Source organism: Arvicola amphibius, chromosome 15 (genome assembly GCF_903992535.2).
Source record: "Arvicola amphibius chromosome 15, mArvAmp1.2, whole genome shotgun sequence".
In the NCBI taxonomy this organism is placed as follows: domain Eukaryota; kingdom Metazoa; phylum Chordata; class Mammalia; order Rodentia; family Cricetidae; genus Arvicola; species Arvicola amphibius.
The window spans coordinates 54815669-54887757 of record NC_052061.1 but is presented as its reverse complement, the minus strand read 5'-3'; the positions used below and the strand labels follow the sequence as shown (position 1 = coordinate 54887757).

The 72089-nt window shown below is 42.8% G+C and overlaps 1 pseudogene; it reads left to right on the top strand.

The window, feature by feature from the left end:
* The first annotated feature begins 46689 nt into the window (after positions 1 to 46689).
* Positions 46690 to 47180, top strand: LOC119801619 (annotated as a pseudogene).
* The last annotated feature ends 24909 nt before the right edge of the window (positions 47181 to 72089 follow it).

Genomic DNA, 72089 nt, shown 5'->3' with positions numbered 1-72089 from the left:
GTGGGCCAAACAGTATAGTTTCAGGTTTGCCAAGTAAGAAAACCAGTTCGTCACCAAGGGCCAATGAGAGGTCATGGCTGGTTGGCAACAAATCAGTGAAAGCTAAGACTCTGGGTGGGCTCTTGGGAGAGCTGCCTTGACTAAGTCGGGCAACACTTCTGTTGTAAGAAGGCCACTTGTTTGTCCCAGCTGCTCAGCCCCAAAATAATCATGCAGAAACTGTATTAATTAAATCACTGCTTGGCCCATTAGCTCTAGCTTCTTACTGGCTAACTGTTACATCTTAATTTAACCTGTTTCTAGTAATCTGTGTATCGTCATGAGGCTGCTGCTTACTGGGTAAAGTTCTCGGCATTTGTTTCCAGCAGGGCTCCATGGCTTCTCCCTAACTCCTCCTTCTTTCTCCCAGCATTCGGTTTAGTTTTCCCTGCCTACCTCTATTCCGTGCACAGGCCCAAGACAGTTTCTTTATTAACCAATGGTATTCACAGCATACAGAGGAGAATCCCACATTACGCTTCAGAAAAAAAGAATGGTGCTATTCCTTAAACTAAATGGAGTCAGTTGTTCAACTAGTCAGCCGGCTGGAGTGCTCAGAGCAAGCCCTTTCAAGAACATCTCTTCTTCCCATGCCCTTGCTTTCTGTCTGAGTTGTTTTGTTTTCAGTGATGAAATTCAAACCCAGGGCCTGTCAATGTGTGAGCTTTAAAGGACATTTTATGATCACAGAGAGGGGAGGACTAGCTGTGTAATAAACATGGTGGCTCAAGAATGACCTTAATTAAGAGTTTTGGGACTCGGTGAGTCTCACACAGAGAGCGGGCAATCCCACTCACTTGGAGTCACTTGGGTTGAGGAAGCTCTTGGCACAGCAGGCCTAGCTACCAACCTCCCACCCTCTCAGCCAAACCCCTGGGACCTCCCCTTTCGGGAGCATCCTGAAAGCATTTCCAGACAGTATCAGTCCAGTTCTTCACTGCACAGGGCCCTGGGACAGGAGATCTTCCACGCTGCGGGAGTGCTCATAATTATGTAACTAGCAAATCAAAGTGTGGAGAAAAATTACCAGGAAAGCTTTCATTCCAAGGCATCTCTAATTTGTGCAATTATGCAAATGTACTGTGCAGCTCTCTGCAGATTTATTACTGTACTGGGACCACAGATACTAAAACTGCCCATCACAATGCACTTGGAATATTTATACATGTGTATGGAGAGTGGAGGAGTAGGGGAGTGGCCTCATTTAAATATGTCAGAATTGGAACCGCTTGCTCTTGCCCCATGTTTTGAACCTTACTCTGAAATGGGACAGGACTTCTGGACTAACTGACCAGTTTCAAAATAAATGTGATGACTAGCAAGCTCTAAAGAGAATGCAGTAGTTATTTGTCCTATCACCATGACAAACTACTAGACATAAGCAATTTAAGAAACCATGGTTAATTTTGGCCTGTGGTTCCAGGTCATTCCATCATGGTAGGGAACACACAGTGGCAGGAGCATAAAGCAGCTGGCCCATTCTGTCCACAGCTCAGTTCTCTTTCCCTTTTTTATTTAGTTTAGCACTGCAGCCCATGGGATGATGCTGTCAACCATCAGGATGGATCTGCCCACCTCAATAAACCCATTCTAGAAACTCCTCCATAAATGTGCTCAGAGGTTTGTTTCCATGGTGATTATAAATCACATCAAGTTATCAATCAAGATTAATCCTCAGAGAACTGTCTCCATGCATAAAGCAAGAACAAAGATTGGCACATGAGTAATTTGTGTAGGGAAACGAGACCATATAACCACTGTGGGAAAGATAGCAGACAGGAAGGCTTGTGAAGCCAGTCACACAGAAGCCTGGTTTGCTCCTCTTAGCCACTGTGAATGTCAGAACTGACTCGGTCTTTGCTGTGCTTTGACTAACTGACCTTCAGGGTCTCAGGCAGTGTTGGAAACCAGAACAACACCTAGGGAGTAGAGACTAGTAGTCCACTGGGGTGTGGCCCAGGAGGGGGTGATGGGACCCAAGAACCTTTGTCTTTCTCTGCTTCCCCACCAACCAGGAGATAAACAGTTCCTCTCCAATGTGTTCCTTATGGAGCCAACCGACCACAGATTGAAGCTGAACTATAAAACAGGCCTCTCCTTTTTTATACAATATTTGTGTCAAGTGTTTTGCCGAAGTGAAAGTGGCCGACTCTCCTTTCACTTTTGGGTTGGTGGGGAGGAGAGTAACAAGGTATCAAGTTGAAGTTAGTACCAATGATAACAGCCATCTTTGTGACCACATTGTAACAGCACTGTCTGATACCTTGACTTGCACCTTATTTTTTTTTTGTTATTCAAAAATATCATGATTAGACTCTGAAAGTAAAATTACATTTCACCTTTTGTTTTACATACTTCTGCTCAACACTCTTTTAGGATTTATTTCCCAGAAGTGTGAAGCTGCACTCAGTTCAGTACCACTGTTCCCAGCATGTTATAAGCCTCAGATTCTGGACTGGACAGCTTCCCACAGTGCTGGGAGGTAGCTTTACCTTTCACACACACACACACACACACACACACACACACACAAGGCTCTTTTAATTCTGCCTGTCCCACTGTCATGTATCTCTTTATCTAATGCATCTGGAACTGAGATGCCATCTGGTTTTTGTAGAAACTCTGTCCGGCCTCCTTCCAGTTCCAAAGGGCACTCCAGATTACCCCAAACCGATAAACATTCCTTTGACAAGGCCCTTCATTCTGGGGCTGATGAGCTTAATTTGAGCAATCAGCCTGAAATAAAGGATGAACATTGTGTGTTCTTTGTCCTCTCCTCTCTCTTCCTCCCTTTCTGGCCCTCACCCCCAGATGTAGCTCTGTGGTGCTGTGAGGAAGGCAGGTTTGAGCAGGAGGAAGGACTAGGTATGCCTGGGTTCTTCCCGCCATCCGTTAGCAACTCTGCTCCTTGCATGATTTCTACCACCAGACTCTCAGTTATTTGACATTATAAGCACTCAGTTCTTGATTCACAAATAGCAATGAAGCAATTTCTTTATCCTGATGTCTTCATATACATCATGTACTTGGTTCATATCCCCTCCATTACCACCACACACACACACACACACACACACACACACACACACACACTTAGAGCCTGTGTCTGAGAGAACAGAATTCCTGCTTGGTTATGGCCAGTGCAGCCAAACCACTACTGGTAGCTGCAGAGTTGCAATTGCTGATTACATATATGTATATATATATACATATATATACATATATATATAAATGTAATGTCTTTCTTTCTGAATATGACGTATTTTATTTACCATGATGCTCTCTAACCCATCCACTTTCTTGAAACTGACAATTTTTCTTTCTTCTTTACAGCTGAATAAAACTCCATTGTGTAAATGTACCACATTTTTTTCTATCCATTCATCTGTTGATGGACATCTGGGCTAGATCTGTATCTTAACTGTTGTAACTAGTGTTGTATTAAACACTGCTGAGCTAAGATCTCTGTTGTATGCCCACTCACACTTCTTTGGGTATGTAACAGGAATACTAAAGCTTGCTCATAGGGCAGTTCAGGTTTAGTTTTGTGAGAAACCTTGATTTTCATAGGGTTGCAACTAATTTATGTTTTCACCACAATTGTGCAAGTGTTTCTCTTCCCTATATCCTCACCAGCATTTGCTACTAGTTGCTTTTTGCTAATATTCATTCTAAGAACTCAAATAAATAACATAAATAATTACCCCTTCCCATCCATACAATTAAAAATACAGGGAATGAACCAAGTGTATGGCTTTCAGAAGAAGTACAAATAACCAACAAATCCATATAACAGGAAATACCCTATTCTTTTTTATTATACTCTTAAAAATTCTTTGAGAATACCAGACATGCCTATAATGTATTTTGCTTATATTCCCTTATATTTACTACCATTTATTTATATTCACTACCATCCCTCCCCCAGCCCATCCCAACTCTACCCCCACCCCAACACTCCCCACAAACTTGGCGTCCTCTCTTACTATGTTTTTATAACTCACCAAGTCCAATTTGTGCCACCCACATACTCATCATGGGTGTGCATGTGCAATCATGGGATGCAGTCATCCATTGGAACGTGGTCAACCTATAGGAAACCACACGCTTAGACAGAACTGACTGCCCCTCATTCAGAAGCCATGAGCTGTCAGCAGCCCCTTGCTGTTTTTCATTAAATTCAGTAGCTGCCCCTTACACAACTGTAGCCCTAATTGGCAATTGCAACTCTGCAGCTACCAGTAGTGGTTCGGCCGCACTGACCATAGCCAGGTGGGAATTCTGTTTCCTCAAAAACTGGCTCCATTATAGCCGCTAAAGACAATTTTTACCTAGATCTCTATCCCTCTATAGTACTTAGGATTCAAAGGTTGAAATTAAATTCTGCTCACTCAGAGAGGCTGACTAGCAATTATCTAACCTTCTCTTCTAGCTAGTGTCTCCCCCAAAACAGGGCATCCTTCTGGTCTGCCCCCACTTAAGAACCCTAACTACACATGGGTCCTCCCTACCACTTCCTGTCAGCTAGTTGCCGACTCAGCCTCCTAACCCCATATTAATTTTATTTAATCAAAAAAGTAACCTGTCTTTTTATCATTAAGCAAATATTCCACTGCATAAATGAATGTAAGACATCTTAAATTAATGTTCCACAACAATCCCTCAATGAGGGGTAGAGGCACATGAGGTTCTCTCCATTCTGTGTTAGAATGTTGGTTGGATTGTTCAAGTATAGGTCTCATGCAAACAACCAAAGCTGTTGTGAGTGCAGTCATGTCCTGCATGGACGACACTGTGTCCCTCTACTCCTTCGTAGTCATTGTCCTCTTCATTCCTCAATGATCCCTGAGCACAGGAGGGAGCGGTGCTAGAGATGACCCATTTATGACTTAGCATTCTACTGGCACTTACTCTCTGCACTTTGACTACCTGTGAGTTTCTGCTTAGTGGCTGTCTACTGAACAGAGAAGCCTCTCTTATAAGGTCCAAGAGCTTCACTAACTTGGGTATAGAGACACAGGTTTTTCAGGTCAGTTTGATAACTGTAGGCTCCTGGCCATATTAACATTATCGGGCATGTCTTTCCTTTTGCAGATTATAGCTAAAATCCAATGAGAAGCAGTTAGTCACCCCATAACATTCACGCCACCCTTAATCCACTACTGTCACATTGGTCACTCTTGTAGCTCACGGCATTTCCAGTTGGGTTAGACTGTTGGTGATGACCACCCCTCAGGAGCCTGCATAGCACCTTCTAGCAATTTGAAATTAGTTGCCGACTCAGCCTCCTAACCCCATATTAATTTTATTTAATCAAAAAAGTAACCTGTCTTTTTATCATTAAGCAAATATTCCACTGCATAAATGAATGTAAGACATCTTAAATTAATGTTCCACAACAATCCCTCAATGAGGGGTAGAGGCACATGAGGTTCTCTCCATTCTGTGTTAGAATGTTGGTTGGATTGTTCAAGTATAGGTCTCCTAGTCAATACCAACCTGATTTCTCCATTTTCTGTGACCAAAGTATGTGGTGTCTTCAGCACAGGATCATACTATTAAATTATGGTAAGCAAAGGCAATAGCCTGTATTGTTTGAGGGGATCTCTTGGACACTCCTTACCAACAACTCAAGCAACAGTATCCCTCACCCAACACTGGCCTTTTTATCTGGCAACCTATGGCTTCTGGGAGGAGCATTATGCTTGGGTAGGTTAACTTCAACTTAACTCTTTTTATAAAATAGGATCCCGTATGGTCTTTCCAAATGTCCTTGGCATTAGTTATCCCCCTCTACCCTAACCTCTCATCTGTCTCCCTACATTTCCCTCCCCATTGTTCTCCATTCTCCTTCATATAGCCTGTGCCCCTTTGGGGGAAAAATCTGCATGTGTAGTCAGAGACTGCTCCTTCATTTCCTGGCCACCTAGACCCAAATAATCACACAGAAACTATAATAATTACAACACTACTTGGCCAAAGGCTAAGTATATTTCTAGCTAGCTCTTATATCTTAAACTAACCCATTTCTATTCATCCATGTATCACCAAGAGACTGTGGCTCACCTGAAAGGTTCTAGCATCACCGATCCCTGCATTGTGTGAAGCAGCTGTGTCCAGTGCATGATGCTCTTGTTGTAAGTTCAGAATGGTAGCTGGAGTGATGTCACAAGGGGCAACATGGGTGGGCCCTGTCAGAAACACCTTGGATTCCTTACACATTTGATTCTGAGTTAATTTTTTGTCTTTCTGCTCTTCAAAAGCCCTTCACTGTTGACAAATTTTTACAGCTTCCATATTCAGCTACACTATTTTATATGAAGTCACACTTCAGAGGCAAGGAAGCTATGGACTAGACAACACTGTAGCCTGACTGCAAAGACCCAGAGGTGGTAGTGATTTGGCTCTTTGAACTTGAACATCCGATTTTTGCTAAATGGTTTGCTCAGATTTCATGTGAAGAAAAATTGGAACGGTTGTCACTCACAGAATACTTCCAGATGTAGCTTTTCTAAGCCCGTCTAAAATATGGGAACTATCAGAGAGACACTGGGGGGCAAAGGCTACACACACATACATATACACACTCTCACACACATTCACACATATACACATGAGCTCTGTGACTCTGAACCTCTCACTAAGCTATATAGTCTCATTTTTTTTGGAAATGAGATGTCAGCATGTGCCCTCAATTCCTTCTGCAATCACCAAGGCCCTCTGGTGATTGCAGACAATGGCACATAAGGGGGACTTTGTAAATGGATACTGCTGCTTGACTAAGTCTTTCCTAGCCCATTTAAATCTGGTAAAGGTTTGGGACATCATAAGTTAGACTATACACTATAATGCCAATTCTCTCCAAAACTTTTTTTCTTAAACTTGATTCACCCTCTCAGGACCTATGGATAGGTGAAAATAGTCTGGGTCCTGTGCTCTGGTTAATCCTACCCCAGTATACCTACTGCCTCATTGTCCTGCTCCCTAGATGAATCAGTTTCATTTGCTTTGAAGTCCTTGAGCTGAGATGGAGTTCTTATGCCATACATTCCCTGGGGGAATAACTGGACAGGAAATCATGTATTGGATTAAAAGAGGAAGATATTATCCATTACAGATATCCCCAAAGGGAGAGGCTTCATGACTCCAGGAAGCATAAGAATTTAAAAAGGAGACCCAGGAAGTTTCTGTTCACATTCTTTTAGTTACCCTAACTTCCCCAGCAGTCAAGAAGATCACTTGGCCTTAGATAGCAAAGGAAGTGTAGAGGAGGGTCTGGGAGAGAAGTCTTTCTAAGCCCCAATGTCATCAGAAAATCGAACCCAGCTGCTCCAGAGACCCTCCCATGAATGACCTTGTCTGGTATGATACTGTCCAGATGAGCTCCTAAACACATACCTAGCACTCCAATGACATCAGACAGCTAATGATAGGAGTATTAGCAAAGATGGATAATGTTGGAGGAATATTTAAAAATAATGAGTGAAGAGGTATGGCTAAGGTTCAGTCAGAGTGTTTGCCTAGTATGCATGAAGACCCAACTTTGATATCCAGCACACCATAAACGAAGCCATGGTATTGTACACCTGATATCTCAAAAATCAGGAAATGAAGTTGGTAGGATTGGAAGTTCGAGGTCATCTTCAGATACATAGTGATTCCAAGGCCAGCATGGACTACACAAGACCTTGTCTCCAATGAACAAAGGAGTGAATACTGCAAGAAACCAAGAAATATGAACACACGGAAAGTAGCACATCCGGGACAGTGGTGGTGTGGTGGGATGTGTCAAGCCAGTGTGTGGATGTCTAGAAGACACACCCCACCTCATCCTCATCTGACAGACCCCAACATTCCTAAAAATGGCATACAAGTTATGTCAGCAAGCTATGGTTTACACCAGCTTTAACTGTCAAAAATCACTGGCCTATGAGATAACTAATAACCTGCCCCCAAAGGAACACCTGGGTCAGACAAAGAAAAAGCATTTTACACATATACTCCTATTGCTATCCCTACCTGATGAAGATTAGCTAGTGATGGTCTTAGTTTTCTATTGCTGCAGTAAAACACCATGACCAAAGGCAACTTGGGGAAGAGAAAATGATTTTATCTTATACTACCAGGTCACAATCCACTATGAAAGAAGTCAAGACAAGAACTCAAGGCAGAAACCTAGAGAGAGGTAGGGATTAAAAAAGAGGCCATGGCATTTTGGGAGCAGTGAGACCCCAGATCCTGAATTTCTTGTAATCCCCTGTTCTGAGTGCCTACAGCTGCTCTGAGCACGAGACCTTCAGGAGTTCCTGATGGCAGGAGAGTGGTTTCTGGTGGGTTTGGCTGGGACGTGGCTATCTCTATATAATCTGCCCCTGAACACAATAAAGGGGGCATTCTTGGGGAATTCAAGGATGACCCATGTCACTGTCTCTCTGTCTGTGTCTGTGTATTTTAACCTCCAGCCCCTTGCCCGAAGCTTGGTAACTGGGTGCCAGCGCACCGAACGCAGACACGGGGGCGCAGTGCATGGCAATGGCAGAATGCTACTTGCTGGCTTATTCCCTAAGGCTTGCTCAGCTATCTTTCTTACATAACCCTGCCCAGGGGTGGCTACACCCACAGTGAGATGGGCCCTCCCACATCAATCATTATTTAATAAGAAATGACTCCACAGATTTGCTTACAGACAATCCGATGTTCTGAGGAGGCATTTCCTCCATTGAGGTTCTTCTTCCCAGATAACTAACTCTAGCTTGGTTAAGGGACAGAGAGTCTAATGGTAGATACACCATCTCCAGTCCAGATACAGATCAAAGATGAATAAAGTAGACAAACCACCAAAGGCATAATGAGGTTCAAATCCCTCCACAAAACAGAAGTGGAGTCTACACGGACTCCATGACTCTGTCATAGCTAGGCACATGCACCCACCAAATTCCTCTTATAATTGATGTCATCCACCCACACATGACCCAGAAGAGTAGAGAGCTGTGCAGAAGCTGGCTTGGTGGTCTGCCTTCCTTTATGTTACTTAGATTTTTGTTTTGAACCCAAGTTCAGTTCCAAGATACACACACACACACACACACACACACACACACTTCATTAAAACTAAATACTATAGGGTTTTTTGTTGTTAGTTTTGTTTTGTTTTAAAGAAAAAATGATCGGGAGAGCTGGTGAGATGGCTCAGTGGGTAAAGGTGTTTGCTGCACAAACTTGACAATTTGTGATCCATTCCTAGAATTTACATAAAGGTGGAAAGACAGAATCAGCTCCACAAAGTTGTCCTCTGTCCTCTGCAGAAATGTGCACATGCATTCTCATTCTCTCTCTCTCTCTCTCTCTCTCTCTCTCTCTCTCTCTCTCTCTCTCTCTCTCTCTCTCTCTCTCTGTCTCTCTTCCCCTCCCTCCCTCCCCCCCTCTCTCTCCATAAAGTAAAGTTTAAGACTAAGTGATGGGGTGAAATGGAAATACAATGTGAAGCTTCTGTGGCATGAATGAGAAAAGTTCCTCACAGACTCGTGTGTTTAAAGACTTGGCCTCCAGCTGGTGGCACTGTTTAGAAAGGCTGTGGACCCTTTAGTAAGTGGAACTTTGTTGGGGTAAATTAGACACTGAGGTGGACTTTGAGGTTTTATGCACAGGCCCCACTTCCTGTCTGCTCTCTGTTTCCTGACTAGAGGTTCGATGTGACCAACCAGTCTCCCACTACCATGCCTTCCCCACTAAGACAGACTGAGTCTCCTGGGGGTGTCTCCTTAAGTTGTTGCCTCTTGTCAAGTATTTGGTTACAATAGAAGAGTAACTAACACTACTTCTGAATCACTGACAATGAGAGACAATCTGCAAACTTGTTACAACTTCAACTAGTACTTCTAAATCACTGTCAATGAGAGACAATCTGCAAACTTGTTACAACTTCAACTAGTACTTCCGAATCACTGACAATCAGAGACAATCTGCAAACTTGTTACAACTTCAACTAGTACTTCCGAATCACTGACAATCAGAGACAATCTGCAAACTTGTTACAACTTCAACTAGTACTTCCGAATCACTGACAATCAGAGACAATCTGCAAACTTGTTACAACTTCAACTAGTACTTCTGAATCACTGACAATCAGAGACAATCTGCAAACTTGTTACAACTTCAACTAGAACAGAAGAAACTCGGTAAAGTGGGTAGTATACAGAAAATTCAAAGTATCAATAGGTAAGTATAAATGGATTCACCCTTTTCTTAAAATAAGTTATTTTGTAAGTAAAAATCACCCATTGGGGCTACAGAGGTGGCCATTAGTAAAGGACTTGCCTTGCCAACACAAGCTCTGTATTCAATCACGGGTACTGTGTAAGAAGCCAGTGAAATAAACTGCATTTGTAATTTCAACACTGAGAAGGAAGAGACAGGAATCCTTGAGGCTCAAAACCCAGTCAACTTGGTCTGATCAGATGAACCCAGGTCCTAGAGAGAGACCCTGTCTCAAAAATCAAAGTGGGTAGTTCTTCAGGACTAATACCCAAGGTTGTCCTCTGGTCTCCTCATGCACACTTGCATTTGTGTACACAGACAGACAGACAGACAGACACACACACACACACACACACACACACACATGCCCCAACATCTCTAAAATCACTCCTATATACTATTGTCATGAGAATAGAGTAATACAAGATTGGGAATTTTAATTGAAAGAAAAAACAGTATGTGATATATATATGATATTTCTAAAAATAAACGTACTACAGAAAGTTTAATATGAGGCAAAACAATATAACAAAATCAATATAAAAGAATGAAACTACATGCACAAAAATAAATCCTAGCTCAAAAACCCAAATAAGAAGTCAGACTTTTAAAATTTTAGGAATGAATATGGGAAAAATATTCTAAAGCTGTTTTTCATGGGTAATGAATATTTGTTTGATCTTAACTCAATTAATATTTAAAATTACTCTTGATCAAAAAATGAAAATAAGACAACCTAACATCATAAGCAAGTGTTAGCAGAGTGACCATCTCTGGCCTGGAGAAGTTACTGTTTCCACATGGACTTATGATAAAATAAGTACTATGGAAAACCATACCTTAGTGAGTGGACACAGGACAAAGGGAAGGAAAATCAAATCTTTGTCAAGACAAGCTTATAATTCCCATGGAAGACTACTTTAAAAAGGAAACCACAGAATTATTAAAAATGATCATTGTCATGGTGCTTGTTGTATATTAACGAGGTTAACAATGGGACAGTGGAAGACGATTTGCTAGAAATTGTGCACCAATTGTACCTAGCAATTTTCCTTCTGGGAATTTTTCTAGAATACTCCTGCTGATTAGCACTGAACAATTCCCGCAGGGCCAGGGTGTAGTGCCATGGTAGTGTGTGCTCATCATGTGGGCAGCCCTACATTTAACCCTTAGAACCAGAAAGTTTCAAAAAAGAATTTTCATAGGAGCATTGTCTAGATCAGAAAAGAAAATCTTTGTGTCTATTAGTGGAAAATGTCTAAATAACTTAATGTATTTGTGCTATATTCATACACATAAATATGAAAGTTTGGGCTAAAGATGTAGAGTATGAGTAGTTGTGTAGCATGCATGGAGTTTAGATTTAATTTCTAAGCACACTGCATAAATATATCTATATGTATGTATGTATGTATGTATATATGTATGTATGTATACAATTCAATGTACATCTCAAAAACAAATAGCCTGACCAAGATATGGTGGTCCACATAGCTATTTGAGAGGCTAAGGCAGGATGTCCAAGCCCAGCCTAGGCTACATAATGAAAGCATGTCTAAAAATATTATACGCACATTATCTATCTTTCTACCTACCTACCTAGTTATGTGTGTATACAAATAATCTGATATACCAAAATTTATAAAATCTCAAAAATTAAGTTTTCTGAGAAAAGCAAGTTGCAAAGTCACAGAATACATATCAATTGTATAAAACTTTAAACTTTGCAAAACAGTATTGTATGTGGCTTATGGTTTCATGAAGCTGGGTGGGATTTCAGACAGAGCCTAAATGTAGAGGTGCGTATAAGTCATTTGGATGGCTGTCTGGGATACAAGCTGTACTGTGGTATGACTTTAAGAAAGCAACCAATGCAGTGTCCAAATTCCATTAAACCATGTGTCTCTGAGAAAGAAAGAAGAAATACCTTTCTTGGTCATCATCAGCTCCTCTCCCGACACTTTCTGTTACCTGGTCCCTTTGTCTCCTCGGGGCTTTTCTGTAATCTATATTTTCTCTGATAATAAGGTCCCCCAACACCTAACTGCTTCCTCTTCTACTCCAAGCTCAGTCATCATGCTGAAAGTGCCATTTTTTCTTTCTAATCCACCAGAAAAAAAGTTAGATCTCTGATGCCAATTCTCATATCCCATAAACTTCTCCTTCATTGGATTTATAAATATTAAAATTAATGACCTGTGTAGTTTTAAAACATTTGCTAAGCAAATTTCATGAAACTAAAGAAGATATTCTATTCACAACTTAATCTAAAGCAAGACTAGACACATAACGTGTGCCCAATTGATGATGGACTAACAAAATAGGAAAGAAAAGGGAGAAGGGCGGGAGAAAGAGGAATAAACCTAGCAGTTAGGAATTGCTGGGCAGGGTTAATGACGTTGGAGCGCCAGACCTAGAGAAGAGAAGGGGAAAAAGCAAGGCAGGTTTTCACCTAAGATAGCATTGGTCCCTTAAAACCCAGACTGAAAGGACCTGGGCACTGGCTTCTGTCCCCCACCATCTCTCACTGGCTTCCACCACCACACACTCCATCTCCAGCGGTTTGTCATCTGCACCTACTAGTCTGTGGGATATGCTTCCAAGAGCCCAGTTTCAGGAAGTGATTGAGAGCTCCTGATAAATTGGCCTCTTGGGATATTCGTGATTCCCACGTTATTGTAACATCACATTGGACAGTGCATACGTAGAGCAGAAGAGGAGAAGGAGCTATGCAATGCTAGTTCTAGGCACTAGATACACAAAGTGAGTCAAGCAGCACTTTCGCAACTTGGATCAACAAAACACCCACAGTCCTATTCAACAATACACCTCCAGCCCTAACATCACGCCCTTTGTCTACAGGCACCATCAACTCATTAACTCTGTAAATACCAATCAGAAGGACTGGGGGTCTGTTGTAGAATCCTGTGTGGTGACTCACATCTATAATGCTGATACTCAGAAGATTGCAGAGAGTTCAAAGCCAGTCAGGGTTACATAGGAAGTTCCAGGCCAGTTTGAGCCACAGAGTGAGACCTCTGTTGCAAATCCAGAAGAAAGAAAGAAAGAAAGAAAGAAAGAAAGAAAGAAAGAAAGAAGGAAGGAAGGAAGGAAGGAAGGAAGGAAGGAAGGAAGGAAGGAAAAAGGAAAGGAAAGGAAAGGAAAGGAAAGGAAAGGAAAGGAAAGGAAAGGAAAGGAAAGGAAAGAAAAGAAACTATCTTGTCTTGTAGATTAAGCTGAGAAAGGTATCAGCGAATGTCAAGAGTAACATTTAGTACCATCAGCTACAAGTTAAGCATTATGCCAAATACTTCACATGCAGTAATTAACTCACTGAATCCTTGCAAGACCTGTGAGGTAGGAGAATATTATCACTCCATTTTACAGATTACAAAAGTGAGGCATTCCTCATAATAGTTACATAACCTAGAGTTATGTACCCAATCATTTCCCTGAAATGTCGTTCAGTTACCTGTTCCCTTACAAACTGTGTCACATGTGTGCCCTCTGCCACCCCACATATTCACTTTAAAATCTATTTTCAGCACTCTATTGTGGAAGCCAGGTATGGACTGAGGCCACCCGAAGAGAGCAGACCTGCCTGATGAGGCCTCAGAGGAGTTCTTAGACTGGAAGTTTCCTCGGGGTAGGTTTACTCTAATTTCTGCTCTGCAATTAATTTTAATTCTGAACAGATGACCATACAACATTTTAGCCATTTTGGTTAGTATCCACTACCCACAGGACTCAACTCAAACTGTAGTTTGAGTGTAAGCACTGCCAGTCCACAGCATAACACAGACAGAGCTGTATGAGGCCAGTAGCAAACACCATGCCCAATGCAATTAACTTGCTCATTTTAAAACACGTAGAGTCTAGTTTTCGTGGCAATAGCACACTAAATGACATCTTTTCAGTTACAGTACCCATGTGACCATTAAAAAATAAATTGAGGGTTTTGGGTGTTGCTTGGGTTGGCAGAGTGATTGCAGAGTATGCAAGAATTCCTGACTGCAAGGCCCAGCATTTAATAGAACAACTGTGGTAGCACATGACTGTACCCTCAGCACTTAGGAAGTGCATGCGGGATGTAAGTAGAGATAGATACTCCAGAAGGAAGACACATTTTATACATTTTTCTGAGCATGAGGTGTCATATAAAAAGAAGGAAACATCTCATTTTCTAGCACTGGAAAAGAGTTCAGTGACCCCCCACAGAGTGTTTCATCTTCTTGTCCAAGCTTTTTATTTTTCATAGCTAAAAGCAAAAAAAAAAAAAAATAAAAATAAAAAAATAAATGAAAGAGAGAGATGGGAGAAAGAATAATCCAATAATGAAAGTCATCATCTGCTTGGATTTTCAAAACAAGGCAGGTGTCTATGCTTGCATACCAAAACAGAATTTTGTGAGTGAAAGTAAATCCTCTTTTCTTCTTAAGTAGAATTATAGCCACCACCCCACAATGGTACTGAACTTGAAGGGAAAAAAAATACCTCAATTAGATGAAAATAAAATGAGAATATCCCGTGATTTTTCAAGCACTGCTTTCATCCCATTAGCAGAAAAAGTAAGCTCTTACTACAAAAGGATGCCAAGGAACCACAGTCTTCATTGTAAGATCTCAAATACAGATAAGACTTCTAGGCCAGAGTGCAATGAGTTCACTGGGTTCTCATACCTTCTGAAAGCTCTTATGCCTCAGTCCATGCTATAACAGAAACCTCTGCAATAAGGCATGAAAAATTATGGGCAGACTGAGCCTTGTCTAATTTATTTTCTCGTTACCTGAATGATCTCAAACAAGCTATTTGGTCAGGATCTGAGCTTCTTTGGGTATGGAACATGGGGGTACAACTAACCCATAACAAATGATTGACATTAAGAAGCACATGGCACACTGCCAACCATAAAGAACAGCTTTCAAGGCTTCATTACACGCAAGGAAAATATCACCAGAGTATCTTGGGGTAAGGAAAGCTGTGACAACACCTCTGTTTTATTAAAGAGGAAACAAAAATCTCAGTACAAGCTTTTAGAAACTTTTTATATTTAGCAGGTGTCTTAGTTATTGCTGTGAAGAGACACCATGACCACAACAACTCTTACAAAAAAAATAATTAACTGTGGTGGCTCACCTACAGTTTTGGAGGTTCAGCCCTTTGTCATCATGACAGGGAGCATGGAGGTGTGGAGGCAGATGTTGACCGGAAGGATTGACTGTCACACTGAGTGAAGCTTGAGAAAAGAGACCTCAAAGCCCGCCTCCACAGTAACACACTACCTTCAAAAAGACCAAACATACTCCAACAAGGCCACACATGCTAATAGTGTCACCCCCTGTGGGGGCTATTTTCTTTCAAACCACCACATAAGATGCTAAGAACACTTAAAATGATGAACCCTGAGTAGACTGGTCCTAAAAGATGGCCCCAAGACACAGTGAAAGAAGGTAGCAATGGAGAAGGCCAAGCAATATTCACAGAAATGACATCATAGAAAGACTCTGCCAACACAAACTCTGCAGTCTCCAGTTTCTCAAGAGAATTCAAGGTCAACCCATTGTTTTTTAACTTAGGCATCTGGCCACTTGGCTTTAAAATAGGGGTTCTTTTGTGGTGGCTTGGATCCAAATCTTTCTTGTTAGGGTCCCAGTTTTCTTATAATTATGCAGAAATAAGAAAGTTACTTATTCTCAGTATCTAATTTTATTCTTTTCAAGTTGCTCCTCCTTCTAAAATAATTAAGCAGAGGATGAAGACAGACAATTGTCCTTCCCTTTTCTTCCTACACAAGGCATGCCATTCGCCATGGATGCAGGACCTTATCCTAGCCTTGTAGTAAATAAAACATGAAATATATGGTTATCTCTTCACAGAACTACTTTAAGTTCAAGCATTCTTGGTGTGACAAAGACATCCAGTCTACTTCTAATATAGTAGTATTTTGTTCTTTTTCTTCCCTTTGTTTATGCTTTTGATTTTGAAACAAGGTCTCATGGTGCTCAGGCTTGCCCAGACCTTGCCACAGAGTTGAGAATGACCTTGAACTTCTCACCCACTGTATACCTCCTTCTGATCATCTCCCAAGTGCTGGGAATGCAGCTATGCTACCTCACTCAAGTGTTATACAGTGCTGGGCATTACACCCGAGGCCCTGTGTGTTCTAGGTAATCATTTCATCAGCTGAGCCACATTTCCAGCCCCTGTTAGTTCTGTTCTCACTGAATCACTTATTCATATTCTTCCTAACATTGCCCTTCCTAAAACTTCTCCCCTAAGATCCTAGTTTTTCTCTTGGAACTACAGATTGTGTCCTGATGTCTTGCATACACACACAAACACACACACACACACACACACACACACATAATTGATTTTCTATATTTGATGATGTCTTGACATCTTATTGGGCCAGGAAGGGTGGGGAAAGACTAGCCCCCTCAGAGACTGTTAATCCATAGAATTAAAAAATAACCTACTTGTAAACAATCATTTTTCACCTAACCTTTACTTTCATCTCTTATGCACTCAGCAAATTCTCTGTGTGAGTCTACATAGGCCCAGCTTATAATTAATGTAGGCTTCTATGTGATTCTTTGGGACTAAATGGCTGTGGGACCTGGGGGAACAGAAACCTCTGTCAACAGGTGAGGCTATGAACTTTCTCAGATCCCCCAGTGGTATGCTTCCTTCAGCTAGAATGTACCACCTAAAACTTCCCAAACAGAACCACTTAAGTGGGAACCATGTGTATGAGCATCATTCTGATTCAAGCCACCAGACCAGCTAAAACAGTTCCTCAGAGCTCCCAAATCTTACCCGTACATTTGACCAGCTTTCCTTTACACCTTGGAGCTCCGTGTTCTGGAATATCATGGCCCCGCCCATCCCACCCCTGCCATCACAGTCAACTCTTCAGAACTCAGCCCTGCCCTAAATATAGGATCCAATCTCAAGTACCAAGGAACTTCTCACTCCTGTGACCTGGACAGTGTACTTTATCAGTCCATCCATTATCTTTATCAAAAGCCATGGACATGCTGATGACAAGGAGGCTTTCCCTAACAAAAGCCATCAACTATAGTCGCCCAAAGTTTGTTTGTTAAGCTAACTTCTCCACTCCTTACCTGCATAATGTTTTACACAAACCAAGTGTCAAAACCCATCATTTTTTTCATCTATTAGAACCAGATATGCATGAAGACCTGACTGAATCCCAGAATCCACATTTTAAATACCAGGCATGGTAGAGCACATGGTAATCACGGCACTGGGTGGGAAGAGAAGGGTGAGTCCCTGGACCTCATGACGCCCCAGTTTAGCTTATTTGGAGAGCTTCAGGCCAGTGAGAGATCCTGTCTTCAAAAACAGATGCATGGCTCATGAGGAATGACACTTGAGCCTCCACATGCATACATACCTATGTACCCATCCACCCAGAAACACACACACACACGAGGGGTTGAGACAAGAATCAGATCTATTATAATTACTATGATGACAGTAACAGCACAGGGCCCGAAACATGGAGTGCATCTTTGCTGAGCACTTGATGCACACTGTTCCAGTAAGGCTCCTTGTATGTGTGCTGCTTGTACAACCACATATGCTAAGTAGGAAGGTAAGATTCCTACAGATGAATGTAACTCACAGTTAAAGCAGGACTAAATTCAGTGCATGTTCTTTCACTGTACCTTAGTTTGTTTCTACATCTCTCTCCCAGCTAAACTGTGGGAACCCTTAATATGTTTATGTTCCCAGCCCCGAGTCCCTGAACTGTGAGTGCACAGATATTTGTTTTTATTGGATTCCGTGTTGAGTCCTGATAGTAACATCAATTTTACTCTCTGTCTTCCTGGACTTGTGCAGGCACCTTCTTTCTCTTCATACAGCCACTGACAAATATTGTGAAATGGAAGGGACACTGTTTCTCCCATGATTCTCTGTTCTTTGTGATGATGCATTCACTACAGGGATGGACAGCTGTGCGTGTGCTGTGCAACTCTCCAGATTACATCTGTCTCCCAGCATCCCTTCCTACAGACAGCAAGGGCTTTCCAAGTGCCCACCATCATTGTTATTCATTGTTCTACCATGAAGGATATTTGAAGTGGCTTTTTAAATTATGATTACGTCAAGTTTATAGTCCTCTACTACTCTAGCAGGAATCACATTTAAAAAACAAATAATTTTTAAAACAATGGAGTTTGTTTCCTTTTCTTAATCCACTAATTTAGGCTCATGGAGACACGCCATTCTTTTTTCTCTAGTGCATTTAATAATAATAGCTGTTATCATTTATAAAGATGGGAATGTCATAATCTGCTGACCTGGTCTGTCACCTGAGTACCCTGTCCCTTAAAGAGACAAGCTCCACCCACTCCCAACCTCCCCCCCTTCCCTGGAGTCAAGGGGATCTCCAGTGTTTTCTCTCTCTCTCTCTCTCTCTCTCTCTCTCTCTCTCTCTCTCTCTCTCTCTCTCTCTCTCTGCCCTTCTGGAGAGACAGATTCCACCTCTGTCTCTCCTTTCCCCTTCTCCCCTTCCCCTTCCATTCCCCCTCCATAACCCACTAAATAAACTTTATACCCCAGCTCTCTCTTCATGGCACATCTGTCTCTCTCCCACCAAGGCCTCGGGTCACCCACCACCGCCCCTTGTGGGTCCAGTTGATCTCATCAAACAACACATTATTCTAGTGCTTTATAGTCCAATAATGTTTTACAATTTAAAAACCTTTCACGAGTGTGAGGGTACCCCAACTTCATGCTTAAGCTTTAAATGTCATATTAAATGTAGCTGCTGAATTTGAACCTTCTGTTTCGGCATGGACAGCCCATTACACATACACACTGTGGCAGCAGAAACCAGAGTTCCGTTAGCGGCTTATAGGAGCTGTTGTCAATGGGCAGAAGTAATGTTTAGAGGCCACGCAGCTGCCAACTCTCCTTTCTATTTTCTCATTTGTTCTGTACTCCAATAACAAAGGTCACCTCTCCTTGGTGCAAAAGATAAAAGCAGTCAAATGCATATATTTGTGTAAGATTTTTACACGCCTTCCAAAATTCTCAGACCCGGAATTTTTAAACTAGAAAAATCTTCCCAAAAGATGACTTTTAACTTTAGTGTGTCATGTGGGGAATATTGCAGAAAGCATCCCACTAGCTTTTCAAGACAGGGCCTGTACTGCTTGGTGTGTGGAGAAGACGGTGTCTGCAAGCTTTAGGACAGCCAGCCATAGCAGCTCCCAGCCTTTGCCCACAGGCCCCGCTCAAAGCCCTTCTTCCTTCCGGTGTGCCCCAAACCTGTTTACAAGCGTCTTTCTCTTTCACAGTACTTGCCACAGGTACTTAAGTGTGAATAATGAAAACGAAAACCAGAAATGAAACTAAATTCCCATTACTAAAGAAAGACTCGGGTTAGCCCTCTGGGGTGAGAGGCACAGAGAATTAATTATATTGTAGGAGTTGATATCTTTCTTTATTTCCCTTTCCAGGCTTTTGGCAAATACATTTTTTTTCCCCACAGTTTTAAAGAAATGTAAGAACTCCCAAGTTCCATGGCCAGGAACCCTGACAAGTCCCTGATAGCTGAATAATGGATGAAGTTCTGCTGTTTACTTAGCAAGAGGAGAAAAAAAAAACGATAGAGAGTTCCAGATACAGAGCAGGGATCTGACATCCTTCTAGCTGAACAATGGTGAGAAGAATAGACTGCCTGCCTTCTTGCCTTTTTTTGTCCATGCACAAAACGTGTCTGGAAATAACAGCTCAATGTGTCATCATCCCAAGCTGAATCCAGCCATTCTCCTGTGTCCCCTCAGGACAGGATAAGACCTGACCCCCAAGTATCAAGTATTTCCAACACCACAGCCTCTGTCACATAGTCCCTCAGAAGACAGGGCAAAATTTTCCCAGCTAGGAAACACGACCAATATTCTCACCTAACCATTGACGGCAAAGCTGATAAAAACGTGAAGTTGGTATCGGCAGAGGTTAAGAGCTTTCATATTTCAATGCTGATTAATTCACGTTCCTGCGATGAGGATGAGCCTCCCGTACCACAGCAGCAGAGCTGAAGGCTGTCCTGGTGTTTGTCTTCTGAGAGAACCCTCCTCATAAAGTCTCCCACAATACCTGTCACTGGTACCTAGAATTTCACCATTAGAGATTCATTCTTTTGGTTCTGGGGCATTTTAATCCCTGGGGGACCTATTAAAATGCAAAAAGCCTGAAAATCACTGCATTGAAAAGTTTTATTAACTGACAGCAACGAGGCCCTGGGGAATTGGACACAGGATAGAGCCTGAGGAACTGAACAGGAAATCAGGACAGGCAGAGAGAGGAGGCAGGTGGCAGCAAAAAGAAACTTCCTTCCAATTGTTCAGGGGCAAGGTGACCCACTTCTGGTGTTCCCTGTAGAAGGGAACTGCCTTTCCAGGCAGCTGGCTGGGCACAGTGCACACAATTCACTTCAATTCCACTAAAGGAGGAAGTTGATGCTATAATACAGTTCACAGACATGAGGAGTGTTTCTGTTGAAAACACAGAAGGAACATAAACAAGACAGGTAATATCTACAGAAAAGAACTGGAGACCTGTGTAGACTTCAAGATGGTCTGTCTCATTCAGAAGTTCACATCTTCAGGAAGCAGCCCCTGTACCTGGTCTCTGCCCATGGTGTCATTCCTCCCTTGAGAAGGTGATGATGGACACCACCAGTTTCCTGCTGCCAGAGAAGATGGAGCCTCCGTGTTATTATTACGTGATAGCTGGCAGGTGTAGGTGTGTGTGTGTATACATGTGTGTCTGTGTATGTGCATTTGTATCTATATTACTTTATGTGCATATATATGTTTGCACATATTTCTCTGTACATGTGTAGCTTGTGTGTATGTGCATGCATATTTATTCATATGTGTGTTTATGTATATGCTAAGTGTATGGTGCTATGTGTTTTTGTGGGAAGATGTTTGTATTTATACAGGTGGGTGCCTGCGTGGTTTTGTGTATGCGTGTTTCTATGTGGCAATGTTTGTTATATGTATGTGATTGTGTATGCATTTATGGGGGAGGAATGTATGTTTGTGTATATGTGTTAAAAATGCACATATATAGTGAACAAAATGATAGCAGATTTGAATCTCCCAGAAGCTGCCATACTTGAAGAGGACAGGAACAGGTGGAGATGTCTGTCTTTGTGCCTTTCCACACACCTGGAGCAAAGTCACCCAAGTATTGTTTTGTTTTCTTGCTGCCGTCACAGTTGTTGCTGCCACTTTGTGGTGGGCAGATATCTGTTTCTGGCCTGAGCTGGGCTCCTACAGAGAACTGCAGTACACAGACTGGGCCATTCTGTGAGTCATGGCAGACTGATTTCACAAAAGAAGAATGACTTCACCAAGAAATTCCTGAGGAACTTGTAGATTTGAGAATAAGTTTACTACTGTGTGTGGGGAGGGGGAGAATCAATATATACTCCTAGTTGGCCAGAACTGGCTATGTAGATCAGGCTGGCCTAGAACTCAGAGATCTGCATGTCTCTGCCCCAGTTCTTTGAGCTTCTGGCAAGGAGGGCATATACACATGTGAAGAGAAGAGCTTGTAGCTGAGCAAAGCTACTCATGAGGCACATCTACAAGCCCTAAGGTTCTCAACAAGGCTCCAACTCTTAGGGGCTGGCTCTGGTAGTAAGTAGGCAAGTTTTTCCATGTATTCACTGGAGAGACCAGAGTCCAGGTGCAGCAGAAGTCCTAGCAGTGCCAGGGACAGACCCCTAAGACACGGGACATAGGTATGAAACTCTGATTACGCAGAGGGAACACCCTGTTGAGATCAACTGCACTGCTCATGATGCAGTCGTACGAGAAATGTTGTGTCTACTAGGAATCTGCTTTAGAGTGATGTCACATGCCCTCACCAACATCAAATGATAAGTATGTGAAGGGACAGATGCTTTCACTGGCTCATGTCACATGGATCACACATCACACTGTACATTCTAAGTGCATGCAACCAACATCTGTTAATTAAAAGCAAGTTAAATGCAAAATCCACAAACTGTTAGAGCTGGTGTGTAAACCCACAACAACAGGGTTGTGGCCAGGCTCTCATCCAGTCTCTCAAGTTCCAGTTCCTTGGTGCAATCTGTCTTCCTTATCTTGATAAAGGCTGTAATTCATTGCCCCTAAGTCTTTGGGAACCTGTCTTTGAAAATTATACTTGCTGTCTATAGGGCATATTTTTTTAACCTATTTAAGATAGATACAGTAAATCCCCAAAGAGGTGTTTCTTTCTGGTCCCTCAAAAATGAAATCATCTCAAGCAACTAAAATAAAAAGCAAACTTCAGCAAATTATCTCAGTGGGGAGATGTGGAGGGAAATGTTTTGAGGTCAGTTAGGAGGCAGTCGTCTTTGTCAGGGGCCAAAGCACACTTCCCCCGGGAGGCTTTAGGACAGGCATAAATAATGCAGCCTGTAGAAAGGTCATTTCTGAGGCTAGAGTCAGGCTTCAGAGCCACAGCCCCCAAACCAATTGCTCTGAAGAAATCCAGCTAGCCAGTCTAAGCACTGTGTGGAGAGAGGCAATAAAGTCCTCTGTGAGAAGCACCAACCTTGAACCTCACTGTGGTTCTGGAAGATAGCAGGCACCTTGCTGTAGTCTCTGCAGCAAGGGTAGCAGAGGTGCAGGCCAACATATCTTGAGGGGCAGGAAGCACAGGCCATGGAGCATTCAGAGAGGTCACAGGACCATGGAGCAGCAGGCAGGAATCAATAGCACTGTGCTGAGTGGGGAGGGATCAGCGACCTCTAGACTTTGTGGCAGTTTAGCAAAGTTGATTAACAACACACCAGGGACTGGCCCTGGGCTGTGCAGGCAGCCACAGACAGCTACTTTCAGAGAATTGGAATGCACTGAGCTAACCCAGGCAAGAAGGTATGACTCCTAAGCAGAACGCTGGACAAGCGGACACATGACTCACCTGTAAAGGCTTTTAGGTGGCTTAGGAATCATCCTTCCCTGGCACCTCAAAATCTGAGCTTGTTTCCCCCTCTCTCTGAACCTCTTTTCAACTGTTTTTTATCATGAAAAGAATTCAAAACTATAAAAAAAATCAGTGAGGATGGTTAAATAAATTCCTATAGATTTGTCACCCTAATTCATCTATTAACTCATGACCAAATTTATTTATCTGTGACTCTCACTGCCCCAACTATACATGATTAACATGGGGCAAGTACTAGACATAATAACATGATTTAATTTGTAAATCCTTCTGTTTGAATCTCTAAACAACTCCTTTGTGGAACAGTCTGCACTATTATCACACCAAAACTTAACTGAACAAGGAACTTGATCATTTACTCCTTTGATTTGACTGAGGACAATCTCTGAACTTGAGGTTGTGATTATTGAAACTTCTAAAACCTAAAAGCAAAGAGAAGATACTGAAAAGAAGAGACAGAATATGCAAGAACCACGCAATAGTGTCAAAAGTTGGACCATAAGAAGGGTCAGGAAATAAAAGGGAGAGAAGTAGGTAAAACAATAATGACTAAGACTTTAGAATTTCTCTCCTTTGATCTCAGACTCAGTACAGATCCAGGAAGCTAGACAACAACAATCAATAGATTACATTGGGTAGGGGGCAGACTACACAGAGGCATATGAAAGTTAAACTTCATAAAACCATAGAAATTTAAAAACAAATCTTGAAAAAATTAGGAGGCAATAATAGCTTTCTCTAAAAGCTCAGAGCTAAGAACTGTATCCAGTTCATCCCAAGTAAACAAACCTCAAGGAGAGAATAGAACGAATCAAAGTGTTGAGAGATTAACAATAAATACCTACCTAGACCTCTATCCCTTTGGGAATTCGCTTTTCAAAGTGAAGAAGAAATGAGGACTTTCTCATATAAATAAAAATGAAGGAACCTAGTGGTCAGTACACTGCCCATCAAAAACTGGCAAATGGCTCACATTTTTATACCTTGTTACTTCCAAGTCACATGATAACCATGGATCTTTTCATGGTTCAGTTTGTCATCAATAGTAAGCATTTACTGTAAGTTGAGCACAAAAGTAAAACAAAGAGTGTTCAAAGTAAAAGAAGAGACAATTAAAAATGGATCACAATCAAGGAAGTCAAAAGTAACAGATCAATGGGCAAAACCCACAAAAACTAAAGCTGGTCATTGGAGAAGTAAAATCAATAATTTTTTGTCCAGGTTAACCAAGAAAAGTGGAGAAAATCCAAATGAACAGTTTCATGGATGAAAGAAGTGGCAGAAGTGTAGATCATACAGACATGCAATGGGTTAGAGAGGGAGACATTGAAAACTCTGTGCTCACAGCTTTGATAATCAGAGCAGAGTGGATCAATTCCCTCAAAGATAAATCTATCAAAATCTACACAGAGCGATATAGATAATTTAAATAGGATCATGTGTTATAATTTATATAAAGTGGTGATGGGGGGACTGGTCCCACAAGGGGCGGCAGCAACTCCCCCAAGGCCTCAGAGGGTCCACTAGCAGGTGGCCTGAAGCCTAGTCAGGAAACTGACAGATAACGCCATGCAGGGAGGACTGGGGTATAGAATTTATTTAGTGGGCTATGGAGGGGGAAGGGAAGGAGAGAAGGAGGGGGGAGAAGAGAGAGAGGCAGAAATTGCCTCTCCAGAAGGACTGGGACAGGGTGGGGGGAAGAGAAGGAGAGAGCTAGAGAGGAGGTGGGATTGTGGATGGGGGAGGTTGGAATGGGCGGGGTTTGTCTCTTAAAGGGACAGGGTACCCATGTGACAGACCAGGCCAGCAGATTACAAAATTCCCATCTTTTTCTTATAATAAAAAGGCAGGTAGTTAGGCATAGCAGGTTGAAGGAATTGGGATGGTGGATTGTCAAGACTGCTTCCTGCTTATTTGTGGGTGTTGATGTCTTTCTGGAAGGGACCTGAGATAGCTGGGTACTGGGTATATCCTGGGGTAGGTGGTCACTTTTCTGCCCTCTAGGATTTGTGGTGTGAAACTTTCCTGTGATTCTTGGACCTGGCAAGGTGTTGGCAGAGCAGAGAACAAAGTTAAGTATAGGAAGAAAAAATTTTTAGGACCAGGGAAATGAGAGGGGTGTATTTGCCCTGTTTAAGGTGGACCCTTCAATTCAGCTCCCCGAAAGAATTCTTTGAGTATGTGAAGACATAAGTTTTAGACATATACAGTGTATAAACAGCAGCATATTTATGTCAGAATGACTGTGATAGATGTTTTTGCACAATGAAAACTACAGAAATTAAATAATGTGTATTTCTCTTCACACCTTTATAACTTGCAGGTTTATACCTTAATACCTTGCATTTGTATATCTTAAAACATCTTTTATTTAGAACATGTTAGGAAGTTGTACTGAAATTTGTTTGGTGAGGTTGTCCTTCAAACCTGACAAAACCTCCCAGCTGTTAAACTGCATCAGAGATTTTTGAAAAGGAAAAAAAAAAAATTTACTTGAGTTATTATTTTAAAATGACAGTAATTTAAAATTTAAAAATGATAGTAATTTAAAAATTACTCTGTTAGCTACCCAGAGCTACTCCTCAGTGTCCTCCATGATTGTTGAGGGCAAGGGCATCAGGACTGGTTTTGTCTCTTGCTGTTAGAAGCAGGGCTTGCCAGGCTCCAGAAGATCCTATGGTTTGGAAAATCTGTAATAAGACAAGCCTACCTTGACCTGAGCAGCTAGGCTTTACTTTTTACCCTTACCTGAAAAATAAAGAACATGCAGAGGTAACGTGCTTGAGTTAATTTTTTACCCTTAGATCTTTGCTTGCCATAGACAGCCATATCTGAGCCCTGATAGGGTACTGAATCTGGCCTCAAGGCCCCCTGACAGTAAATGTGGATGCAGTGATACATTTTAGAAACAAACCAAGGTCATGATTCATGAAAGAAACACTTGCTAAACTGGATATCATGAAAAATATGAATTTTCCTGTAAAAGATAGGGTCAGAAGAGTGACAAGATATGCCATGGAGAGGAGAATATGCTTACAAAGCATACCTGAGGGAGGGCTGTTAGTCATAATGCAAGAAGAACTCAAACTCAACAAGAAAAGAAAAAACAATTAAAAAACAGGCAAAATAGCCAACTGATAACGTCACTAAAGCTATTGGAATTTGCAAAATCCAAACCACGGAGAACACCAAACCCAGACAGAGTTGGAGAAGTAAGGAATGAAATTCAGAGTTGGTGGGAATACAGAATGGCATAGCCACTTCATGAGAGAGCTTGGCAGGTTCTTGTGAAGGTGTGGTATTCTCACTGTACAGACCAGAAACCCTACTCTTTTGTATATACTTAGACAGCTCACAAGATGTTTCTAAAGCTTCCTCCACAGTTGCCAAGACTTAGAAGCAACCAAGATGTCCATTGATAGATGAACAGAGATAAACTGTGGTAGGCCAAGATAATGAAATATCATTTTAATTTTATAAAAATGATGCATCAAACAATTCAAAGACATGGAAGAAATTTGGATGCATATAAACAACTATAGTTATTTATATAATATCTAAGTGAAAGAAGCTACCCTGAAAAGGCTATATGTTGTAAAAAGCTCCTGCTAAATGACATTATAAGTTAGGCAAGGTGATGGGTACAATAAAAATATAAATATTTGGCAAGTGTCAAAGGCAGAAAGATAAGAAGAAACAGAGGAATTCTATGATGATGTTATTCTGTGGGATATATCAATGAAAAGCATTTGCCATTAAATACTTGTCAAGCACCATAAACAGAACATCATAGACAGTGGAATAAAGTGACCCATAGACTCTGAGTGATAACTGCGTGTCAACATAGGTTCATGGACTCCAACAAAGGTTGAACCCTGGGTACCTGGGTTCAGTACTGGGGATATTTTATGCATGTAGGGTCTGGAAATTCTGTGAGCTTTTTGCTAATTTTTTTAACTTTACAATTCTGTTTCTTTTTTTAACATCTTAGTTTTCTTATGTATGTGAATGCCAAGGCATGCATATAGCAGTCAGAAGCCAACTTGCTGTAGTTGGTTCTCTCCCTCCACCTTATGGGTTCCAGGGATCAAACACAAATCACCGGACTTGGTAACAAGTGTTTTCATTCACAAAGCTATCTCTTCATCCCTTCAGCCAGTTTTGTTGTGACTCTAACACTTCTAAGCAGTGAAGGCATTACTATAAAATTTGCACAATTATTTGGTGTTGCCAAAGAGATCATATTCAAATGTCTCCTATTACCAAATTACAGTTTTGTAATTCTTTGGAATCACAATTTAAAACTAGGAGCATTCCTGAATCACGTTTGGTGTGCCTCTGCCTTCATTTTTAAATCCATGTATTTGATATTCTCCTCTTAATTTCTATTTGCAATGCTTTAATTGAAAGGAAGCCTTGTGTTCTACAAAAGGTCTCAGATTCTGGATTTCACTGATTTCATCTTGATGGTGTTTGTGTAATATATGCTCCTGATGTTGTATTTCATGAAACAGGTGATAAGTCTTATACTTGACCAAATTCAGGTTCCATTTTTGAACTTCTCTCTCTCCACAAGTACAGTGGGAGAGAGTTGCAGGTATTCGTTTCCTTCTTGTCGGCTTCATATTGGCTTCCTGCTGTTGTTGCTCTGATCATAACGGGCCCATCCGTGAGTCTGATGCTGAGATGCTGGACATGTTCTGCCCCTCAGTAACTGCTGGGAGTCCCCATCTTCCTCTTCACCAGAGTGGCAGGTACGAACAGTTGCACAGCAGACACAGCAGATAGAAGAATGTGGGTGCATCATTCCCCGCTTCTTTAAAGAAGTCACCTCGCAGCCCCACATTCCTGAATAGAACCACACAGGCAAAAAATACTTGAAAAGCAAGCTACTGGCTTTTATGAATGAATAACAGCGAAGATAAACAGGATTTTCAGTGATTAGCAAGGGACAACTAGAGTTTATTATTTTTTCTTTAGTCTATGTTTCACCTTCAAGATTCAAATACACCTTTCTTAAGGAAGTGCAGATAAGGACAAAGAATCAGGAGGTCCAGTTACCACTCTCTGTCTCTGTTTGAGAAATCCATCAGGACTGGGTTTCACCCAGAGAGAATTGCATGGTGGCCAGCCAATAGAAAGAAAGAAATATGCACAATGTATATGAGGTAGTGCACAAAGAGGATAGAGTCAAAGCTGCAGACTAGGTGTGGTGAGGGACACCTGCAATACTGGCACTAGGAAGTAGAAACAGTTTGAGGCCAGCCTTGGCTACACAGTATGTTCTCTGTCAACCCAAGTTATACAGAAGGCTGTCTTACAAAACAGAAACAACACAGGGAAATACTTTAAGTGAGGGGCAAAACAGAACAAGGCTTACCTTCCAGTGGGAGCAGCCACCAAGTCAGACGTCAGGTCTCTGTCCTCCAAGAATGCTGACCTTTGGTTCCCTGCTCTCTGTGTTGTCTGATTAGAACTTCTCTTTGCTCCTGATTCTGCCAGTTTATGGGCATTCTGAACCACAGCCTTTTCTGGAAAGGTTATCTTTAAATTCTATGGGATATTTCTCTTATGCAGTTGTCATGGCGACCTTTGCAATATAAACCTGAACACTCAAAGCAAGGATTAGTTACATTTGAAAGATGAAGCACAGTCAGCTAGACAAGTTCAGTATTACAGACAGAGCAGGTTGCTGGCAGAAGGATGGGAGAGGTGAAGGAACTGGAGAAAATGAGCAAACCTGCTCAGTTTCCTCTAAGAGACAGACATGTTTACGTTTCTTCATCCAGGAAACCCATCTCCAGGCCCTGACACCTCTCCACTACCCATCTCCCCATCTCCCCATCTCCCCATCTCCCCATCTCAAGGCCCTGACACCTCTCCACTGCCCATCTCCCCATCTCCCCATCTCCCCATCTCCCCATCTCCCCATCTCCAGGCCCTGACACCTCTCCGCTGCCCATCTCCCCATCTCCCCATCTCCCCATCATCTCCAGGCCCTGATACCTCTCCACTGCCCATCTCCCCATCTCCAGGCACTGACACCTCTCCATCTCCCCATCTCCCCATCTCCCCATCATCTCCAGGCCCTGACACCTCTACACTGCCTATCTCCCCATCTCCAGGCCCTGACACCTCTATGCTGCCCATCTCCCCATCTCCCCATCTCCCCATCATCTCTAGGCCCTGATACCTCTCCACTGCCCATCTCCCCATCTCCAGGCACTGACACCTCTCCATCTCCCCATCTCCCCATCTCCCCCTCATCTCCAGGCCCTGACACCTCTACACTGCCCATCTCCCCATCTCCAGGCACTGACACCTCTCCATCTCCCCATCTCTCCATCTCCCCATTTCCCCATCATCTCCAGGCCCTGACACCTCTCCACTGCCTATCTCCCCATCTCCAGGCACTGACACCTCTCCACCTCCCTATCTCCCCATCTCCCCGTCATCTCCAGGCACTGACACCTCTCCATCTCCCCATCTCCCCATCATCTCCCCATCTCCCCATCTCCCCATCATCTCCAGGCACTGATGCATCTCTCCACTGCCCATCTCATGAAACACAAGTTACTCAGTTCACTTTCCAATGTCCAGCCCTCTGCCTTCCCTAATCATCCATTCCCATTTCACTGGAGCCATTTATTTTCAGTGCCTCAAAATTACTCTGCTGCAGTAGGAACAAATACAGAGACCCACAGACAGACATTATGCAGCAAGGGGAGACCTTGAAATATACATCTCAAAATGAGATGCCACCATCAAATCCCTACCCTCGGAGCTCAGGGAATCCTGCAGAAGAGGAGACAGAAGGAGTAGGGGAGATGGGGACGAAGGACACCAGAAGAACAGCCCTTTAAAACACCTGAGGCTCGTGTGAACTCATAGAGATGGAAGCAGCAAGCACAGGACATACACAGATCTGCACTAGGTCTCCTGCATATATACTATGGTTTTCAGTACATGGGTCTTCTGAATTTGTGTATCAGTGGGTCTCTGATTCTTGTGCCTTCTCTTGGGACTCTTATTTTTCTGTTGATTTCTCTTGCCCAGCTTCAATATGATGGTTTTTGTTTTATCTTACTATATTTTATTTTGTTATGTTTTGTTGTTATCTCTCAGAAGCCTGTTCTTTTCAAATGAAAGAGAAGAAGGAAGTAGGTCTGGATGGGAGAGTAGGTGGGGAGAAACTGGAAGAGGAGAGGGAGAAAACCCGCAGTCAGGATATAATGTGTGAGAAAAGAATCTATGTTTAATAAAAGGCATAAAACAAAAACAAACAGATACATTAACAAATCCTCCTTCATCAGCCCTGCCCATCAGGATTTGTTTGAGGGATTTTTTCCAGCCAAATTCCATCTAAGCTACTTCCTCAGTTTCTCCCTGTTCTTCGCTTTTGCTACTAAAATTCCTTCAGAGAGATTTAACCAACCTATTCACTGTTCCTAGGGTTCCAATAACAAACTGAATTACATTACACAAAAGTTCACCCATAAAACCAATGCATGCACTGGGGTTCCTTATAGAACGGGTCTTGAGAGATTATGGGTAGGAGCCTAGGCGACTTTAAAACAGCCTCCGTGGGAAGTCTGCACCTTGCAGGGATGGTGGTTTCCCCATAGCTGCACAAATGAAAGACCTCCCTTCATCTCCCTCTATTTGTATTCTTGAGTATAACCCAGAGACCCAGAGACTGCTCCTGAGACCTGCTATTGTGGCTAAAATGAGTATGACAAGTAATAGAGCAGAGCACTGCACAGTACTGCACAGATCATGGCACTCCAGAGCACTGCACAGTACTGTCCAGATCATGGCATCCCAGAGCACTGCACAGTACTGTACAGATCATGGCATTCCAGAGCACTGCACAGTACTGTACAGATCATGGCATTCCAGAGCACTGCACAGTACTGTACAGATCATGGCATTCCAGAGCACTGCACAGTACTGTACAGATCATGGCATTCCAGAGCACTGCACAGTACTGTACAGATCATGGCACTCCAGAGCACTGCACAGTACTGTACAGATCATGGTATTCCAGAGCAGAGCACTGCACAGTACTGTACAGATCATGGTATTCCAGAGCAGAGCACTGCACAGTACTGTACAGATCATGGTATTCCAGAGCAGAGCACTGCACAGTACTGTACAGATCATGGCATTCCAGAGCACTGCACAGTACTGTACAGATCATGGCATTCCAGAGCACTGCACAGTACTGTACAGATCATGGTATTCCAGAGGCCTTCTGACTTGGTTGATGGCCCTGTTCCCAGCTTTGCTCCTTTTGTTGAAGGGAAGGAGGGTGGGAGGGAGGGAGGGAAGGAGAGAGGGAGGGAGGAGTTATAGGCATGAAAATCAGACTCCCAGATGTGGCAGGGTGTAGTGTTCGGGAGCAGTAGGCTGCATCCTGCCACCTGGCTCCCGCACGGCTAGCTTTACATGCGAAATAACAACACACAAACTATTCATTTAAACACTGCTTGGCCCATTAGTTCCAGCCTCTTATTAGCTAATTCTCACATCTCTTGCTTTAACCCATATCTAATAATCTATGTAACACCTCGAGTGGTGTCTTACCCGAAAAAATTCAGCATGTCTGACCTGGTGGCTAGCTTCATGGCATCTCTCTCACTGAGGAGAGGCACGGCAGTCTGCCCCAGAGAGGAGAGGTGGGGCAATTTTCTGAGCCATCTACCTCACTTCCTTTTTCCTGTTTTGTCTATTCCACCTATCTAAATCTTGCCCTATCAAAAAGCCAAGGCAGTTTGTTTATTAGCCAATAAGAATCCTCCATCAGCAGGGCCAGATGAGAGAGATTTCCTGAAGAAATAGCAAACACAAGAAGTGCCCACATGCTATAATTTAGATATGAAATTCACCCTCAAGGTTCATGTGTTGAAAGTTTGGTTGCCAATATGGGGCACCAGGGAAGTGAGAGAGCTTTTTAAAAGTGAATCCCAGATGATGAAAATGGGGTTGTTGAGGGCTCGCCTTTGAAGGGGATGTGACTCCAGTCTCCTCTTCCCAGATCTTCCCAGCTGCCATGAGCTGGCCAGGCCCTCTCTGCCACACACTGCAGACATCACGTTCTATGACACCACAAGCCAAAGCAATGAGGCCATCTGACCAGGAATTGGAAGGTCAGAAACCATGAGCTAAGGCAGACCTTTCTTCCTTTGAAAGTTGGCTACCTCGGGTGTTTGTCACAGCAGCAGAACACTGTCTAGCACAACAGGTCCCATAAAACTTGAAGGAACCCCCAGAAACCTCAGTCAAGCCTATAGATGTTTTTGTTGTTGTTGTTTGGTTGGTTGGTTGGTTTCTTTGGTTTGATGGCTGTTGCTGTTTTGTTTTTGCACTGAGATTAGCTGTTAAAGATAGCACACTCAGGCCAACATATTTAATAATTTTTGACATGACCGAGGTTAGAACTGGGATCCCAGGACTGGGACAACACTCTACATGGCAAATTGCTGGCAGTCGTTCAGCCAGGCATCTGGCTGTCATGGAGGATTCAGCTCTGACAGGTGAGATAAGTTATCCTTCACCCACGGAACTTGCAGAATAGCCCACCCTCAATAACCTCCATAAACCCTTCTCAAGATTACAGCCAAACTAGAGCAATAAGCAAACAGGTCTCACTCTCATTTCCATCAAATCAAAAACTTTTGTGATGACCTAGATATGCTACTCTTCCATCTAGTTTGCTTTTCTTTCGGCCCAAAACTTTGTTAAAATCAGGTATTATTAGCCTATCGAGAAGGGACCTAGACAAATATAAAATTTACATTATGATTTTTGAGCTATTTCACCTAAAGGAAGTAGCAAGTCTCTCAGATCTGTCAAATGCCTCCAGAAAATTCTCACCACTATTGATAGTCAGGCCCCTTTTCCTCATTATTTACACAAGGGCTTCTTTGATTTTTCTGTGTGTGACATGTTAGATTTAAAACCTGGTGGCTGCATTAATTAAAGACAGTGATGAGCTACCCTTTTTCTTCCTTTGTCCAGAAATACCTAACCAATATCCTTGCACACCGAACCCATGTGGCCCCGAGCTGGCCCAGCAGGCTGGGTTCAAATGTCTATCACCTGATACAACTGAGCTCAGTCACTGGCAACATACCCTGGTTAATTGACACTAATGAGCCACTCTAGTTAAATCAGCTATCTCAAAATCTCAAGAGAAAAAGACTTTCTGCCTACCTTCCATCCCTCTGCTCATCTTTCCTTCCTCTAATCAAATCACATGACCACATTTAAAGAAATAGGATCCTAGCTCTGGGGATAGCATATTCTTCATACATATCATAAGTCAGGTACTGTCCTGTGCTGAGACAGCTCAGTTGCTAAGTGCTTGCATTGCAAGCATGAAAGCCTGAGCTAGATGCCCAATACCCACATTCAAAAGCTGGGAGTGGTGGTATGTGCTTGTAATCCTAGAGCTGGGGAGATGGAGACAGGCATTGCCCTGGGACTCTCTGGTCAGCCAATATAGCCTAATTGGTAAGGCTCAGTCCAATGATAGACTCTGTTTCCAAAGAAAGAAAGGAATGAAGGAAGGAAGGAAGGAAGGAAGGAAGGAAGGAAGGAAGAATGAAAGAAAGAGAAGAGAAAAGAAAAAGAAAAGATATATGGCTCCTACGGAATTAACTTCTGGCCTCCACAGAGATGTGTCTGTCACACATGTGCAGGTGCACATACACACAAAGCTCTATTTTCCTTCAATAAAAACACATATCACTAAACAACAATCTCTGTGTGGAAAAGGTATGCATATGGGCTTCCCCATGCCATCTTATTCTATGAGCCACATAAAACTAGTGAGGTTACTAGGGAATGTTGTGTGATTATTTAATACATTTTCTTCTATGTAACCCTCAAACTCAAATATTCCTGCCTCAGCCTCTGAATTCTGGGATACCAATAGGAGCCTCGCAGCACAAAGACTGAGAAAGCAGGAAGTTTGCTCAGGGTGTCTTGTAGGACGGAGGCAAAATGCAGCACCTGACACCAGGTCTCCCTCCACTCTTTCTGACCCCTTGACTTTTTCAAGTGAGTAATTAGCACAAAGCAAAATAAAATAAGGACCTACACAAGCTAGATGTGTGTAGTCCAAGAGCTTCATTCTGTCATAAAGCCAAGAATGACATGCAGCTGTGAGTTCAGAAGCTGAGATGGAAGCATAATCCCTGTGAGGGTGAGAATGCTATGAGTGTGCACACTCATCCCGCACAAGGCTGTCCCTCGCAGCTCTTGGGAATGCATAGCCCAGGGACAGCCAGCAGTCAGCTGCACTCCACAGCAGGGCCCACTCACTGAGGTAGCAAACACAAACTCTTCACCATCAATACTGACATCTTGGGATGGGGAAATCTTTCAGTAAGTAGAACAATTGCCTTGAAAGCGTGAAGACCTGAAAGTCTGTGGAATGGGTTGCCTGATCTATATGGTGAAGCTCTAGGCCAATCAGAGACCAAGTCACAAAGGTAAAACTCACCTGAAAAATGATACTTGCAGGTGATCAATGCATATACCAACACTCACATGTGCACACTGCCCCCCCCCACATTCATATGTGCACACTCATAAACAAGTACATATACATACATCACAAAATTAATATTTTGTATAACAGTATTGTGACTTCTTAAAAAATCAAAAATAAATTAAGCACATAATTCTGCAATCCAAATTTCAACTGTATATCTCAAATAATTCCCAATTGTCTCACTAATTGTATCTCTATCTGCTAAAGATAATGACTCAGATGATGGTGAAATGTGAAACATAAGCCGAGTGGGTTTCCAGGCGACTACTTTGTTTCTAGTTTGGCACTGGAAAGGGGATCTAGGGAAAACCCACAAGCCATCTGGAGAAAAGAAACCAAAAACCCAACTGTCTGCACAGGAGAATGTTGTTAGAGCACACACACAAAAAAAAATTGCCACAGGTATGTGTGATGTTGTAGCAATGAAATGAGATCTTACATCTTAAACTGCAAGCAGGAAACAGAGATCAAACTAGAAATAGTGAAAGGTTTTAGAAAATTCCAAGTCCATCTGACCCTTCCCCGTGGTGACATAATTTCTCCAGAAAGGCTACATGTTCTATGCCTCCCAGAAAAGTGCCTCCAACTGGGGACCAAGCATTCAAATGCCTGAGACTATGGAGGGCATTTATCATTCAAACCACCCAGATACTTAGAATATTTACTTCAGAATGCTAATTTTGTTATGAATTTTGATTTTTTTTTTTGAGACAAGGTTTCTCTGTGTGGTCCTGGCTGTCCTGGACTTTACTCTGTAGACTGAACTGACCTCAGACTCACAAAGATTCATCTGCCTCTGCCTCCTGAGTGTGGGTTTAACGCAGTGCACCACCACCACCTAGCATTGTTATGATTTTTTAAATGGTGGCAAAGTTCACTGAACTTAGCATCATAACTATCTTAAGCATTCAGTTAATAGCATTATCTACACATGGTTGTGTAAGCATCTCCACCACCTATTTCCAAACTCTCTTCATCTCTCACAGTACAAGCACTGTACCTGCAGAACACCAATTCCCCAAGTCGGCCTCCCCTGAGCTCCTGGTGACCATCTTACCCGTGGGTCACCTAAAAGGGATTGTAAACACTGGTTTTTCTAAGCATAATCCAAACAAAATGTCCATCCCTTCTGGAATGTGCAGAAGGTGTGGCTCTAGTGCACCACGCCCGTCTGCGCTCTATGCGCTACCATACATTTTGTGAACCAGGCAAGGAGCTGAAGGTTGAAACACACTAAGACTCACAGAGGCACAGGTCATCCTTGATGCCAAAATCCTTGTAACAGGAATGCCCCCTCCCCTTATTGTGTACCAGAGCCGCTTATATAGAGATCCTTAACTGATAGCCACGCCCCAGCCAAACCCATCAGAAACCACTCCCCTGCCATCAGGAACTCCTGAGGGTCTCATGCTCAGAGCAGCTGCAAGCATTACAAGTTGTTTACCAGAAACTCAGGATCTGGGGGGGTTCCCCAACATGTGGCGAAGGCAGGCATTGGACTAAAGAATGTAGATCAACAAGGGACAGTCAAGGTGATCCTTTGCCTTCATAAAAAGACTTGAGGGGCCTCTCACAGGCCCCTACACCAAATTCAGTTCAGCTGTTTCCCTTGTGGAGGAAACTCCTTCCCAGAGCAATGAAAGAACCTAATGTCTATTGTAAAAAAAAAAAAAAAAAAAAAAAAAAAAAAAAAAAAAAAAAAAAAAAATGATACTGCTCTGGATGATAGAACAGCTTTAGAAAATAAAATAAAATTTCAGGAGAAACCATAAATCAAAATTGATAAAGGCTAGATTTGAACGAGAGAGACCTCTTGATTGGAATAGAGGATAGTTTATCAACCAGTGTGGCCATTCAATCTAAACTAGCTTACATGACTAACAGATATTTCTCATTTGATCAGATATAACTTGCCAGAAAGGGAACCTCCCTAAAGTTGGAGTTGGGGCAGGGTTTTCTTTTCATCTTTTCAGGAGAATAAAGACATCCAGCTAAGGAGTCTGAAGACCACTGGGCAAATGAGATATATGAAGAAAAATGACAAAAATCCAGAAAAAACATCCAAGAAAAAGAGTAAATTGGCCTATTGGTATATCACATCTCCAATAGGATTCCATAAATCTACCCAAATGTTTGTTTCTGCTGTTCTCTACAGTTACAAATGGTCGTTTTGTAGTCCTAGTCCAGTTAAAAAGTAAAGTTGGCTTTGGAGTTGGACTGTGGCTCGCTGTTTTTCTAAACCTAAGCATGCTTGTTAAAGTAAAATCTAAAATCTCTGTCTCATGTTACAAGAGCCTCCTGATATGGGACAGAATAAAAGCCAATAATAAGGGACTGTTTTATTGCAACTAATTTCATAATACTTTGGTTTTATTTTGACTCTTTAACAGCTTTTTAAGGTATAAATATTATCTCAAAATTTATAAGATATATATGTATAAAACCTCTTGTCATGATATTAGTGGTTATATAGAGTACTAACTAATTCTAGAAAAGGCTCCATATTGTTTCCTGTATATGACTTTGGGTTTGGGTCTCTATCAGGTAGCTAAGAATTAAGGTTTTGTACTCTCGATTACATAATGAAGTACAATCCTTTAACCTCTTTGAGATCTGCTGCATATGACATTTAAAATGTGTAAGTTTTCTGCAGTGAACCAAGACCATGTCCAACAGTGACCTTTGAAATCTCCCAAAGGAGGACAGGGCCCCACAATTATGATTCCACTAGGACTATGATAGTGCCACTAAGTTGACAAACATCACCTAAAGATCAGCTTTGGGCTAGAAACTACTCAGGACAATTTTGATGTGAATAGCTGGGATGTTCCAGCCTCACAGAATACGCTAGCCAGGACCCTATACAAGCCCTGCATTTTCCCATTACATAGAGACTGGCTAACAAATGATACAGCTACCTCTCCTAAGACTTGGCAATTAACCCAATTTTTTTCACGATTCCCTAAAGATGTCATTGCCCTCAGAAAGCAGGAAGTAAATTTATAAACATGATGTCCACATTCTCAAGAGGTAGGTAGGTGGTTTTTGGTCATTCAATAGGTTATGGACATTTGTTATTGTTTAGGGTGGTTGGTTACAAGTTGTTATTGGTCATGGTCAGGAAAAAAGTTGAACAAAGGAGTTTAGATCCAGGATTCTTGTTTTGAAAAGAAAAAAAAGGGGGATAAATATGATAGGATATAAAGGTAAATTATTGAGTCTACTCTGAAAAGAAAAAGGGGGATATAGAAATAAGATAAAAATAGATTATTGAATCTACCTTAAACCAAAAAGCAACTACTAGTTTTAAACATTTTACATTGATATGGTGTTTTGTTTATTAATATAAATTTAAGGTTATTTTTGTTAGAACAAACTGTATATACATTTCTAATATTGTTCAAGGTATTGTACCTATACAGATCATTTAACAATGTAATTCAAATTTCTAGTCCTTGAGTGTTACTATTACAAACTAATTAGGATAATAAAGAAATGCAGGTTAGTAATTAGTCACCTATTACAATCAAACATGTAGTCTTATTAGATATGTTTTCAAGGTCAAGCAAAGATATATTTTAGAAAGACAAATCATCTTCAAACACTTCAGAGATCTGCAGAATATGGCATTTAAGATATTTTAATAACACAGGTTTTTTTTTTCTTTATGACAATGAGACATATCTGCTTTTAGCAACACCAATCTACTTTGGAGAAGATGATGGGCACTGAAGAAACTCCATATGGAGTTTACTTTCTTTGTGGCAAAAGTAAGTCACTGGGCAAGAAAGTGCCTTTGCCTCGACTGCTGTCAGTATTCTGTCCAGACTGGACAAGCAGGACACACACAAAAAACCTGACGAACTTTGTCAAGACAAGACAGTCCTCCAGAAAATCCTGCTTCACAGAAAAGTCTGTCAGAATTGCTAAGTCTGTAGGTTGAAGATGGATACCACAACATTGCAGAGGAACCCTGAATGCCTGTCTAAGCAGTCAGCCGTTTCTATTATTTCTCACATTTTTTTAAAATTCTCTTGCTTGCAGTCTGATGGGGACCCACAGTGCACGCTATCTGTGTCAGGCTTACAGAGCACCAAGACAGATGTGGAGGTATCTGCCTGTGGCCCCGGCACTCGGAAGAGTGAGGCAAGATGACTGTGAGATCAAGGACCCCTGAACTACTTAGTGAGCCCCCCTCTAAATAAGAAGTAAAAGTGTTCAATGAGCTTTCTTTCCCAGGGGTCACCAGCATCCCAGATGCTCCTCCCTCTGTTCCCATACCCACGTGTCTCACACCGCCATCACATCCAGGGAACTGTGCCTCAGAAGCACATATGGGACCAGGGATGCAACAGGAGAGACAACACCATGGAGTAAAAAAGAGAAATAGGCAGCACCTTTGACCTGGGATTGGCTGTAGCCACCCCGGTCATTATCTATACGAACATGAACAAAACCCACCAGCATTTTCATTTAGCCTGGCCAAGCATAGTTGCAGGATTAGCAGCTATGCCTTCATGAACATGGCTGAGGGAAAACAGCTAGTCTGCTTTCTTCCTTTGGATGTGTTTCGTGCTCTATCGATTCCCTGCATCAGCATAAAGCTATGCGTCTCCATCCGCTGGTACCCAGACCTGCACTCTAAACTCAAGGGAAAGTCTAGCAGCCCAAGTCAAACTCTAAGAGGCCTGGGAACAAACATCCTTGCAGGCTTACATTGGTGTTCCTCCCCAGGCAAGATGACCTTTGCACTCTGATTACACCTCTGAAATGTAGAATCAGACTCTCAGAATCTGCCCAGAGCACCCAAGTCGAGGAGGAAAAGTGTGTATCTGGCTGCCCCTCTCATGCCCTTGTGATGTCTCTCTCTGTTCAGGCAACAGGAGACTTGGATGCAGAACTCACATGGAATTAGGGTTCATCTTAAATTTTTGTTTGTTTAATTAAACTTCATCCAACAGTTGACTGAATCTAATTCAACAATCCTCCAAGGAAATAAAAATAGGGTTGGGCAGTTCTCTGCCACCGGTAGCACTCTCAAGCATTGAAGGGTTCTTTTTCCTACCAGGTGAAGTTGAGACAGGAAGCTGTGAGCTCCCCAGACATGGTCCCTGTTCTGTGCAGACGCCTGTCACCAGCCTTGGTAAGTGGCAAGAGTGATCTCACTTCCTCTCCCTAAAGGTAACCATCCTCATTACTCTTATTATCGAGCTGAGTGAACCTTGGGTGCATAATAGAATTTTCTTTAAATATTCATCATCTGACAGCTGATATTCCAGCCATATTTCACTTGAGGACCAAGGAAAAGAAGGAAAGGAAGCTGAGCAGCGGGACTCAATTAATGGGGGATTTTCCTCACCTTCTGAAGGGACTTTTTAAATCTAAGTCATTAAAAATCCATGACACAGATTACTCTCCAGTCATCTCTCTGCACAGGACAGAGGTAGTCCTGGCTGCACATGAAGCCTTCCCTTCACCCACACCAGCAGTCTGAGGAATAGGCTTGGCCCTGCCAAGACAGAGGAAACACCCACGGTCCTCCATCACCGTCCTGTTTCCAAGAACACATCTCTAAGTGTAGAAAGCATCCAGAGCTCTTGCTGTACCCCACGCAGGCCTTCTAGTGGATAGCCCAGCTTTCTGGGGTTTTCAGATAGAAGAGTAAGCTTGCAGGCACACATCCAGAAGCATGGGAGGTGGGGAAGCCTAAGGAAAGACATTAGCATTCACATCACAGATTTGCCATTTCCTTTGCAGGAGCCTCAGTTTCCTCTTCTGTGAAACACACACACACACACACACACACACAAACACACACACAGAGGAATCGTAGTACAGCACCTACCACCTATCCCCTACTCTCAACAGTATCAGAGACCCAAAGCTTTAGGGGTTCAGTTTATCAATTCCCTTCTTCCCCTCAAACACTATAATCCCCATAAGGATAGGACCCATGTGACAATCACCTCTGTCCCTAGGGCTCAGTGTGAATCCTGTTTATAAGAAGTACTCAAGAAAAATTTAGTGCAGTGATTCTGATTACATAACATTCAATTGTTCTAATCACTGATTAACTTGTGTGATAGTTATTTCAAATATTTATGAAGACTGGTAACCATAAACCATTAACCACTTTTGAATGTATAAGAAACATGGGCTGGAGAAATGTCTCAGTTAGTAAAATGCTGACTGCAAGCATGAGAACCTTATATAAATGTTGGCAGGCTGTTGCATGCCTGTAACTCCATTGCTAGCCATTCAGTGGCAGGAGGATTCCTGAGGCTCCCTGGCCAGTCAGAGTAGCCTAATTGAAAAAAAAAAATCCATGCCAATGAAGGGCCTTTGTATAAAAAAACAAGGTGGATGGCACCATGAGGAACAAGACCCAAGACTGATCTCTAGCTTCTGTGTGTACTCCCACATGTGTGCTGACCCACACAAGTACAAAAGAGGTATCCTTTTGGTAGCACGGCTACTGAAAGCCTGTGTCAGCATTTTTATGAAGCGCTTTAACAGGAAACTGACAAAAATAAGTTGTTCTAATTGCTGCTGCTGACAGACCCAGGCAGGAATTGCACTTTAGAGGAGAATAAGGAAAAACAAAAACCGTGCTTTTTAGACTGAGGCCTGGGAATCACATCCTGCCTGCCTGGACTTCTGCCCATGGTTCCAAAGCCATCCCATAATTTGAAAATCTTCAGTTTGTTTGTCATTTCTCAGTTTGCTGAGGTTTAGTTTTGTCTCTGCATCCAAACATCCAGAATCTCCTTCAACGTGGTCCAAACCACTATGGTCTAGAAATAGGCCTTGAACTGAAGCCAGCCTTGGTTTTATGCAATGTTTCCAGCACTTTGCTTTCAAAACATGGTGGTAGAAAGAAAACAGTAGACAAGACTGACTGTGTCATTCCTGAACTTTCCCAATTCAGCCTGGACATTTTGGTCTTTTTTGGACAATTATTGTAAGATACAACTACAAAAAATAAAACCAACACTATGTTGCCTGCGTTTGGCATTGTAAGGTACGTATATAGACCTGTTCTTAATGGTATAGTCAATGTTTCTATTTAAATTCCTGTGTCTCTGCTGCTGATCTGTGAAAGACAAATACTGTTACTACCTATCCAGGTACACGCTGTACTAATTGAATTAAGATGTGAGTCAAACTGGGCATCAGGGGTGGAATTCAATCAGTAAAGTGCTTGCACAAGCTTGGGGTCAGTATTTGATCCCAATCATCTACAAAAGAATCAACAAGAACAGAAACAAAATCTGGTTAGCCTAATTGGCAAGCCCAGGGTCTCAGTGAGAGACCCTGCCCTATAAAAATAAGGTATGTGACTACTGGAAAACAATACTTAAGGTTGACCTTTGGCCTTCACACATATCCATACGTACATGCACACAAAGATATGCACAGTCCTCATCTTAGCACATGGCAAGCACAAGGTAAGCTTGTGATCACTGACCTCTAACCTTCCAACTGTCCAGTCACCTCCCTTCTGCTGCACAGCATGGACAGACAGTGGCCCTGGGGGTCATATGTGCATATTCTGTATACACGTGAAACCCTACTTTCTGGGTTGTAGTGATATCATGCTACACTGGGTTCCAGGGAAATTTGAACTTCACAGTGCCCAGCAAAGAGGATAGTTCACAAGAATGATTAAGATATGCTAATGAGCCGGGCGGTGGTGGCGCACGCCTTTAATCCCAGCACTCGGGAGGCAGAGGCAGGCGGATCTCTGTGAGTTCGAGACCAGCCTGGTCTACAAGAGCTAGCTCCAGGACAGGCTCTAAAGCCGCAGAGAAACCCTGTCTCGAAAAAAAAAAAAAAAGATATGCTAATGAGGGCTTGGGAGATAATTCAGTTGGCAAGATACTTGATTTATAAAGATGAGGACCTGAGCCTCATCCTAAGAACCACTATTTGTTTAGTTTTGCTTGGAGACAGGGTCTTTCTATGCAGCCCTATCTGTCCTGGAACTCACTATGTAGACAAGGCCTCAAACTCACAAAGATCTTCCTGCCTCTGCCTCTCAAGTGGTGGGACTAAAGGCATGAGACACCACACCTGGCTGACCTCTGACCTCCACAGGCACACCCACACATGTGTAGTAATCCCAGTGCTGGAATTAGAGGCCTGAGCCTGGACTTCTTTCTTCAGTCTTTACTGGCTTCAGTGTAAGTTGTTGCTCAAAAGAATAAATCTGGCCCCACATTTAGATGGTCTCTCACTCTCTTCTGGCAGTATATAAACTCTGGAAGGTCAAAGGCATGGCCACTCCTGCTTACCATTTTGATTAGCACAGGGCCCATTCCACATACTCAATGTATTTGTTATCTGCCACCATGCGAAAAACCACTCCCTAAACTTAGCTGCTGAAACCAAAAGTAATCACAAATCACAGGACCTGAGAACAGCCTGTGTGATGGTTCTGGCACTCGCAGCAGATGCCAGCTGGAGCCACCAGGAATCTGAAAAAGCCACCGGGGCTGGAGGAGCCACTTCTTTGGGACCTCACACATCACACTGGCAAGTTCCTGCTGACTGCTGGTTGAGCCTCCCTGGAGGACTGCTAGAATATATTTTCACAGAAAGCTGGCCCTCTCCTTCCAAAAAGGGAGTCCAAGGGACCAAAACAGAAGTTGTTATGCTATTTATGACCAATCGGGGGAAGTCAAACAGTATCTAAGAGTCCGGCTTTCACAGATGTAGAGAATCGTTTTTCAGCTAACTGTCATTTCAGGGATATGTTGGGTACAAGTAGGCGAATGTGCACATGCACTTTGTTCATGTAGAAGTCAGAGGACACCCTCAGATGCCAATGCAAATTGGTCTTCAGTTACTGTCCACTTTTTATTTGAAACAGCTTCTCAGTGGCTTGGAACATCATCGTCCAGAGCAGGGTATAGCCTGTGAGTTTCCAGATCTCTCTGTCTCAGCATTCCATCCTTCCATGATTAGCATTACAGGTGTATGCCACCCATTCTGAGAATTGAGTTCAGGTTCTCAGGTTGGTGAGGCAAGCACTTCCTTGACTGGGACATCTCCCCAGTCTATTAGAGGTTTGTGTGCTTGAAAGATGGCTTATCCCACTTTTAGGACTTATTCACTATCTCTTAGATCTTTTATACCCCACACACCTGTAAACATATGTACATACACATATACATACACCTGCATGCACATACTCATACATATATGTGCACACGCGTGCACACATGCACAGAGAGACACACATGCATTCACATCCCCCTACACATACACAGGACTGGAGCAGGCTGGCCTTGAACTCATGATTTTCCCTCTCAGCCTATTCAGTGCTGAGATTACATATGTGCCGTACCACATACAGCCAAATATTGTCAATATATCTGTAATTATCCAGCTCTCGGTTTAGATTTTAAGTTTTCATCAAATGTTGCTTTATTCACATGAATAAATGTGAAGGAAATAATTTTTGGACAATCCTTGCCTCCAAAATTCTTTTAAAAAGTTGGAAATGCTGATGGATCCCACCAGGAACAGTAGAAGATAGCCTCCCTTCTTCACTGAGCAGAACACTTGATAATTTTCTTATTTAAGTGTTATGTCTCTGTGGTTGAGGTTTCCATCTGCTTTTGTTGGCATAAACTCACTGCTGCTAGACCACCAGTACTCCAATAGACCTAAATTAATTGCTAGTTTTATAGTTTTATATGTCTGAATGATAGGGAGGCCAGACAGCTTCAAACTGAAAACATGTCCAAATTTAATGAAGTTCAAAGGAAGAAATGTTTATTTATGGATTAAAGCATAAAGCAACTCGTTGCTTGTAGTTCTTCAAATTATGACAGCTCATCCTCATCTTAGCGGAAGCTGGGGAAACAAGTAAGGGGGGGCGGGAGGGTCCTCCTGTCTTCCTAGGGGTGAACTGGCCATGCAGACTGATGGATACACAGACCCTCGTCTTCTACCACTAGCTGAGAGGACAGAGGATGCTCAGACCAAGTCTGAGCCAGGAGGGGCTCTGGGAAGAAGGCAGAGGATTTAACCATCAGCTCTTCACACATCCACACAAGAGCTTATTCTGTCAGTGTATCTTGGGGAAAAGAGCACACTGTCCCTTTGTGGCACAGCTCGCTAGTTTCTGGACTTCAATGACATCATCGAACATCTCCAGAACTGTTGGTGTGAGGGGCACAGAGAGTTTAAATGAAAGCCATCAAAGAGACTTTTTTGCACATGTTTTACGACCCCATTCCCTGTAGACCCAGCCACTGGGCACCATGTTTTCTGAACTAGAAACTAGAACTGAGCAGAAGTCTCGAACCAGCTTCTGAATAAGCACTCCTTATTGACAAGCACCTCAGGACCTCTTTCTTTCAACTTATGTGGAAAATCTGATTTTTTTTGTTTGACACATGGTCTCACTATAAAGCACTAACTGGCCTCAAATTCACCATCCTCATGCCCCAGCCCCACAAGTGCTAGGATAATTTTTTAAACTCCCTTATTTTAGTTGACACATAATGACCGTAAGTGCTATAAGGTACAGTGTGATATCTCAAAACATACAATATGTAACAATCAGAAGTGGCTACAAGGTTTTTATAACTTTGTGTTGGGAACATTTAGAATTCTTCACAGCAACTTAGAGATCTCCCCACACAAATTAGATCAATGTCTAACTACATTTATTTCACTCACTTAGAAGGTTTTTTTCAGTTTTATTCTGTCTAAATTTGAGCTAATTCTACTGTCTGTGAATGTTACATAATGACTGGCAATTTAACACTTAGGTAAGTATTTCCCCTTAATTTACTTTTAAATTCATTCAAAATTTCCCTCAGCTTTTTGAAATGAGTTCCAGCTTTAATAAATAAAAGGAAAATTCAATCTGAAGGCAGAAATTTACATCTCAATTTCACGTTTCCACATGCTCATTTTCCACACGCTCATGAATAAACCTCAGAAGTCCTCAGTTCCCACTCTACGATGGGTGAGTGACTGATAGTTGTCATAAAAGACCCTGTGCCCATAAGTATGCGTGTGGTGCCCACTCTTCAAGAGAAGGCATTTGCAGGAACAAGATCTGCAAGTATGTTTCTCTTGGGCATGCAATACTCAGTGCACTGCTCCAGCCACCACGCCCTCTCTTCACCTTCTACTGCCAGCAGCAGGCAGCAGCAGCAGCAGCAGGACAAAGCTAAGCTGTCATGATAACCAATCCTTGTAAGTTTTGACTTCACAGGTAGGAGCTGTCAACAGGTCAGAGTACACACCCTGACATGGACTCTTGGCTTTTTCTGTCCCTTCATAACCTGGTCAATAGACTGCTACTCTAGTGATTTAGGTAGGTAGTGGCAGTTTTCTAACACATTCATTTGTGACCCAATGGTGAGAGATGAGGCTATTCTTCTCTAGACTCCTTCTTTCTGTTTCTAAATAGTATTTATTTGCCTATTTGGGGTGTGTGTGTGTGTGTGTGTGTGTGTGTGTGTGTGTGTGTGTGTGTGTATGCTGTTCACATTTCCCAGACAAGTCACCTCCTCTGTGCTCCACAGCTTGGATCAGTGGGCTTTAAATACAGAATCAGAACTAAAGAACTCCTAGTCAAGTCCAAGCTGGAACTAGAATAGTATCCCCAGTCAAAAAGTGTTCAGCTAAAGCTCCTTGGCCCTCACAAGGAATGTCCAGCTTTGTTACCCAGATATCTGATATATGACAAACTGTGAAGTCTCCCAGTCAACCACAGAGGAGGTCATGACGTCCTCAACTTACCATTTAAAAAAAAAATCTTACTTTCTCTTCGCCATCTTTCCTCTGACCGGGCGGCAGCTCTCATCATGAAGGCCGAGCTGTGCAGTTTCAGCGGGTACAAGATCTACCCCGAACACGGACGGCGCTACGCCAGGACTGACTGACGGAAAGGTTTTCCAGTTTCTTAATGCAAAATGCGAGTCCGCGTTCCTGTCCAAAAGGAATCCCCGGCAGATAAACTGGACTGTCCTGTACAGAAGGAAACACAAAAAAGAACAGTCGGAAGAAATAAAAAAAAAAAAAAAAAAAGAACCTGCCGCGCAGTCAAATTCCACAGCGGGCCATCACTGGTGCATCCCTTGCTGATATAATGGCCAAGAGGAATCAGAAACCAGAAGTTAGGAAAGCCCAGCGAGAGCAGGCCATCAGGGCTGCCAAGGAAGCAAAAAAGGCTAAGCAGGCATCCAAGAAGACCGCAATGGCTGCTGCCAAGGCCCCCACAAAAGCAGCACCTAAACAAAAGATTGTGAAGCCTGTGAAGGTCTCTGCTCCCCGAGTTGGTGGAAAACGCTAACTTGGTAGATCATAGATCGAGTTTTGAATAAAGTCCATTTCAAAGTCTTAAAAAAAAAATCTTGCCAGGCTTAAAATCCCCACTCCCATTGGTCAAAGGCCATGAAGACAGCCATGATTCCGACAGCAGTCACAGCAAATCCTTCCAAGAGCAATCAACACATGCTTTCCTTTCAGAATTCAGTCTCAAGAAGTCTGTTTCTCTCTGTGAAAGTCTTCATTTTATTTTGTTAGGTGAAAAGGTTAAAAACACATCTCTGTCAGCTATTTAAAAGTAATTTAGTATTGAAATACAAAACCAACAAACAACTAGATTCACCTACAATTTTAACTCTCTTCTTCCTTCTCAGTCTATAGTGGTTAGTTGTCATTCAAATTAAAATTTCCTGGTGGATAGCAATACAGACTTTGCAACACATGAATACATAGCATAGTCATCTAGTCAAGCATTTTCTGGAAGTAGAAGAAACAGAAATTAGATATAAACATACCTTGTTTACATTTTTTTTCTAGTTCCATTTCTGTTGCTATGATAAAATACCGTGACAAAAAAGCAACTTAGGGGAAAGGAAGCAACTTAGGGAGAGGGTATTTATTTCACCTAAAAATTCCAGGTTACACCCCATCATTGTCAGAAAGACAAGGTGGGACTTGGTCCAGCTACTCAGATCACATCCACAACCAAGAGCAGAGAGAAATGAATGAGCACATTGTACTCACCACTTCCTTGCTTATGCTCAATGTCTCCAGTCTTATGCAGGTCAGGATTCCCTGCCTAAGGCATGGTGCTGCCCGCAATGAGCTGCATCTTTCCATATCAATTAATATAATTTAAAAGTTCCTCCACAGAAACACCCACAGACCAACTTAAAGTAGAAAACCCCTTGACAAGATTCTTTTTCTAGGAGATTCTAGATTGAGACAACTTGACAATTAAAGCGAATCATCACACTTAACCAACTTGGGGCCCTTAATAAACATGGCAGTGTGATTGGTAAGTGTGAGAACAATGAAGGCACCATGAAGTTAAAATACTTTCAGTGTCTCCCTAAATCCAATGTTCAACCCCCATCTGCTCCCTGCTTGCTACTTAGATGATCCTCTGGAGTTTTCATGTCCAGGAGACTTTGCTGCTTAGGGTTGGGGAGATGGCTCAGTTTCCACACAAGCTGAAGACCTGAGTTCTATCTTCAGATCCCAGGTTAAGGAGCCAAATATGGTAAGATAAACTCTCAAGCACGGTGATGTTGAGATGGAAACAAACTGCTCCCTGGAGCTCATTGACTGGCCAACCAAGCCAAACTGGTGAGCTCCACCAAACTGGTGAGATCCTTTCTCAGAAATCAAGATGATGACTCCCAAAGAATGACATCTGAGATTGACCCATGAGCTCCATACGCATGCACACATGCAAGCATACACACATACTCTCATGCACACATGCATGTGCATGACTCGTGCACATGTACACACACAGACACACACACACATCCACTCACATTTTTAAAAGTCAGAAAAGGAAACTTTGCGCTAACTCCTTAGACTCTCAGCTAAGCTGTCCCTCCTGTCCTGTCTCCAGCAAACTCTACCTCAATCCTAAGCTCTCCTGCTGAGACCTGTGAGCTTCCTAAAGTCAGAGGCCGGTGCCTTCTCTGAAAACACATCCTCTAAGCATAAGAATGATGATGCAGAATATTGACAGAATAACCCTGAAAATACATGCAGCACTTCTATTAATACTAAGAACCTACTTTGTGAAGATTATAGATCAGAAACTGAAAATCTGCTTTTAGGACTTAAACCATTAAGCTAATACACACAGAAATAAACAAGCCTTTTATAAGATGCTCATGTACTAATCTGACTCTTTTGGCTCAGGAGCGAGTTGGCCTGAATATTAAACAATACACAGGTGACCGTAGAGCCGTCCCCATTCTTTCACACTAGCTGAAAAAGGCAATGTAAGAGCCCTCTGAGTAGAACATGCCATTTTTTTTTAACAGAACGTTTAGAAAGTATTATAAAAATAAAGATGGGTGGGGACATTATAATACTTTTTATAGTACAGTAGGCAGAGTGCTTGCCCAGCACTGAATCGACTGAGCATGCAGGTGCACAGCTGCAATCCCAGTGCTCAAGAGATGCAAACAGAAGAGCAGAGTTCTGTGAATTAGAGGACAGCTGAGCTAACCTGTCTCAAAATAAATAAATAATACTTCTGTACAAATTCATGAGAATATTCCTGATGTATTCTTTGAGACTGAATAAACCCACTTTAGTGAGAGCTTCAAGATACCTCATGTTGGCCAACGTAGACACTTCAACGTTAACTAGATTATCACTGGGAACTCCAACACAAGGCTTTAGGGAAAGAGTAAGGTGTACTTTGGACCTGGCCATATGACTGTGGCAGAAAGAGTTGACAGTCCTCCACTGGTGGACCAATGCCTCTATAAAAGGAAAGTCCAGTGCTCTTGTAGTTTTTGTTTTTAATATTATTTTTATTCCTTGAAAATGTCATACATATTTATAAATTGATCATATACATCTACTAGTACCTTATTCCAGCTCCCTGTTGGGTATAAGGTATGCTGTTACAGCAACAAAAACCCTCTAAAATGGCTAGGTAACAAAGTGGGTGATTGAGATGCTAAGATTCAGCTTATTTCCCAGACTTTTGAAATGAGAAGGTGGGATTTCGACAGAAACACACAAACACATAAATCTATGCAAAGCAAAAGAATGACCTGCCCACCAGGTACACTCCCATGGCCAAATCTCACAACCACAGTGCTCCAGGGGAGGCTTACATACACACATCCACAATGATTCTATCACTTGCTTACTGCATGTCATCAATGGGTTTCTGCATTTGCTCCCAGAAGAACAAAAGGAAGTGGTGACAGGTGACCAGGGTGACAGGAAGAAGGTGAGCATTTTACACCCATAGCACCCCAGCTGAGGTTCAAGTTCACGTTCATTTAGGTATTCTGTATGTATCCAGAATTCCAGACACATAGACACATCTCCATGTACACATGTACAGAGAGCATCTTCAACACAACAGGCTTCTTGAACTGAACTGAGTAGAAGAGCAGCTGGTACTGGAGGAGGAGGGCGGAGGGAGGAGCAGCACAAGGAGGTTACATGACACTTAGCCCAAAATATTGGGTATTTTAAAGCCCTCGTTGAGATTCAATCAGCATCAAAGAATCTAGCACTAGCTTCTGTGGAAAATATAATTTTAATCAAAATTTCTAAATTAAAAGAACATTCTGTGAGAAACGGCATTGTTTTCTACTTAGAGGGCCTTAGCTTTCCTCTTTATTGGGTGCAGATGGGGCCTGTGCTGTGATCAGTTTAACAGAATTTTAGGACTAAGCTGAATTGTCATGCTCTTCCTCACTCTTCCTCTTTTTTCTCCTCTTTCCTCTCCTCCTAAATTTAAACTCCTTTCTCTAAACAAAATAAGGGAAGCACTGTGGTACCCTTGTACATTGCCACTGTGAGTGTGAACTTTTCTCTTTTTCTCTCCTGTGTTTCTCTCCCTTGTGCCCTCCTCCAGACTACATGCCTGCTCACGCATCTTGCCAGAGAATGACTTCATTTCTGTACAAATCTAGAGTGTTCTGCAAGCCGCTGCCAGAGAAAAGCCATGGTGCTTCAGAGAATATACCTAGGAGAAGCAGCCTGCAGAGTATGTACCTGTGTGTGCATGTATGCGGGCATATTTGTGCCTTGTGTGTGTGCTTATGTGTATGAGTGTGTACTTATGCATGTGTGCATGCATGCGTCTGTGTGTGCACTGTGTATATGTCTCTATCTATCTCTTTGTGTTTGTGTGTGTATATGTGTGTGTGTGTGTGTGTTGGCACTCCCATGTGCATGTGTTGGGGGCAAAAAGAGAAAAGAAAGGGGAAAAGAAGGAACAATAAGAGGACATCTGTAGTCATACCTAAGCAATCAGGAACCATAATGGAATCATGGTTTTTAATAAGCCACTGCCCAAACAAAAGCAAAGGCAGCTGGGGACAGAGGGATGCTTTTCTGTCTGGGAAGGGATAGGAAGAATAAACCAAAGGATACGCCTGCTAGAAAATAGATCTCTACCTTTTTTTTTTTTTTTTTTTTTTGCCAAATCCAAAATGTGCTGCCTATAGCATTGGCAATTAACATCAATCCCAGGGTCTAATTAACCTCAATCAACAAGTCTAAGTAGGTTAATTAAATAGGATTTGGCTAAGCACTAAGTACAAAAATACAGCTGTCTCATTTAAATATGATTTACGAGGGAAAGTCACTATTTACCAAAGGTTTTCAATTCCCCTTCCTGCAGCAGGGCATTTGGGGGCACAGGGGCTGTTGGAGAAATTGGGGGAGGTGGTTGCAGAAACTGCCCTTTGTAGATTTCTTTTTAAACCTCAGGCACAAGAAACTGACATACTCTGATGTTTCCTCAGCCCCACCTCACCCTTCTTGTTTTCTTAGTACCCCCTCCACCGCCTGCCCCACCCCCACACTTTAAATTCCTTCAGGGTACAGGCCCATCCCATTTAGCAGCCTTCTGAAACTCGTGGAGCACAGTGTGGTGTGAGTGTGCTCCCAGATAATTGTTCCTTTAATTGGATTTTCATCAAAATGCAAATTTTTTTCTCACCATCTCTCTAATCATTCTTGGATTCCTGGGTTCAGGATAGAAGTGTCCAGTGCCTCTTTGGAAGGCAGCAACCTAAGCTGTAACCCCTTCTCTTCCTATGTTGGAGCCTTCCTTACTAGCTACCACCACTCTACCTGTGTCAATGGTCCTGACTGATTGGGAGTTCCATGTCTGGCTGAGACTATGACTTCACTTCTTAAGAGTGCGTGTGGTGTATTCAGGTACACAAATGTGTGCACATGAACCTATATGGAGGCCAGAGGCTAAGCTCAGTTGTCATTCTTCAACTGCCATCTGCCTTGCTTTTTAAGACATCATCTTTCATTGGCTTGGGGATCACCAAGTAGGTTAAACTGGCTCACTAGTGAGTGCCAAGGATCCTCCTGTCTTTGTCTCCCCAGTGCTGGGGTTGCATGCACACTGTAATCCCATGACTGGCTTTTTTATGTGGGTTCTGGAGACCTAATTCAATTTGCCCACTGAGTCATCTCCCCAGCCCCACAATTTTTATTTATTTATTTGGTGCATTTTATTTATATAAGGTACATCAGCATTGCTACTGTCTCTATTTCAGACACAGCTTTGAGGGTTGACAATCTAGCTGCTGATCTTACAGAAAAGAACAAGAGAACATTCCAGGGCCTGAGTATGTACATATCAGCAGCCTTCTCAGCTGGTAGATGGGAAAGGAGCAGGTGAGCAGATCACCTCACCAGGGTCGCAGAAGCCAGACTCAAGGGCCCTGGTTCACCGGCCCCATCTCATGGTCTCCTTTCTGACCATGGCTCACTTAGTTCCTTCTCACAGCCACCCCTCTGCCTCTCCTGACTGGAAAGAGGATGCCTCTCATGCTGCTGGGCACAGACACCCTGAATATGGAGTCAAGCCACAATGTCAGCTGCTCCTTGGGAATCAATACATGCAAAAGAAAAGCCACCAGGTAGGGGCTACCTTTGGCACAAGAGCTGGTGTGGGGGTCCTTAGAAACATGCCTAAAGAGAAGTCAGAAATACATTTTAATTCGACTTTCAGATTTCATCACTAAGCATCTTCTAAAAACAAACAAACTCAGATCCTCCATATTTCAATACTGAAAAACAAGGCACATCAGGCTAATGATGACACAGGTAACCTAATACTTCTCTAGCCCAAAGGGAGCAGATTATCCAGATAAAACAGCTCCCTTTCTTTTCCCCACTGGTCTCTCTCTCTCCCTCCCCCTCCCTTCTATCTCCTCTTTCTCCCTATGAAATCCCACCCTTGCTTTGTGTCCCTCCCTTAGTTTCCTGTCCCTTCACCTTCCACCCTCTCATCTTCTACAGCCGACTATATATCACCGAACTCCTTCTTCTTTGATTTCCTTTGCCAAGTTGCTGTTTTTATTAGTGTATGTGTATTCTTTGCACAAGATGATAGAGTTCGTCGTGGTATTTTCACATGTCCGTATCATATAATTTGCCCACCGCCCTCCCATCCCCCATACACTCAGGCACTCTTCCTCTACCCAAGCAGTCCTAGTCTACTCTCATGCCTTTTAAGGATAAATCTAGATTCCAGGTATTAGAGAAATCATGTTCCATCCATCTTTCTGGATCTAGATTATGTCACTTGTCATAATGAACTCCAGGACCATCCTTTTTCTTGGGAATGACCCAGTGTTTTTCTTCTCTGTGCTTGACTAAAACCCTATTGTGATTGTAGACCGCGTTTCCTTTTTCCATACATAGTCTGATGGACCAGAGCCTGATATGTAGACTAGCTGGCCCCAAACTATCTACCCTCATGCCTTGGCATCCTGAGACCTGAGATTACAGATGTGTGCCACCAGACCTGGCTTTTCTTTGTTTTGAAACAGATTCTGCCTAAAACCATCATTTCTCTGTGTTGTGTGACTTTTCCTGAGCATGTATGGACATTATCTATATTTATTCAGAAAGGACACTGAAGACATGTCAAAGAAACAAAGCCCGTGAATGTATTAGGGTTACTTACAAAGTTACAAGGAGGACTTTCTTACATCAGAACAGGTGACTGAAAAGCAGTTGCATCCCTAGAAAGCTCACTCAGCATTGGGGAAAACTGCGTCCCTGGAGCTCCTGCATAGCTCTTGGGCAGCACAGTCTCGGCTATCCTTCAAAGTCTCCTCTGCCCAGTGATTGCTACTGTGGGTCTTATAAGTTTCAGGAGCTTTCTAAGATTTGTAAATTTTGTTTGCTTCCTGAGTTGTAAGAAGAAATAGCAACACAACCAGTGTCCTGGTTTTCGTGTGTCATGTTCTCCACTGGTTCATGTGTAGAATGGAGGTTTCTAGATGGCGGTGCTGTTGAAAGGTTCAGAAACTGGTAGGGTTCAGGAGGTGGAGGCTAGTTGGAAGAAGTAGGTGACAAACGGACATGTTCTCAAGTCTTCTTCTTCTTCTTCTTCTTCTTCTTCTTCTTCTTCTTCTTCTTCTTCTTCTTCTTCTTCTTCTTCCTTCTCCTCCTCCTCCTCCTCCTCCTCCTCGTCTTCCTTCTCCTCCTCCTCCTCCTCCTTTTCCTCCTCCTCTTCCCCTCCTCCTCCTCCTCTTCATTCTCCTCTTCCTCCTCCTCTTCTTCTTCTCTCCTTCCTCCCTCCCCCATGCTTCCTGTCACCGAGTGACACAGACTCCTACTGCCATGATGTTTAGAACAAGTGCCGTGGCCAAGCCACCACTGACTCAAACCTCTGAAATCATGAGCCAAAGTAACCCCACTCCTTTTTATTTGCTTATGTGAAGTATTTTGTCACAAAAGTGACAATCTAACACATCTTCACTTGTCTAAGGTGACTTCCTCCTCTGACCCCTCAGGCTAGAGCTCAGAGTGATCACTAACTGCTCTTCCATGTGACTGTTCATCCTTCCTGCCACCCAAACTATCCACATTGCCACTTTGCTTTGGCAAAGCTCCCTCATGAAGTCTCTTATCTCTTCCCCCAAATCCAAATGGAGACTAGCTTATTTATTTTTAAAGAAAGATTTTAACCTAAATAGTTCCATCTATGTCAGCACTATCCAGAACCTTCTGTAGCAATACAGTTCTGTGTCTGTAGTCTCCAGTATGGCAACCATCAGTCCCATGGGGCTCATGAGCCCTTGAATCGCAGCTGGCATAACTAAGGAACTACACACATTTTTGCTATTGTGTCTTATTTTAATTTAATGGATAGTTTGCTGCCACTATATTATTATATACAGTTATAGGGACAGAATTCTCTTCTAATTCCTCCTTTTCATCCTCATCTTCCACAAAAACCAGGAAAATGGTTGCTTTATTCACTGTTATAAGTGCCTATCCCCACAGGAAGGTCTGGAATAGGGCATGTACCCAAAGGATATTTTGTAGTGAAGAAATATATCTACTCCATCTGCCCCACTGACCTCTGTTGTTCAAGAACTGCTAGTCTTCATCCTGCAGAAGGCTGTCACACATGATCACACATAACACTGGCAGATGAGCTAAAACAAAACCCTCCTGATGTGTATTCTCATGTGCCTTGCTTTCTCCTCCGCATGTAGAACAGATTGCATGGCATTTGGATTTCACAACACAAAATGACAGATATTGCCTCTAGTAGGTGCCTGGCTACAGTGGGCTCAATGGACACTTCTTCCCACACTGAGTATCTTACTCAGTCATGAGACTATCACTCTCTCCTCAGCTCCAGCTCTGACCTCTCTTCACCCTCTGATCTGTGACCAGCTCAGCTGTTTCTCAGCCCAGTGTTGAATCTGCCTCTACCCAGCAGGGTTTTCTTTCTCACAAGTGTTTTTGGCCACGCTTCGTCTCTACATGTGAGAAAACGTGATAGTGGTGGAGAGGGAGACGAGAGAAGTGGGTATCAGGATCTCCTGCTTCCTCTTGCATTAATTATGGAACTCTACCAGGTCTTCTCCAGATGCACAATCCAAATAGAGTTTTCGGAGCCCTGTCCAAGGCCATTATAAGTGAGTATGTATGAAAGTGTCTTCAAGATCATAAATCGCTGGACAAACGGGAAATATTTAAGTCGCTGCATAATGGAGTCACTAAGGCTTTAGGCTAATTATTGGTGGAAGATACTGAGTTCAAGCTGGGCATACCGGCACCCAGCTGTTATTACAATACTTGGGAGGCTGAGATAGGAAGACCATGAGTTCCAGGCCAGCCTTGGATATATAGAAAAACCTTGTTTTCAAAAAGCACCAAAAAATATAATGTGTTTATATGTGTGTGGAGTTTATTCATTAAATAATAGCAATAGCTCCATGCTGTCTAGTGGAGATACAATAAAGAATTAGTGGATGAGACTCACGTGGTTCTAGACTCGAAGAATCTCATTCTACTGTACCTATAAACAATAGTTTTAAGTGATAAAATGTATTACATGGAGACATAAAGTGCAAGTTGCTACACATGGTGTATGAGTGCCAGATAAAGAATTAACAAGATAGTACGTGCAAAGATCCCGAGTGTGGAAACACATGGACACCTGAAGTCCTGGAAACCATGATGGTGGGTAGAGAAGGAATGATGATACAGAAAGAGAAGAAAAAGAAAACGCCGGGAAGACAGGCAGGGTCCCATGAAGTGGGAACTTTAGGATGGTTTTAGCCCAAGGTCAATGAAAAATTACTAAAGTGAACCCAAAATGCAGGTCATGGGGTTACAGAGATTGCTCAGCAGTTAATAGCAGCAACTGCTATTATAGAAGATCCAAGTTTAGTTCCCCACACCCAAATGGTATCTTACAACCGTCTATAATTCTGATCCCAGGGATCCAGTGGCTCTTCTGACATACCTGGGCCCCTACATATACATGGGACACATGCATACATAGTTGCACACACATATACAAATAATGAAATAAATAAATGTTTTTAAAAGACAAGTCATATAAACAGATTTGCTTTTCTGGAAGATTTATCTAGTATCTCTGTGGAGAGTGGATTGGAAGAGAACATAAAGGAGCCTCATGCAGGACAAGAGGTGGTCTTAATCCAACTTATAAAGTTGCTAAATAATTTAAGTGGACACACTCAAGAGCTACCTAACAAGCAGGATATGTGGACTACATTAATAACACATATTGCTCTTACAAAAGACCCAGGTTTAATTCCTAGCACCTACATGATGGTTTGAAACCATCCTTGATTTCAGTTCTAGGGTATTTAGTGCCCTCTTCTTACCTTCATGAGGACCAATGACATACATGAGTACCAGTCGTATATATGGTATGCATATATACACACAGGCAAAACACACATAATATAAGTAAATGGGAAAAATTAAAGCGTTATCACATATGACAAATGCAAGATTCCTGCATTGATTGTCTATTAGTGAAAGAGAAAGAAATAAGAGTAACCACAACATGGCACACAATAATTTATTTAAAACCTACCATGTGCCACGTCAGTTCTAAGCACTTATCTTAATAGCTAAATTACCAGTGTCTTCCTCTTACAGCTGAAGGTGCTGAGGATAAAAAGGACTGTTTTCTCAAATGCTAGAAGTAGTGAGTGGAGAAGCCAGCATCTCAGGTCACACAGCCAGACTTCAGAGTCTATGTGGACTCAACTTCAACATAACACAGCCCCTCATACCAAGGATGAACCCTGGCACTCCCTCCCTACTGCTGGAATGCTGTATGGAGACCAGACTCCTGAATAAGAAACAGTCACAAGTGTGCCCTGAGTCTTTAATATTCTCAAGTATTAAAACTCTGTGAGGAGGCACCAGTCTTCAGAAGAATGCTGTAATGTGTAACTGAAGGCAGGAACTAAAAAGATAAGTCATAAAACTGTGCCCTAAAAGCCCAATCCAGCCTATCTTTTAAAATAAAGTTTTATGGGAACACAGCCAAAAATCATTCATTTTCACACCACCCACTGCTGTTTTCTTGCCACTGTGACATAGATGAGTGATGGGAACAGGAACCACATAGCCCACACTGCTTAAACATTAGCTATCTAGCCATTGCCAGGAAAGATCGAACTGCCCTCATTTAGATAAAGTCATCTCAAGATAGATTTTTAGAAAAGTTGAGCACCACAGCGAAGGCAAAAAAGAGAAGAAGTACATCAGACAAGCACCCAGAGAAGGGAAAGGGGAAATAACGGTGGAGGAATGGAAGAAGGACAGATGGCATCACAGGAACCAAAGGAAGAAAGTTCCAAGAAGAAGAGATTTGTTGTGCCCAAATCTTCCCAGTGAGCACACAAGTCATATAAAGTGTCTCCTAGGGTGGAGAGAGAGATAAATCCTATGCTGTGTGAAGGCTGGAAGCTCGGCTAAACATCTGGGGGAGAAAGAGTGAAGGGCAAAAAGAGCAGCATCACAGCTGTTCCTTTTATTTTAGACAAAAAGGGGAGATACAGTGGCATTCCAATCGTATTTTAATAAATAAATCACAGATTGAAAGCAAAAGAAGACAGCAAGGCCATTGCTAAAGAGATGAGCATCTCCAGAAAGAGCTTGCGGTTGACGATGGTGCAAGAGAAGGCCTGGGTAGACCATCTAAATAGACGTGAGGAAGGGAAGCCTCTCAGGAATGTGGTAGTGGACACTACAGTGTGAATCTCTTTAAATGACAATGTGACCATAAACTCCCAGTAATACTTCACATGGAACATCCAAAGAGTAGATCCAAACTGAAGAAGAGTCCATAAAAAAAAAAAAAAAATACCAGCCTGGTCTACAAGAGCTAGCTCCAGGACAGGCTCTAAAGCTGCAGAGAAACCCTGTCTCGAAAAACCAAAAAAAAAAAAAAAAAAAAAAAAAAGAAAGAAAAAGAAAAAAGAAAAAAGAAAGATCTGAATCCTATAAGCCAGAAGATGGGAAACTGAGAACAATCTATGTTCCACCTATGATGTAGTCCCTGCAGTACTACAGCAGAAAGACAGGTAAGCATACAAAACAATTTCTAGACATTGATCAATGGAAAAACAATACTGCAGAATCATCATAGAATGTAAGCACAGCATGGCAGTATTTGTAAATGTCAAAGACATGATTGGAAGGATTTTTATCTGCATGGAGTGTGGGTGGAGCAAATGTCTCCTAAGCACCTACATGGTGAATATAATAAAGGTTAGGTCCCCAGCCTGTGGTAGTTTGGAAAATGGTGGAAATTTCAAGAGGCGATCTTACTGGAAGAAATTAAGACACCCAGGGATATGTCTTTAGAGTACATTGGAACCTCGGATCGCCTTTCCCAGAAGCCAGGCTGTGAACATATCCTGCTATGCACTCCATGCCATGATGTTGTCCCTCAGCAAAACCCCAGGACACCAGGGCCAGTACCCACAGACTGAGGTCTTTCAGGTGTGCTGTTACAGTAACAGAAGGCTGGATAACAACAAGTGTATCTCTAAAAAGAAAATACAAATACAAAGTTGTTTTTTATCTGCAGAGGGGAACCAGGACATGGGAGACAGCAGTAGAAGGACTTCACTGAAAGTTTGACCCAGTCAGGTTCATTCATTAATGAAAACATTGATTACATTTCTCTGAGACATGGCCGCATGTATCCTAGGCTGGCCCCAAATCCACCATGTAGCTGTACGTGAGCCTAAACTTTGGGTCCTTCTGCCTCCGCCTCCCCAGTGCTATGATTACAGGTGAGTGTTACCATGACCACTTATGCAGGGCCAGCAATGGCAGGTTTCAGGCATGCTAGACAAGCCCTCCACTGACTGAGCTATGTCCCCAGCCTCTGATTTAATCTTTTTTTTTAAAGTTATGCCCACATTTTATATTTTTCAGCTCTTAGAGGCTAAAGACAGTTACAGCCAGAGAATCTTCACATATCTTCAGAATTTTTAAAAAGTTCCCCTCCATCTCAAAAATACCTACATAACCCTGTATATGTTATCCAGGTCACTTTCCATGTAGTTACTAAAACTTTGGTTCACAAAACTATCTATTTATACATAGCAAAAAACAAAAAAACTTAAAAGCAGAACTTAACTTTACTACACAGATACCCCTATTGGTTGCACATTATCTTTTAACATTGCCTTAATTTAAAGATACCGCCTTTTATTCATAATTGGTTGGCAAGTTTTATTTATTCATTACTCTTCAAAACTCTCGTATGAGTTATTATATTGGAGAAGTGGAAACAGGTATTGAACAGTAAGTGAATTCTCTATTAAAATGATAATGCAACACATTAGAATCTGAAGGTTTGCTTTCCTGTCAATAACACTAAATTGAGAGTTGGGCTCATGAACAGGACTTTCTGTGTATAGGCTCTGGGAAAGTGCTCGTTAAGCATCTACTGCATGGTGAGATGCACAGGCAGAACGAGTTTGCAGAGTGCCTTCTCATTCCCGAAGATAAATGTCTGCTGGGAGAAATGAGACATATGCAGCCACAGAAATCCTTATGTAGGCTACGGCTCTAGGCAATTAGCTTCAAGTGAATATGGTCAAAAATGTAAAGAAAATGAGATATTTCTAGTTGTGGTATTTAGAAAAGTCTCTGCTGGGTGGACTCAAGCCACTATGAACAACTAGAGGGGATATTTTTATGAAACAGATGGCTCAGGCAACGAATTAACTTCTATTAGGAAACCATGTGTCAGAGTTCATCTTGGCCATGTAGTTACCTAACTAAAAAACAAACTGCATCATTTGCCATTCTTCCTTGTTTGTAGCCAAGAATCATTCCATCAGCCTCCTCCCCTCCAGTGCTGTATTCTGTCCCCACTTCCGTTCCCTTGCCCAGTGAAGGTCACCAACGCAAGCCCCACCCCCATGGACGTACAGAAAAGTGTCACGTCAAAATTCCTGGTACCTTTAGTGGCATCCAGATGCCAAGCAGGACCTCACAAATTCCCCTCGGGCCTTTCAAATATATTTGGTTCTCTATTTGATGCCATAGTCCTACACCTCCCCTCCCAGAGTGAAAATTCCATTCAGTTCTGTTCAGAACAAAGTTTCTGCCCGTCTCAAGGACAGTTTTGTTGGAAGGGGCCACTAGTTTGTTTCCCAGCTACCCAGCAGACCCGAAATAATCACACAAAAACCATATTATTTAAATCACTGTTTGGTCCATGAGCTCTAGCTTCTTATTGGCTAACTCCTACATCTTAATTTAACCCATCTCCATTAACCTGTGCATCACCCCGAGGTTGTGATCTACCAGCAAAGTTTCAGCACATCACTCCTCTCTGACTCCGCCCTTCTCTCTCCCGCCTACCTACCCTATCAGGCCAAACCAGTTTCTTTATTAACCAATGGTATTCACAGCATACAGAGGGGACTCCCACATCACAGTTTCCTATGCTCACACCCATGCTAAATCAGACCCCATGGACTGTTTTATTTCAACTCATTCATGTCAGCTGACCACCAGCTGTCTGGTATTTATGTGCTGCAAAACCCAATTAGGGATCACATGACCCATCCCCCCAAGAAGAGAAGTTACTCCCACACTTTTCCTTGGTGTGTTTGGTGCCCTCCGAATCTATATACTAAATACCTGACAAGAAGCAATTTAGAGACGAGTTCATTTTGGCTTAGAGTTCAAGGGAAACAATCCATCGTGGAGGGGAAGCCATAGCAGTAGAAACAAGAGACAGTTTATTTCTCTGCATCTGCACTCAGGAGCAGAGAGAGTGAACAGCAAGTAGGAGTGGGCTATAAAACCTCAAGGTCCACTTCCGAGGACCACTTCCTCCAATGAGGCTCCATATGCTAAAGTTCCCACAACCACCTCAAACAGCACCACCAGCTGGGAAGCAAGTGCTCAAATACTGGAGCCTGTGGGGAACACTTCACACTCAAACTACAAGACCTGGGTACACCAATCTGCTTTTGGCTAATGCTGAAGACACCTTTTTCTAGAAGTTTATCTGCCATTTGTAAAGGTTCTCAACCTGCGGCCTTTTGCTTGCTTCAACAGTGCCAGAGGCTCTTGCTCATGCCTGGCACCAGGGATGGTAGGAATGGAAATGTGTACCAAAGAAAAATGCACTGGTTGCTTCCTGGTCTGATGTTTATTTTTAATAGTTTTATGAGACAGGGTTTCTCTGTGTAGCCCTGGCTGTTCTGAAATACACTCTGTGGACCAGACTGGCTTTGAACTCAGAGATACACCTGCCTCTACCTCCCAAGTGCTGAGATTAAAGTCCTGCATGGTCCACTACCTGCCTGGCAACCATGGTCCATTTAAATGGCTGTGGTCATGGAGTATTAAACAGCAGGGGGAAAAATAATGGCATCTTAAAATTTGTGGGCAAATGGATGGATCTAGAAAACATCATATTGAGTGAGGTAACCCAGACCCAGAAAGACAAATATAATATGAACTCATAAGCAGAGAAAAAACAGTCCCAGAGAACCTAGAAAACAAAAAGGACTCTAAGAGAGACATACATGGATCTAATCCACATGGGAGATAGAAAATGACAAGGTCTCTTGAGTAAATTGGGAGCTCGGGGATCAAAGGAAAAGGTAGAAGAGGAGGGGGAGGAAGGGAAGGGACTGGAGAAAAATATATAGCACAATAAAAACAATAAAAAATGGTTGTGGTCTAAGGAAGAGCTCTATCCAAGGGAAATTCGTGGCCTCCTGGATCTAAATCCTTACCCAAGATTGGAACTCTAAACAGCGTAGAGTACCAGCTTGGAGGCTCTATCTCGCCCTTCCACTGAGCATGGACTCCTGAAGCGTTCCATGGCACCTGATTTCACAACAGAGCAGTCGAAAGAGGGACTGATACAAATGTCCTCAAAGGAAGAAACCTTCGGAAGCACAGGGACCATGTCTACCTCTGAACAGGTAATCAGGGAGTTGGAATGTGACCAATGCATAATTCTTGTCTGTGTTAGCCATGTGGCTTGGTACATTTTAGCACTTATAAACGTAATTGGGTGAGCAATCGACCACCAGAATTAAAACTGCCTCCTCCATCATTTTTTATTCCTATAAAGAAAAAAAATTCAGTATCTAAGCTAGGCAATTTTGTTGGAATAATCTCTCAGTTTCTCTTCTCTCTTACTTTTGCTTTTTAAATAGGAAAACTAAGTGACAGAAAACACTGTTGAAACGGAGACTTTCCAGTAACCCAAAGTCTCCCACGAGCCACAGAACTTCATAAAGTACCTGCAGATTAACCTGCACCTTTGTTGGCGTTATTGAACACTTTCAATCTACTCTATCCATTTGGAGTCAGAGCAGGAACTCGAAGCATTTGACAAATATACTCGTACAAGGTAGACTCAGAGCTTGGTCTGGAAAAGAGGTGAAATGCCCTTTCCGCTACCATGCCCAACAGAAGAGCTACCATGCCCAACAGAAGATAACTGTTTACCCCTAATGAATTATAGGCTTCGAATTTCAAAGCACAGCAAAAGCATCTGTCTCCCTTAGGCGTGTGTGTGTGTGTGTGTGTGTGCCCTAAATATGGTGCAGCCAAGTCATCAGCTGGCGAGTGAGAGGTGGAAGGAGTCAACAGATTTTGCTTGCAGCTGCTGGAGCCACTGACTTTGACATCTGTGACACATTTCCATCATTGCTGCAGGGAAAAATCGAGAGGTACCATCCACAGAGACTCCAGGAAGTGTAACGTGACAGCAGAGGGAACAAACACTGTCACTTCAGACCCTGAAAGGCAGCAAGCTCTGCAGGGTGGAGGAGTTCCAGCAAGTTCCCTGCCTTTCAGGGGCGTGCATGGGAGCTGTTTCTCAGAGGCGCTGCACCGTTAGGAATCGACTTATTCCCACTGCTGCTTGGCTCCTTCAGGCCACAACAGTGTTGGGAGATTATTTTTAATTCATCAGCAAACTCTGTAGAAGTGAATATGTAAGAGACAGTCACTCTCTCCAAGGCCTGCAGAATGAAGAAGAAACTTGGAGAGCAGGTGCAAGGCTACTGCAGGGATGTCCCAAGTAAGGGTAGAGAGATGACTAGTCAGGGCTGACTCTGATTAGAGGAATGAGTGGGTGAAGAGAAGAAAATGAGGGCCTTAGGTGAGGTGGACCATGGGAAATGCTGGGCCCCCTTCAACAGAAGGTCTATAGATTGGTAGAAATGCAACCCAAAGGTGTCTTGAACACCTCAACTTATCCACAGGTTCAACATTTTTAAATGACACAGAGAATCTTAATATGGTAGAAAAAACAAGAGCCTTCTATACTTTAGCAGACCCATTTTCAATTTCAAATCCTCTCTCCCATCTTGGACAAACCAGTGTTTCTATATGTGTGTGCACATGTATCTGAAGACCCGAGGTCAACCTTGGGTGTCATCCTCAGGAGTTGTTGTACTTTGCTCTTTGAGAGGGTTTCACACTGGCCTGTAACTCATCAAGTAGACTAGGCTATCCTGTCAGCAACCCCCAGGGATCTTCCTATCTCTGCCTCTGCAGGGCCAGGACCAGTACCCTTAGGCATTCTTCCACTGCATCCCATGTTTGTCTCTCAAGGGTCTCCTCCATCCATGTGCAAGCTGCCTTGGTGAACTCAGAGTCTGCACAGACTGGCTAGGTGACAGGCATACCTACCCACCTTGCGAGGGCTTATATTCTAGTTTACTTTCCATTGCTGATAAACACCATGACTTGAAGCAACTTAGCAAGGAAATGGTGTGTTTGGTTTACATTCCAGGGAACAGTGATGACCCCAATAGTCTCATGCATTTGAGCACTTGGTCATTAGGTAGTGGAACTACTTTATAGGGATTTGGAGGTGTGACCTTGTTGGAAGAAGTGTGTCTCTGTGGGGTTGGGCTATGATGTCTCATGTGCTCGAACTATGACCAGTGTGGGACACAGTTCACTTCCTGTTGCCCATGGATCAAGATGTAGAACTCTCAGCTCCTTCTCCAGTACTATGTCTGCCTGCATGATACTATGCTTCTTGCCATGACGATAATGGATAAACCTCTGAAAATGTAAGACACCCCCAATTAAATGTTTTCCTTCATAAGAGTTACTGTAGATGTCGCTTCATAAAAATAGAAACCCTAACTAAGACAGAAGTTGGTACCAAGTCCGGAGTATTGCTGTGATAGGCCTGACCATGCTTTTGTTTGGAGGAAAGTGAACTTTGGATTAGAAAACAGTTGGATGCTTTAAATGCTGCTTAATGGGTCACACTGGTAGAAGCATGGAAGAGAGTGGTGCTGCAAGTAGCTTGAACTGTGGGGGCCTGGCTCAAGAGGTTTCAGAGGAAAAGAATGTTAGTATGTTGCTTAGAGACCATTCTTCTGATATTTTGGTGAAGAATGTGGCTGCTATTTGCCCTTATCTGAAGAGTCTGCTTGATGCTAAAGTTAAGACATATGAATTAATTCCATTGGAAGATGGAATCTCAAAACAGCTTAGTATAAACTGTCATGGGGTTATTAGTGTTAACTCTAATAAAGATTTATAGTGAAGAGGAGCAAACTGAACAAGTAAAAATATAAAATGAAAACTGAGAGATTGGTCCACATAAATGTTAGCAGTGAGTTGGAAAGGCTGAAGAGGGAGCCAGCCTGGGCAGAGAGGGCAATCAAGAGAAGGCTGTGAATGGTTGGACCCAAGTGACATTTAGAACCAGGAGTTTTGGAAGAGCAGAAGGGGAAAAAAGTGGGGGGGTGAAGAAAGGGGGGCAGGGGTGGAAATGACAGCAGAGGAAGAATAGAGCACACACCATTCGTAGGCACATCTATAGGTAGCAAGTAGTAGTAAAAAAAAAAAACTGTGTCTGAGGAGGCGGCAGGAGAAATGACATATTCTACAGTGCACCAAGAAACTTGGTCCCATTTGACACATGGTTACCCACTCAGCAGACTGCTTTATTCACAATTTGTAAGGATATGAAAAGAAGCAAGGCAAAAAGACATGACATGTTAACTATTGGCTCTATGGAGAGGGCCTCTACCCTGGCTCGGGGCTCCTTTAATATGGAACTGTGCCTACTGTATTCAACTGGGGAGGCTAGAAATCCAGAGCGATGGGCCTGGGGCTCACATTACCACTCGCTCTTGCCTTTGTTCCAAGGAAACGTAATAGGCAGCTTGGAACAGTGCGCCATTGTTCACATGATATGGGTGGGAGGATTAAGCCCTTAATTAATCAGGGAATGGGTAATTGATCATTGTTAAGTCCCTGCCAGTAGTCACGATTACATATGGGCCCATGAAACTGATCATTGTCTTTTTCACTGCAAATGGCCGTGGTTGCTCATGAGTCATTTTGCAATGAATGCTGATTCACTGTTTGCTGGCCTGGGAATGGAGATTAGGGGCTTGGTGGAGCCTGGAGTTTGCTGTGTAGAAAGAAGCTTTCCTTCTCTTCATGGCAGTCACTGTGAAGGGGGTGATTTCCAAATTTAAATACACCTGGAAGAATAAAGGAGCAAGAGACGAGAAAGGCTCACTTTCCAAACGTTTCCAACAAAGGCAGTTTGAATTTGGCAACCAAGAAAGCCTGGATGCTAAGTTAGGCTAAGGAGAATTCTGAACTGCAGTATTAAACCTTGATCTTGATCCCTTCCCCCAACACACACAATCTGGCACCATCTTCGTGGGGGCAAAGATGAGGGAAAAGGAGAGAAAGGGAAGGGATTACAAGAATTGTAGAGTGGCAGTCAACAAAACTTTTAAATTCACCTCCATTTCCTGACTTTAATGGTCTCAAGTTAAAGATTAGCAATCAACGCCTTCAAGCTATTCTCTGCCCTACCCTCACCCTCAACAAAAAATAAATAAATAAAAAATACCCTTTCTCAGCAATGTTGAGTCTGAGAAAGAATCAAGGGGGCCCTGGTCGTCTGTCAGAGCCGCTGTTCCTGTGGCATGAGAGCATCCACACGAGGAAACAGGAGTGACACAGACTTGTCACTGCCCCGTGCATAAAGCGGTGTCTCCAGTGATATCAGCGAGTGAGATGGGAAACAAATCTCCCCCAAGAATCTTCCCTAGAGTTATGTAAATTGTCAGGCCTGGATGTGGTACCTCACCTCTCTGTACGTGAGCTGTTTTCACACGGGATGGTGGCAGACGATTTATTCTGCCCGCTGCACTCGCTGTTTGGTCGGTAGCAGTTCCCTGTGATTATTTAAGAAACTGGAGAGCAGTTCAGCTTTCTTTGACATGCTAACTGGAGCTTAAGTTACCACACCCAGCACGTTCGCAAGACTCCTGGGCACTTCCGGAGAACCAATCAATGCAGGTGCCAGGTGCCAGGTGCGCTGAATGAAGGCAGCAGGAGATGGGGTGGGGGGGGCGGTTAACGGCAGCTGTAAAGCTATACAATGCTTGAAGTCCTGAATCTGTCCCAGCACTACATAAACCTGGTGTGATGGTGCAGGTCCACAATGCTACTATTCAGGAGAATCAGAAGTTCAAAGTCATCCTCAACTGTATAATGGATTTGGGATTTGCTTGAAATAAATGAGACCTTCTCAGAAAAAAAAAGCAAAACAACAACAAAAACAAAACAACATTGTGTGCTCATCTGACATTTCTTTAAGTAAGAATATCTTTTAAAAATTTAAATAAGCTTTTATTGAGGTTTATTGACTAGTGCACAAACCAAGGCACCATCGTGGATAAAAATCATACCTCACTAAAGCACTGAATTCCCTCTTTGTTTCTCCTTTCTGAGTGTTTTGCGAATTCCTTTCCTGGGGAGATGTGATAATATCTAGCTCCACCTCTTCAGGTTCTAATGACAAAGTAAATATGACCCCACCACAGCTCCCACTGGAGAACCAATGAATTTATTGGGCTTGCTTACACAGAGTGAATGAGGGGCTACTGGCAGACACATGGGGAGCTCCCAGCAACTGCGCTGTAAAGTCTTGACTAGCAAGGATGATACTCCCTCATAGCCACATAGATGGAGGGAGCCCCTTCCCTCACTCCTCCCCAGCATATATACCCTAGACCTTCCAACACCCACAGGACAGAACTGCATGCAAATTTGCATACAAAATTACACAGGTGGAATTGCGTACAAACGGATAAAAGGAGTGGCCAGATACACTAGTGAGGGTCCAAGGACTCTCCTGTGCCTTCCTTCTAGGCTATGAAGTGGTAGAGTGCTTAGTTATTCAAAACTCTGGGTTCTAACTCCAGTGCTGTGGAATGAAGGAAGAGCTGGGTAGAGAGAAGGGAATGGAAGGGAAACGATAGTTGGTTCCACTATTTGGGAATGTTTAGTCTTGTGAAAGAGACATGTGTGTGAAATTAGTTAAGAAGTTGGCCTCCTATTATCACTTACAGTCAACTTTTGGGAAAAAGTTACCTACTCATCTTGTGACCACAGGCCTTTAGTTGACAGCTGCCTCCATGCAGAGCCTATGGTAGGTGATAGCTCATCTTCTAAGGGACCTAGCAGAGAGGTAGGTGATACATATTAAATTCAGAAACATTTGAGTTTGAGTCAGCCTTTGCCACCTATAAACTGTTTGCTGTGACATTGAAGTTTTCTGGTTTTCAACTTATTCAAACATAGAATACAAATCATAATATGCATCTCTAGGAATTGTCATGAACTTGAACAATGTGCATGTCATCCTCCCATCCTTTTGTGAGCCTAAAGGGCAGCACTTGCTCATCCAGAGTCAGTTGTTTTTGTCTACTTAACACAAACCTAGACTATCTGGGAAGAGAAAATCTCAAGCGAGGAATAGCCTCCATCCAATTAGCCCGAGAGCACATCTGCAGGGCATCTTCTGTCAAGTAATGTAGAAGGGCCCTGCCTACTAATGTAGAGAGTCCCTGACGCAATGGCACTGCTGTTTCGGAGCCAGCGGTAAGGCAGGACACTGTGGTGTGATGCCCTGGGTGTGCGATAGAGCAAAGCGCACAAGGCAGCGGTTTCACTGTGACATTTCTGACCCCAGATGCAAGAGTGTTCTATGACAAAGTATCTGGCCTCAGATTACCAGTACCCCCAAGAGACATACACAAATATGTTATCACTACACAAGTACACAGGCACACACAAAAGCAAATATAAATACATAGACACACACACACAGAAGCACACACACATGGAAGCACACACTCATACACAAATACGCAAACATGCATATTCAGACACAAACAGTAAATCCTTGTCAGTGCCTTACTATTTTTTTTAGCTCTTGAAGGCTTCCTGGCCTTTTAAAATGCCACAGGAAGGTCTTACGCCTTATCAGTTCCTAGCTCTGTTATCAACCATCACCTCAGCTGACAGTCAGCTGAGACTGAGAGGATCCAGGAATGCACCAGCTGAGGTGTTAGACTTGGGGGAGGGGAGGAAGGACCCAGGACAACCCTGCTATTAGGTAGAGGCGGGCATCTCAAACTTGTTTGTGAGACTTCACCTTCCCAAGGAGAAGGAGGCAGGAAGAAAGGCCTCCCCACTTTTCCCAGATCCTCTGGAGGATGGAGGTTTCAGCCAAGGGAAGAAACACAAACTCGAGGCATCGTGGCTACTTCTCAGATATGGCTATGAAGAACCTCATCCACATGGCAATGCCCCAGTCTCTACTACCAACATAAACTACCCTGGGGTACATAACCCACGGATCTCACACGCTTTTTGTGTGTGCACACACACTCTCTCATCTGGCCCTCCCTGTGACAGTGTGAGCAGGTGACACACTGTACTTCTGTCTTGTGTGGGTGAAGAATCAGTCAGGAAAGGCAAAGCAGGGGTGTATGTTGAGACCCCAGGCTTCAGCAGGCTATGGGAGGCAGACCTTGGGTTAGGGATCAACCTGGACTACACAGGAAGACCCTGCCGGAGAGAGAGGGAAAAGTAAAGAGACAGGGAGGAGGTTGGGTGGAAGAGAGAGAGAGAGAGAGTAGCCAGGAGAGAGGGAAGAAAGCAACTGCTCAGATAGTTACCTGCTAAACAGGGTTCAAACAAGTCTCTAAGCCAAAAAGTAGGACTTTAAACTATTTCTTCTGTCTTTATATTAATGAAGTGCTTCCTTGGAAACCTATTATTTTACTTTCATTTGTAGAAGAACAAATCCTCTTTCGGAGAGTGGAGGCAGAAACAGGCCCATGGCTGTTACAGGATTTTTTTTGTGGAAGGTCCCCTCTTTCTTTCTTTTCCCCAATAATGCAAGCTTATTCTTTATTTATTTTCTTTTATTTTAGCATGTACCTCATACCCCGTCACTCACACACATTGAAAACATGTCTTTGAAGAGCATCTCACCACGTCAAAACTGGATCTGCCTGGGCAAAGCAGTGCAAGTCTGTCCCAGCATTCCAGAGGATGCTTATGTGTTTCAAGCCAGTCTGGTCTATGTTGGGAGACATGCTCATACACACACACACACACACACACACACACACACACACACACAAAGAGAGAGAGAGAAAGAGAGAAAGAGAGAGAGAGAGAGAGAGAGAGAGAGAGAGAGATGCATAAAAATCAATCCTTGTGCAAAAGGGAAGGGAGGGATAGATTTGTACCTTTAGCAAAAAGGTAAGAAGACTTTATCTGTTCAGTCCAGTCATGGCTCTGCTTCTGATTTACATGAGAGCATTCTAAAGGGCAGAAACAGCCTATGCAAATGGGGCCCCTGAACATTCCTGAGCAATCAGGCAGGTTCAGAACAGTCCCCTGAGGACATGAAATAAAGGGCCCACAACGTGCTTCCCCAAATCTTTCTACCAGGTTTAACGAACAGATTTAGCTTTATTGACTGAAAAGGAAGTTCTAATAAACTGGAGGTGAGTCAAGGGCTTCTTTCTGCAACAATGGATTAGCTCTCACGCACGTTTCCTGTTAGGGGACTCTATTTTGCTAGTGTGTAAGTATAACCACAAACCTACCATTAGCCATTCGGAACACTGAAGTCTATTTCCTGATAAACTTGGGAAAGGTCAGAGGTTAACTGGGCCATGCCTGTTAAAAATGTTACAGGCTTAGAGTGCAGCCACTCTCCTTCAGACAGCACTGCTGGGACCAGGGAGGGTTCCATGGCTCAGGAACAGTAGACACATACATAGGAGGGACCTAGTTACACAGAAATCAGTCTTAACTAACACAGCTTCCTGAAACCTCAGGAAACACAAGGGTTCTTAGTCTACCCTCTAGACGGGTCTGATCCTCCCTGGAACAACCACACTTTCTTGCCCTCACTACAGGAAAGCAGAAGCAGCTGACATGAAAACCCCTCGTCGATCATACAGAAACAGATTTGTTACCAGGCTACAAGTTTTCCTGAGGAAAATGAATTCTATATATTAACAAAATGTCACAAAGGGACAGTGGCAGGCAGGAAACTCCAGAAAAAGCCTACGGAAGGCCCCATGTGTGATCCCAGAAGAGAGCTGTAACTCAGAGTCAGCCTTGATGCTTGAATAGCTCATCTGAGGCATCTCCAGTTTCTCTGAACCACCACTATTGATTTCTATTTAGGATTCCAATGAACCACTGCTGGTGATTACCACTAATAGATAGCGAGAGATAAAGGGAACTACTTAAAACCTCTGTAAGTTCTTCCCCAAACTTCCTGATGCCCAGGTTGAAATAGGAAAGTGACTACTCGCCTGGGGTGTTTATACATAAAAACCACCAGTAAACTCATACAATGGCTACACAGACTTTGAGATGTATTTCTGTTTCTAGTAACTACAAGCATTCTTTTTAAAATTCCATTTTAAGTTTGTTATTTGAGCATTTCATACATATATGCAATGCCTTTTGGTAACTTCCCCCTCCCCTTCTCTTCTTTTTCCCACCCCTCCCAACACCCCCACTCCTTCCTTTCTTCTATTCTTTTTCCCAGATTCATGAATTTTGCTTTGGTTTTGTGATCTATTTAGTCAGGGCCACCTGTGTGAGCATTGGATTGGAACCTTCCTGGAGCCTGGAGGAGTCATTAATAAGTACACAACTAAAAGCAAATACCCTCCCCACTACACTCCCTGAATCAATCAGCAGCAAATAATTAAGTAGTGGGGGCCTCCTGAGTATAGCGCCTGCCTCCTGAGCATAGCGCCCCGCACATCAATTCATGACTGACTGTTGAAGGGTCCATCCTTGTGCTGACTCTCAACTAATTACTTAAGTTCTTTATTTTTGCTATAATTAAAAACAAACAGTAAAACTTTCCCCAAAGCACTTGAGCTGCTGAAAATTCACCAACCTCCCTGGAGTCAGCTCAGCATATTGCTGAGATAGATGCACATTCCCAGACAAGAGAAGAATGTGTCAACAGAGCGGTTGTGAGCTAACTTCTCACAGGGACAAGCTAATGAAATGTCTAACACAGGAGCCCCTCAGCTGAAGAAAGACTTGCTACATT